Genomic DNA, 71,213 nt, shown 5'->3' on the forward strand with positions numbered 1-71,213 from the left:
TGAAATCCTCTGAAATTGTGGGATTTGTGAGTACTACAAAAGTACTCCCCGCCCCCCAGGAAAGAATCAATAGTTTTCATCAGTATTTTAAAGTATCAGTTGAGTGGACAGTTAAGAACCTTTTACCCACCATTCACATACAAATACCTCAAATGTGACGCAGAGGGAGGCAGTGAAATAGACTTGGGCATCTGACAGGAAAAATTAAAAGAGAAGACGAATAATTATATCATAAGGTCTGGTGAATACTGTCACCTGGCCTGCACCAGAAAAACGGGCACCTGCTCACAGGTACTGGGCGCTCCAGGACAGAGACAGGTGGGCCCACAAACCCATCCTGACCTCGTTGCACCCTTGCCTGCGCAGAGGAGTGAGCAAGGTCTCTGGGGCTCTAATTGAAAATGATATGGAGCTTTTTCTCCACTGGGGCCTGGATCTTCTGCCATTTGTGGCCTTGTCCCGAGTTGGCCCATACGGAAAAGGAACTGAAAGTTTCAGCATCCGTTTTTCCCTCGGAAAGGACTCGCTCTTTGGGGAGGTGCTGCGGAGATCTCCCCGGATGGATCTCTATCTTCTTGGATCCCAGCCAGGGCTGAGGGGCCGAGTCTGAGACTCGGGAGCCTAGACCGCCAGCCAGGCCGCTAGCCATGACCTTAAAGTTCTCTTGGCCTCGGGTTGGGCGCCGTGGGGGAGGGAGAGGCCGTCGAACAGGTAGACAGAAGCAGACACAAAGAAAGGGGCAGCTGAAAGCAGCTAAAGAGAATGACAAAGAGGGAGCCAGACAGGAGCCGGAGCCAGAGCGCGGGGGCAGGTGGAGCCGGCAAACCCGCGTGCTGAGAAGGGCCCACGGGGGCCGCGAGGCAGCCAGGCGCGTCTCCTTTACCCATCTTTACCGGGAGGTTAATGACTCCGCCAGCGCCCCCTCGTTCCAAACTGCCCATTTAGGACTCCTCAGTCTCCTTAAGGCTCTGATTAATTAGCCGGTTCGGGAGGATAGAGGTGGACCTGGCGGGGTTTCGCTAGATCGTTAGTTAATTGTGGGGAGGAAGGGCGCATCCAGGAGGAGAAATCCGGGGCCGGGGAATGGGGGCAAGTGCCGTAGGCCGGATGGAGCAAATGAACTCTGGGTGCGCGGGGTGGCCGAGCCTAGGACCCACTCGCCCCCGGAGCAGAAGAGCGGCAAGACGCTCCCTCAGAAAGGGCGCCCTGTCGCAGCCTCTGCGGGTCCCCGCGCGCCAAGATCCCGGTTGGGGCGAGGCGCTGGGTCAGCCTGTACAGCCGCGGGTGGCCGGCCGGAGCCCCCACCCCACCCCATCTCCTCCGGAGACCGCAGACGCCGGGAGTCCGCCGGCCCTTGGCGTTGCGGCGTCCGAGGGGGCACCTGTGTGATTGCGACCTCCCTTCGCCCCTTTATTGCCGCTTCCGGACGCCTGGGCGGGTTTGAAAGCCTCCTTTCTAATCCCTCCGCCAGGTTCCCGCCTCGGGAGGCCCCGGGCTCGGAGCCGGGCCCTCCCAGGCTTGCAGATCCCACCCCTGCGGCGCCAGACTGCTACTGGGCTGGCGGCGGCGGCTGGGGCGGGCGGCGCGCCGAGTCTCCGCGGCGACTGCGGCCACTGCGTGCGGCCGCCAACCTGCCCGGCGACCTCCCGGTCCTCCTGCCCGTCGCGGGGAGGCCCTGAGACCTTCGCTCCGCGCCCCGCCGGGAGGCGATCCCCAACGGAGCACTGCGGGGTGCCTGCCGTCGGGGACGGCTGCGCTGCTGGCCCAGGGCAAGGGAACCTTGCACGGGACTTGGGGACGTTCCGCACAGCTCCCAGCAATGTTTAGATTTGGGGGACCGAGGGGCGCTGCTGTCACAAATCCCTCGCACGGAGAGGCGACTGTCTGGACCCCCCCCCCCCAAGACCTGGTCCCACGGCAGAGGGCGGTGACGCGGTCTCTCCCGGGAGCTGCAGCAGGAGTCGCGAGGCAGGGACACCTCAGTCTGCAGGAGGAGGAGCCGTGGAGGGAGAAGGTGGCTGCGAGGGGCCTCACTCCGACCGCTTCAACCTCAGAGCCGGGAGGTCCCCGAGGCCTGGGAGCGCAACCGCTGAGCAAGAGGTAAGTAGCGATTTGGCCCCTCTCCCTCTTACACTGTTTTAAAGGACAAAGTCTCTGGGTATTGACTTCTCTCTCCATAAAAGAGTTTGGGGCAATCTGACCGGTCCTGGCGAGTCAGGGGGCCTTGGTCGTAATTTAAGGGAAAAAAGAAAAAATCCGTTGGATAGTGGAGGCTCAGGAGTTTGTGGTTATTTTTCTCATTATGATTAGTTAATATCCAGGTTATTTTGGACTAAATCCTCACTTCCACTCAAGCCAAGATTCAGCCTTGGACAGCTGCCCGGCTGTACTACAAAAGCAGAGGACTGAAACGGGGCACCTCATGGAGCCCAAAGATGGGATGTGATGAGGCTGGGGAGCTTTGGCCTTAATTATCCCTGCAAGATAAAGGGTGTTATTCCTATAACTGGGGTTGAGGAAGGGAGGTAGGGCAAGGATGGAAAGTGGGCTGAGGTAGCCACTCTGGCATCTTCCTGAGGAAGAAGGAGTTGAGATTTGGGCAACTTTTCAGACCCTATTGGCTTACAGACAGTGGTAGGGAGAAGAGAGCCTCCTGGGGGCTTCTGCAGGTGGAGATCCACCTAGTAAGCAGTGAGGTATCAGCCCAAGGGGGAAAAAAAGTGAAAACGTACATTAATGACCATATTTGGTCTCAACATTTTCCAGGCACAGACTCCTCTGATCAATCCAAATAGGAATTCTTAACCTGACATTCAAGGAGTGTGAAATCCTCTGAAATTGTGGGATTTCATGGCTCTACACAAAGCCCTTAGTCATCTTCTGAGAAGGTCTGGGAGGGGAAGGAGGCAAGGGGAACATAGGAAAAGGTGAGAGTTCACAGACCCTGAAGCCTAGCTCCCTAGAGACTGAGCTCTGAACCTCAAAACCTGAAACCTCAAGCTGACCCTACGTATGTATTACCAAATTGGAGAGTGGAAAGGTGCAAGTCAACCAAGGAGAAAATTTTCTCCATTGTTTGCAAGATGGGTCTGGATGTCTAAGCAGATTGCAAATCTGGATGTTTTTAGGGTTGTTTTTTTTTTTTTTTCCTTTTCAGTTGTTCCTGATTTTTGACTGGGCTCTAGGGCCAGTAGGGCAGCCAGGCAGGAGGAAAGGGACTGGGATCTCCAGCAACCCCCCTCCCCACCACCTCCACCTGGTGAACATCCCAGGGTCTCCTGCCCACCAGGTCAGGGCCAAGCCTACCCTGGCCAAGGCTCATTTGGTGGCAGGCCTGGCCTCGACCCGGTTAGCACAGAGGACTCATTTATTTTTCTGTGAGCCCAGACCTGCCCAAGCTACGCACTGCCTCCACACTGCCAGATGTGCCTCCACATCTGGCCACCCAAATAACTAGAGCATTTTCTCTTCTTCCTGTTTTTGAAATCTGCATTAGTCTCACATCCTTAGTTCCTCTTAAGGAAGATGGTGCCATTGGATCTTGGGGTATGGGGGCTGCAGAATCAAACTACGTCTAAGCATTGGAAAGCAAGGTCTACAATGACGACTTGGCACCTCCAATCACAGTTCTTGGTGCTGACTGGATGGGTCAAAAATTCTCTCCTTTCTCTCTCCATCCTTTCTCCCCAAGCCCAGAAGAGTCATGGATTTTCTGTCTTTCTGTGTTTGGAGAGGAAGAGAAAACAAAACCCAAGAGTCAGAGAGTAAGCAATGAGGGAGGAGAAAGTGAGGGAGATAATTCCAATACATTAAAAAAAATCTACCTCTCTTTCTAAACCAACAGCATCTGAATATTAATATTTGTTTTAATCAGGCCAGGAAGAGGAGTTGGAGACAGAGTGGGCAGGAGACTAAGTTCCCAGCTTAACAGATGCTCCAATCATGAGGTCAGTGGCTTCCAAGGCAGTGAGAAGTCAAAAGTGCCAACCATCTGCTCAGGATGGTCTGAGTCTCCCAAATTGCAGTGTAGAAGAGTGAGGGGCTCCCCTTAGGGGCCTCTGAGGTCTCCCACAGTGCCTTGCCTAGGGTTAGTAAAGCCTTCCCTTGTGTTTCTTCTGAGGTAGTGTGCACATGTATGTTTGTGTTGTGGTGGTGGTTCTAAACCACGGCAGAGGTAGGGTAATGCACCTCCTGGGGAGTCTATGGTGTTGTGGTTGGGAGTGGAAGGGGGTTTCACCCCTCCTGGACTGGGGTAGTGAGGAGGCCTCGCTGGACTTGAAGCCAAGTGCTCTAGACTCTAGGGAAAGGGAGGCGCTGCAGCTCCAAAGAGGATTTGCAGGGAAGATCAGATCAGAAAAAGCCCCAGACTCTCTTCCTTCAAGGGTGAGAGAAATACACTGAGAAATGTGAACTTTCACTCAGGGAACACCTCCATTCCATTATGGGTCATCGTGCTTATACTGTGCTGTATGTTTCCACATTTAGCCTATGTGGAATATGTGAAATATACCATGCACTCGTCTAATTTGGAAGAGGGGGTGTATACAGGTGAAAATGTGAATTTCCCACTTGCAACCTTTATTATTGAGCACAACTGGGAGCACATAATTTTCTGTCTTTTTTGCATGTTTTTTTTAAACCAATCCTCAATCTTTACCGGGTGCTTAAATACTGGGAAAGGCACAGCTGCCCTGATACAGGAATTCCCACTGATTCTTGAGGTTTACTAATTCCTGAGAGACCCCACAATACTGCATACCCCTTTATGTCTACTTCTCTCTGCATGCCTTTTCAACAGCACATAGGTGCCCCTGAACCAGTCCATACAGACTGAGGTCCTTTCCCTCCTTTTTGCTCCTTACCATGAACAACAAAATCCTCTACAAAAATGCACAGGCATCATTTTCGGGAGTGTGAGTTTCAAGGAAGATGGCGGCGCCAGGCATCCCTCCAGATTTGGATACATGCTTTCCTAGGCAGGAGGCCACCCCAGCCCCAGCACAATCCAGAGGGCAAGGAAACCTGGATTCCCTTGCAGCAGGGAAAAGCCATCAGAAGGAAGAGACTCCTCCTAGCATTCTCCCTCCAGCCCTTGCAGGGGACTCCTAGAGAGAGAGCTGATTCTACACCCCGGGGGGCCTGGTGCCCCCGTCTGGACCCAGAGTTCCAGGCCGATTTCTAATTTCCACGGAGAAAGAATAGCATTTCCCTTTCCAAGCTACCCCCACCCGCGAGGCCATTCGGGACGGACAGACAGCCCGGTCTCTCTGGCTACATCCGCTTCGAATCTGGAGTTGCAAGGGGGAGACCCGGTGGAGAGGGCCCGAGGCTGCGGAGACGCTCAGCCCGCGGCTCTGGGGAGCCAGGGCTGCGGGGAAGCGACGGGAGGCGAGCCTCGGCCTCTCACACTCCTCCGCTAGGAGCAGGAGTCCAGCGCGAGCGGGGGCGGGAGGTCAAGGCTTTGCGCTCTGGTCTCGGGAGGCCTCACCCGGGAGGCTGGGTCCGTCCGGAGCCCAAGGTTAACTGGCGGCCCGGGGTGGCCCGCGCTGGCTTCACAGCGCGGCCGGGGACTGCTGGACCCCAGAGGGGTCTTCCGCGCCTCGCTTTGAGCTGCGTGGTCGCGGCCTCGGGCGGCGAGCAGAGGCCGGGCGGGGAGTGTCTCACCTACCTCTCCGAACCGCGCCGTCCTCCGCGCGTCTTCAGAGGCTGCAGCGACCCGGGCTTTGGGCGCGCCAGAGCTAGGGACCCAGGTGCCGACGCCGGGGCCCAAGGCTCGGCGGCTTCGGGCCGTGAGGCCTCTGGGCGCAGAGTCTAGGTCTGGGGCGCCCGGGTGCAAGGAGGCTCGTGCGTCCTCTATCCCCCTGGCGCCGGCGAGGGGGCGACAGGGACGAGGACAGGGCCGAGGGGGCGCATTGGCGCGGGCGCCACCTTCCTCCGCGTCCGCCCGGGCGGGGCCCCCGCCAATCTCACCTGCCCCCTTCCTGGGGCGCCGTCGGATGACCGCGCGGCGGTTCCAAGAGTGGGCCTTGCGCGGGGTGGGGAAAGGCCAAAGCCGCGGAGGAAAGGCGCCGAGATGGCCGGCAGACAGAGAGACTCGTGTGTGTGTGTGTGTGTGTGTGTGTGTGTGTGTGTGTGTGAGAGAGAGAGAGAGAGAGAGAGAGAGAGAGAACGGACAAGAGAGAAGGAGATGCGGGGATCACTTCCCAGAGAAGCCGTCAAATGCAGACATAGACAAAAGAAGTAGGGGAGAAAGAGTCTGGGGGACAGAAAGAAGCCCCGAGGGTTTCTGAAGCGACAAGTTGTCCTTGGGAGTTGGGAATGTGAGAGGGAGGGGCAAGGCCAGAGGAATCTAAGAAGAGGAGGGGGCGTGCAGACCCTTGGCTGGAGGCGACCGATCCACGTAGAGGACGCAGACCCCGGACCCTCCTCCGTCCCCCTCCCCCAGACCCTCACCCTGTTGCAGCCCATCTCCGGCTGGATGCAGCACCAGGCGCTTCCCGCGCTCCCTTCCCGGTGCCCCGCCTATCTGGGGCTCGGTCCCGCCTAGGGGACAGCACCAGGCTGAGGGCTGCCCTACCAACTGTTCCTTTCTTCTGTTCGCTGGGCCTTAAATGAGATTCTCCCCTCATTAAATGATAAGGACAAGTGAGGCCAAAGGGAACGACCTTGGTCAAGGTCAAAGGAAGAACTTGGAAGTTTCACTTTCCATCCCAACCCTTAGGATCTCTTTGCCTCTTTGCCCTTCTGGTTACTAGAATGGCATCCTGAAACCACAGGCTTTTCTCTTTCTCTCCAAGACCAGATAGAGATCCCAACTTACCTGCACTCAGTGGAAGGGCCACAAAACAGCCCAGCTGGCTGGTCTCCAGGAGTTATTTGACCTCAGATCTGAGACCTTCCTCCTCAGCCAGCAAAAGGCTGGGGACCTACTGGTAATCCAACCCTTTCCTGCAAATGGCTGTCCAGGATGGGGGTGGGGTGTGTCTGAGATCTGAGTTCTAGGCGGGGGTCCCCTGCTCTTACCCTGGAACTTTAGCCCCACCCCCTCTCTAGGTTTTAGTTTCCTCTGAATCTGCAGGAGCAGGCTGGGTGATTGATGCTTTGCCTCTTCATCCTCCTCTGGTTTGCAGGTTCTGGTGAACTTTCACTGTGGAGACCAAAACATATCCGCATGGTGATTTTATTCTGTAGCCATTCTATATTCATTAATCACAAATATGGAAATAACAGTAAAGTTAAATTTTGCTTCCATGACTATTTTTCTATTTTCCTTTTCTGTACTTTCTATTGATTATAGTATGAATGCAGCAAAGGGTGCTGATATTAACTGTATGGCTCAATGTATTTTGCATATGTACACGTGTATATAATCACCACTTAGGTCAAGATATTTCCAGCCTGCCAGAAGTCTCCCTTATAACTCCTCCCAATCAAAAAATCTCTTAGTTCATAACCTCCAGAAGTAACCGTAACTGTCTTCTCTCACCATAGATTAGTTTTGTCTGTCCTTAAAAGATATATAATGTAATCATGTTATGTATTCTTTTGTGTTTGGCTTCATGAACTCAGGATTATGTGTATGGGAATCGTACGTGTTGCCGTATGCTACAGTAGTTCATTCTATTTATCGCCATACTCCATTTAGTGTCATATTCCCTTGTATGGATATGTCCCAATATATTTATCCATTCTTCTCTTGGTGGATGTTTGGCTTGTTCACAGTTTGGGACTGCACTTAGAGACTCAGGATTGGAAATGCTTTGCCATGGGATAGGAATAGTATGCTAGATACTGACAGTTTTCTAAAGTGATCGACCATTTTACACTCCCACCAGCAATGTATGAGAGAGCTAGTTGCTCACGTACTTTCTAACACCTGGCATTATCTATCTTGTGCATTTTAATCATTATGGTGATGTTCCAACATGTGTGTGGGTGTGTTTAAAAACTTGTGATTAAAAACAAAGCTTCCCATCATAACAGTTTAAGGTGGACAGTTCAATAGTTAACTATATTCACATCATTGTACAACAGATCCCTAGAACTTTTTCGTCTGCAAAACTGACTCTATGCCCACTAAGCAACAATTCCTCTTTCTCCCATTTCCTCCAGCCTTTGGCAAGGACATCTACTTTCTGTTTCTATAAGGTTGACTACTTTAGCTATCTCCTATAAGTTGACTCATACAATATTTGTCTTGTTATGACTACCTTATTTCACTTAGCATAATATCCTCAAGGTTCATCCATTTTGCAGCATGTGATAAGATTTCCCTATTATTTAAGGCTGAATAATATGCCATTGCTGTGTATACCACATTTTTTTAATTCATTGATCTGTCGATGGACATTGGGTTCCCTTTACCTCTTGACTACTATAAATAACACTGCAGTGAATATGGTGTGCAAGCAGATTTTCAAGATCCTGCTTTCAAATCTTTTTTTTAAAGATCTTTTTAAAGTAATCTGTATACCTAATGTGGGGCTCAAACTCACAACCCCAAGATCAAGAATCACATGCTCTACCAACTGAGCCAGCCAGACACCCCAACTGCTTTCAAGTCTTTTGGGTCTATACCCAGATATGGGATTGCTGGATCATATGGTAATTCTATTTTTAACTTTTGGTGGAACCTGTATACTGTTTTCCACAATGGCTGTGCCATTTTACATTCCTATGGACAGCGCATAAGAATTCCAATCTCTCCACATCTCACCACAACACCTGTAATTTTTCTGTTTATTTTTAATAGCATTCATTCTGGTAGGTGTGAGGTGGTATCTCTTTGTAGTTTTAATGTGCATTTCTTTGGAGATGAGTGAAGTTGAGCACTTTTTCATATATTTATTGGCCATCCCTATATCTTCCTCTGTGAATGTTCTCTAAGCCATTCCTATATTCTCCTCTGTGAAAGTCTTCCCCACTTGCATACTCTTTCTCTCGCTAAAATAAATATAAATAAAATCTTTTTTTAAAAAAATAACACCTTTCCCCCTCTTTGTACTGAGTGTGTAAGTTATTTCCATTGCAAACATTTCTCCCAGTTTTCTATCAATTTTGTTTATGGTATGTTTTCCATATGTTTTTAAAATAAGATCAAAGATCTTTATCTTTTTTTAAATAGAAATTTGGGGTATCTGGCTTTCTTTTTCTTTCTTTTTTTCTTTTCTTTTCTTTCTTTCTTTTTTTTTTTTTTTTTTTTTTTTTTTTTTTTTTGGTATCTGGCTTTCTTTAGAAAGTTCTCTTTGACCCAGAAAGTGTTCATATCGCCACTACAAGTAACTATAAGAAATCTGTCATTTTACAATTTGTAGATTAAAAGTCACACACAGGTTTCACTGGGCTGAAATCAAGGAATTGGAAGGACTGTGTTCCTTTCTGGAGGCTCTAAGGGAGGATCTGTTTCCTTGCTCTTTCGGGTTGTTGGCAGAATGTAAGCCTTCTTACACTGCAGGACCCCTGATCTCTAGCGGCTAATAGAGGGCTGTTCTCAGCATCTAGTGGTCACCCACAATTCTCACCTGTCTCTCCTCCACCTTCAAAGCCAGCAATGGCCTGTCAAGTCCTCCTAGTGCTTCAAATTTCTTTTCATTCTTCTGAGGTCTCATTTCTCTAGTTTGGCCAGGAAAGTTTCTCCAGTTTTAAAGATCCACATGATTAGATTGGTCCCACCCAGATAATCCAGGATAATCTCCCCTTCTCCAGGTCTTTATCTACAAAGCCCTTTTGCTGTATAAGGTAACATACTTACAGAATCCAGGAATTAGGATAAGGATATCTTTGGTGGGGTGGGTGTGGGGGGTTAATCTGTCTACCACGACACCTAATGTTGTTTTTCCTTATTTTTTTAAAAAATGTAAGCCTTGGGGATCCCTGGGTGGCGCAGCGGTTTGGCGCCTGCCTTTGGCCCAGGGCGCGATCCTGGAGACCCGGGATCGAATCCCACGTCGGGCTCCCGGTGCATGGAGCCTGCTTCTCCCTCTGCCTGTGTCTCTGCCTCTCTCTCTCACTGTGTGCCTATCATAAATAAATAAATAAAAAATTAAAAAAAAATGTAAGCCTTTAAAAAAAATGTAAGCCTTTAAAAAAAAATGTAAGCCTTTAATATACCTGAGATATATATAGTGTGAGAGTGCATGTTTGTTCACAGGCTTGGTCATCTTTCCCTATGATTATTGGCTCTTCTATAAATGGCTTAATTAAAACCTTAGCTCTTTTTATTTATTTTTTTAAGATTTTATTTTTATGTACTCTCTACACCCAACATGGGAATCAAACTCACAACCCTGAGATTAAGAGTCATATGCCCCACCGAATGAGCCAGCCAGGTGCCTCAAAACTTTAGCTCATTTTTATCATTGGCCTTTTCATTGTCACTTAATGAGAGCTCTTAATTTTTTGGTAAATACTAATCTTTAACCCTTTGTCAGTCATGGTGAAAATGGCCTTTTGTCTTGTTGAACAAAAATCAACAGTTCTTGACCTCATGAAACTACATTCTGTTAAATAAATTTATTAACCTAGAAGCCAGCATTTAATTTCTAATTCATATAAAGTACTTGAAGAATACAAGGAACTGGGTGCTATGATAGAGAATAATGAAGGAACATAATTTGAAAGTGGTCCAAGGAAGTTGTCTATAAGGATGTGATGCTGAAACTAAGATCTGAAAAATAAGATAAAGAGTTATCTTGGAGAAGCATGGAAGGCAGGAGTGTTTCTGGCAGAGGACAACTATTGAAAAGATCCTGAAGTAGTATATCCAGGCTAATTAGAGAATAATTTTCTGTCATTCTGTAAAACTGTCTTTAGAATAGGTTGTTTTAGTCTGGGCTGAAGATACTTAGATTCATAGAACTTTTTTTTAAAAGATTTTATTTATTAGGGATCCCCAGGTTGCTCAGCGATTTAGTGCCTGCCTTTGGCCCTTTTTAAATCTTTAAAAAAAAAAAGATTTTATTTATTCATGAGAGACACACACACAGAGAGAGAGAGAGAGAGGCAAAGACACAGGCAGAGGGAGAAGTAGGCTCCATGCAGGGAGCCCAACGTGGGACTTGATCCCAGGACTCCAGGATCACGCCCTGGGCTGAAGGCAGGGCTAAACCGCTGAGACACCCAGGCTGCCCACTTTTTTTTTTTTTTGGAGGTTTTTTTTTTTTAAGATTTTATTTATTTATTCATGATAGACATAGAGAAAGAGAGAGAGAGGCAGAGACACAGGTAGAAGGAGAAGCAGGCTCCATGCCGGGAGCCCGACACAGGACTTGATCCCAGGATTCCAGGATCCCGCCCTGGGCCAAAGGCAGGCTCTGAACCGCTGAGACACCCAGGGATCCCCTTTTGGAGGTTTTCTTTTGGAAGGGGTCAGCTTTATTGAGGTATAATTTATATGTAATAAAATTCACTATTTTAAGGTGTATCATCCAATGCTTTTTAACAAATGTGTACATCTGTGTAACTACTACCACAATCATAATATAGAACATTTCTACACCACAAAAAGTGTCCTGGTGCACTTTTGCTGTCAATCTCCTCCCCACCCATCCCCAGACCCAGGTCATCTAAGACCCTGTTGTCACCATTGTCTTGATTTTTTTAGAATTTCATGTAGAGGGAATCATGTGAGAATGTTTTTGCCCGTTTTTCTCTTACTTTGCATAATGCTTTTGAAATTTAACTAGGGGATCCCTGGGTGGCTCAGTGGTTTAATGCCTGCCTTCAGCCCAGGGCGTGATCCTGGAGTCCCGGGATCGAGTCCCACATTGGGCTCCCTGCATGGAGCCTGCTTCTTCCTCTGCCTGTGTCTCTGCCTCTCTCTCTCTCTCTCTCTCTCTCTCTCTGTGTGTGTCTCTCATGAATAAATAAATAAAATCTTAAAAAAAGATTAAAAAAATGAAATTTAACTATATTTTGTGTTTCGGTAATTGGTTTCCTTTTATCATGGAGTGTATTTATTCCCCCCCCCCTTTTCTTTGTAATAGAAGCACGGCAATTTATTGATTGATTCACCAACTGTTGGACATTGGGGTTGTTTCCAGTTTGGGGCTATTATGAACAAAGCTGCCATAAACATTCACTACCAGTCTTCATGTAGACAGATGTTTTCATTTCTCTTGGGAAAATACCTAGGAATGGAATTGCTGGATCATCTGGTTGGTGTATATTTCACTTGTATCCTGTGACCTTGCTCATATCTTTTATTAGCTCTAGAAGCATTTTTTTTTTCGTATACTCCTTAGGATTTTCAACATAGGGCAGCCCGGGTGGCTCAGCGGTTTAGCGCCGCCTTCAGCCCAGGGCGTGATCCTGGAGTCCAGGGATTGAGTCCCACATCGGGCTCCCTGTGTGGAGCCTGCTTCTCCCTCTGCCTGTGTCTCTGCCTCTCTCTCTCTCTCTCCTGTGTATTCTCATGAATAAATAAATAAAATATTTTAAAAAAAGATTAAAAAAAGGATTTTCAACATAGATGATCATTTAATCTGTGGATAAAGACAGTTTTATGTCTTTCCAGTCTATATGTCTCTTATTCATTTCTCACACCTGTTTCACTGAATAGGACCTCTAGTACAAAGTTAATGGTGAGAGCAAATAATCTTGTTTTGTCCTGACCTTATGGGGAAAGCATTCAGTCTTTCACTATTAGGTATAATGTAAGGTTAGATGTAAAGTTTTCTTAGTTGCTCTTTACCAAGTTAAGGGAGTTCCCTTCTATTCCTAGTTTGCTGGAAGTTTTTATCATGAGTGGATGGAAAATTTCATCAAATAGTTTATGCCTCTATTTCTTTAGGTGCTTTTTTTTTAATGTAGTGAATTGAATTGCATTGATTGGTTTTTCATGTGTCAAACCAATCTTTGCATTCCCAGGATGAACCCCATTTGATCTTGATGCATTAGCCTTGTTATTTATTGCAGCATTTGGTTTGGTTAAATTTTTTTTATTTTTTTTAATTTTTATTTATTTATGATAGTCACAGAGAGAGAGAGAGAGGCAGAGACACAGGCAGAGGGAGAAGCAGGCTCCATGCACCGGGAGCCCGATGTGGGATTCGATCCCGGGTCTCCAGGATTGCGCCCTGGGTCAAAGGCAGGCGCCAAACCACTGCGCCACCCAGGGATCCCTGGTTAAATTTTTTTATGGTGAAAAAATTTATATTTAGATTTATAGCCGGCTGGACTCCGTTTAGATGATCCCAATTTTGTTGGCAACATCCAAAGCATCATAGTCACCAGCCAGTCAAACATATGCTTTCTTCTCTCCATCAGGTCTGATCAAGGTGTTGACCTTGGCCACATCAATGTCATAGAGTTTCTTCACAGCCTGTTTGATCTGGTGCTTATTGGCCTTGACATCCACAATGAACACAAGTGTGTTGTTGTCTTCTATTTTCTTCATGTCTGACTCAGTAGTTAGGGGGAACTTGATGATGGCATAGTGATCAAGCTTGTTTCTCCTGGGGGTGCTCTTTCAAGGATATTTGGGCTGCCTTCGGAGATGCAGGTTCTTGGGTCGTCGGAATGTAGGTGACATAAGGATCTTTTTTTTTTGTGACTGTGCATGCCTTTCAGCACCGCATTCTTAGCTTTCAAAGACTGCTTTGGCTCGGGCTTTGGGAGGGGCAGGAGCTTCCTTCTTCGCCTTCGGGCCCCATCTTCGTGAAAGGGCTGATTTGCTTAAATTTTAAGGACTTTCAGATCTATGTTCCTGAGGATTATTGATTTATACCTTGTTGGTTTTGTTTCATTTTGTCATACCTTTTTCCTCATTTTGGTATTATGGCAATCCTAACCTTCCAAAATAAACTGGGAAGGGCTGCCTCTTCTTTTGTTTCCTGGGAAAGTTTGTGTAGAATTGGTATTCTTCACTAAATGTGTTGTAGAATCTACCATGAAGGCCACCTACGCTTGTAGTTTTCGTTGTGGGGAGATTTTTTTTACCACATGTTTGATTTCTTTGTAATCATAAAACTATTCAGGTTATATATTTCTTTTTTTTAAAAAAAAGAGACTTTTATTTATATGAGAGAGAGAGAGAGCACAAGCATGGGAGGGGGTTGAGAGAAGGAGAGGGAAGAGAAGATTCCCTGCTGGGCAGGGAGCCCAGTGTGGGACTAGATCCCAGAACCCTGGGATCATGACTTGAGCCAAAGGCAGCCGCTTAACTCACTGAACCACCCAGGTGACCCAGTTTTATTGATCTTTTAAAAAAGTGTTTGTTTTCATTGATTTTTCTCTATTGTGTATACATTTTCTATTTCTTTGATTTCTACTCTATTATTTCCATCTTCTGCTTACTTTGGGTTTATTTTGCTCTTTTTTTTTCTTCTAATTTCATAAGGTACAAGCTTAGATAATTGTTGTTAGACCTTTCTTTTTTTGTTGTTTTTTTAAAAAGTTTTATTTATTTATTCATGAGAGATGCAAAGAGAGAGGCAGAGACACAGGCAGAGGGAGAAGCAGGCTCCTCGCAAGGAGCCCAAGGCGGGACTTGATCCCAGATCCTGGGATCACGCCCTGAGCAGAAGGCAGACACCCAACCACTGAGCCACCCAGGCATCCCATAGACCTCTTATATAAGTAATAAATGCTATAATTTCCTCTGAAGCACTGCCTTAGCTGCATCCACACATTGTGATACGCTGTATTATTCAGTTTCATTCAGCTCAAAATGCTTTCTAGTTTCCTTTGTGAGTTCTCATATGATCTGTGGGGTATTTAGAAGTATTTTGTTTAATTTCCAGAATTAAAAAAAAGACTTTATTTATGAGAGAGAGAGAGAGAGAGAGAGAGAGAGAGAGAGAACATCCCCATGCTCAGAAGCAGGGGGAAAAAAAAGGAAATAAAAAAAGAAAAAAAAAGAGGAAAAAAATTAAAAATTAAAAAAGAAGCAGGGGGAAGAACAGAGGGAGAGGGAGAGAATCTTAGGCAGGCTCTACTCTTGGCACAGAGCCAGTAGTGAGGCTCCATCCCAGGACCTTGAGATCATGACCTGAGCCAAAGCCAAGAGTCAGATGCTTAACCAACCGAGCCACCCAGGCACCTCTAATTTCCAGAAATTGTAATTACTTGTCAGACCTGTTGTTACTGATTTTGGTTTAATTTTGTCTTGGTCAGAGAACATACTTTATATAATTTCAATCCTTTAAAATTTATTGAGAATTATTGTATTGCTCAGATAATGAGCTGATAACCAGATACAAAGATAATCAAGTCCATCAACAAACATGGACTCTATTACACTTCAACTGTGATGTTTGATAACTAAAATGTGTTGTTTCACTTAATTAAACTTAAACTTGTTTAAGTAAGCCATCATGGTGCCCTATGAGGACAACCACCTTGTAGCTGAAAGTTCTATTAAACAGCTTGTTTAAGAGTGCAGGGTTATGTATTTTCAGCAGTGAAATCAATGCCTTTCATTGAGTCTTTCTCAATAATATCTACAACCCTGAAGAGGATAAACGGTGTTGGGTGAGGCCTTGTATTGTGGCGTTAGTACATGCAGAGACTATCTGTCCTTGATTTGTATTTTTGGGTAAAATACAAAGGCAAAGAACATGTCCAGAATTCTTTCCTCCAAAGGGAGTGACTATGGATAAAGAGTTGCCATTGTTATTGCCACTGGTTGGACCAGGTGGCTAGATCATTGGCAATGGCCTAAGAGTCTGGGGACACCTGGGTGGCTCAGCAGTTGAGCGTCTGCCTTCAGCTCAGATCCTGATCCCGGAATCTGGGATCAAGTCCTGCATCGGGCTCCCTGCATGAAGCTTGCTTCTCCCTCTGCCTATGTCTCTGCCTCTCTCTCTTTCTGTGCCTCTCATGAATAAATAAATAAAATCTTTAACAAAAAATGGCCTAAAAGTCTGAAAAAATATACAGATGGGGCTAACTCTTGTCCAAGGCAGTCTTTATCGCTAAGGTGACAGCCAACATTTGGCAAATTGTGTGGGCCCTGGGTCCTGTCTCTAATCAGAGGTGTCTGTTAAGGGATAGAAGGCACAGATAGAAGGCAGGAAGGCAAGCCTCATCAGGTGTGACAATGGTGCAGTCATCCTCAAAATATATGAACTCTCTCTGCTGCTTATTCAGTTGATCCTAAAGACTTCCCAAATAGCCAAGGGGATTAGGACAGGGATGACCTTCTCCCACTGTGACATGCGATCAGGAACAGAGGGCAGGAGAGGCTCCCCCTCTTTCAGGTGGAGTATACTGTAAGATCAGATCTGGCTCAGTCCTGCAGATATTTTTATTTTAGCAAGGAGGCATTGACGCACTGCCACATTTGTAAGCAATTTGTTATGCAGCAAGAGATAATTGGAACAATCACCAACATTTATTTTTTAATTTTTTTTATTATTTTTTAAAAAAGATTTTATTTATTTATTCAGCTAAACCACTGAGCCATCCAGGCTGCCTTTTTTTTTTTTTTAAGATTTATTTGTGAGAGAGAGAGAGTGTGTGTTATAATTCTTTTCTGTTTTTATTTTTTTAAGATTGTATTTATTTATTTGAGACACTGCACAGGTCAGGGGGAAGAGCAGAGGGAGAAGCGGATTCCCCGCTGAGCAGGGAGCCCAATGTGGGGCTTGAGCCCAGGACCCCAGGATCATGACCTGAGGCAAAGGCAGATGCTTAATCGCCTGATTTGTCCACGTGCCCTTTTTTTTTCTGTTTTTCAATTCACTCTGCTCTGTGACCCAGGAAAAGGTCAGATATTCTCTCGTTCGGTCTTAGAGTGGTGAAGAGTAAGGTCTTTGGAGACAGGCAAACCGAAGTATACCTATGGCTCTACACTCACTGTAGACCTAATTGGGGACCTAATTAATTGCTCAAGTCCCAGTTTTCTTAACTTTAGAACTCAGTTAATAATTCTTTGAGGCAATGCCATGTGATAATGCATGGAAATAGTTTAACCTAGTGCCTATCATATCATAAGCTTTCAATAACTGTTAATTATAATTTTTCTTACCGGATTTGCATCTCTGCTATTTACTGTTTGTGAGCCAACCTGAACATCAGTCTTTTCATCTGTTACATGAGGAAAATAATAGCAACATCTCAGAGCTGTTTTGAGACCTTGCCCGGTATCTACTGCTGCAACACATATACCCTTAGTGTAACAGACCAGGGCACAAACACCAAAGATCCACCACCCTATTAACTGTCATGGGACCTCTGACACTCTGGAACTCAAACATCTCTACAAAACGTAGTGGCTCCTACAATACAACTCAACATACACTCTCCTCCTATCCAGTTCATCAGCATCCCAAACACTCTCAGCCCTGGTTGCTGAGGAGTATTTTTATTGGGTATAATACCATGGTTAAAGACTGCAGTCCTGGAGGCAGATTCCTGTGTTCAAACCCTAGGTCCTCCTCTTAGCTGCATGAAACGGGGCAGATTACTTAATTTCCCTGAAATTCATTTTTTTTTTATTTACGATAGTCATACAGAGAGAGAGAGAGGGAGGCAGAGACACAGGCAGAGGGAGAAGCAGGCTCCATGCACCGGGAGCCTGACGTGGGATTCGATCCTGGGTCTCCAGGATCGCGCCCTGGGCCAAAGGCAGACGCCAAACCGCTGCGCCACCCAGGGATCCCCCCTGAAATTCAAATGTAAATGGGGACTCATTAATGCCTATCATCTGTCAATGTTCCATCACAGAGAAAGCTAACTCCAACCCCTGAAGTTTAGAGAAAAATATAATTGAATAAGCAAGTGTTATTTAAAAAATAAGCTTACTGTTTTAACCATAAGTCCTGTCGCCAAAAGAAGAAGTGATCTAAAGTCTTTATTTCCAATAAAAAGGAGAAGAATGGCTTTGGCATGAAGAGTTTAATTTAGACTTAAGAAAATAGGGGATCCCTGGGTGGCGCAGCTGTTTGGCGCCTGCCTTTGGCCCGGGGCGCGATCCTGGAGACCCGGGATCGAATCCCACGTCGGGCTCCCGGTGCATGGAGCCTGCTTCTCCCTCTGCCTGTGTCTCTGCCTTTCTCTCTCTCTCTGTGACTATCATAAATAAATAAAAATTAAAAAAAAAAGATTTAAGAAAATAGTTTTGGCAGCATGGGACACTCAAAGAAAACTGGCCTGACCATAGTCCTGGGCAGGCAGTAAGAGAGCTAGTGGTTTTTGTATGGTTTTGGTCAGATTATATATATATATACACACACACACACACAAAGATAGAGACAATGAAGATTGAGAGACTAGACTAAGTGCTAAATTATTATGCACTCTAGTGTTTTCCTGGTCTATTGTATTTTTGTTTTTAAAGTTCTGGTCAGGGATCCCTGGGTGGCGCAGCGGTTTGGCGCCTGCCTTTGGCCCAGGGCGCGATCCTGGAGACCCGGGATCGAATCCCACGTCGAGCTCCCAGTGCATGGAGCCTGCTTCTCCCTCTGCCTATGTCTCTGCCTCTCTCTCTCTCCCTGTGTGACTATCATAAATAAATAAATAAAAAATTTAAAGTTCTGGTCACAATCCACTAGGCTGTTTACACATCTCATCCATGAACACAGCCACAGTTTGAAAATGCTAGAAAGAATTATTTCTTTCTGTCCCTTTCATTATGAACCCAAGAAAGGCTCATTCTCATTCCACATTTAGTATTTCAATATAAATCTTGACTTCTGTAAATTATAATTCTTCCAAGCAGCCAGGAGAAATTTGACTAGAATTATCTTGGAATTGCCTATCGTTATGGCTTTTCCTTGACAGTAAACCAAAAATGTCTAAAAGCATGATTATGAAGTCTAACCACTTGGACTGTATTCTGGCTCTGCTGCTAACTTGCTGTGTCACTTGCCTTGGTTTCTTCATCTGTATACTGGAAATAATGAATAACAACAACAACAACAATAAATGATGATAGACTCCTTGTTGTGGATACCCAGGTAAGCAATTAACACAGGGCCTGGGACATAGTAAGTGCTCAAAAGTTGTTGGCAACTATGTTACTTATTGTTTTATAAACTGTCAGTGGTTTTATCTTGTAGCGGAGACCTGAGAGCAGCTTAGCCATAAACAGCACTAAACTTTTGCCAGGAAACAGAGATCTTTGAAGTTTCACATTAGACCTGCCTTACTTTAGATTGACACTAGAGGGTGCTCCACGCCCAGAAAGCCACATGTTTCCAGGCCCAGGGACTGGCCAGCAAGTCCTGGCCTGAAAACTTTCCATTCCTGTCTGATGATTTACTTTGGAGAAGAAGCTGCTGCATTGGGTCCCAAACTAAAGACTTTGCAGGATTTAGGAGGGGACAGTAAATGGCCGTATGGAGCAGAAATCTGGTTTCCTCAAATTCACCAATTGGCTTTCTCCTGGGCTGTGACCTTCTGGAGCTCTGGGGCAGCATCTTATTCATCCATGAGCCCTAGGACCCAACGCACATAGTATCTGGCTTATGGTAATCACTTTGTAAATACTTGTGGAATGGGACCATCCAATAGAAGAATCTGAGACCTAAATGATTATAATTACAAATAGGCAACTGCTGGTGTATATGACCACTGAGTGTTGTGGGACCTCACAGAGGGTTGGGGGCTGGGAGCTGGGGAAGGTTGGCCAGAACAGCTATCTTATTTTTTTTTTAATTTTTATTTATTTATGATAGTCACACACAGAGAGAGAGAGGCAGAGGCACAGGCAGAGGGAGAAGCAGGCTCCATGCACCAGGAGCCCGACGTGGGACTCGATCCCGGGTCTCCAGGATCGCGCCCTGGGCCAAAGGCAGGCGCCAAACTGCTGCGCCACCCGGGAATCCCCAGAACAGCTATCTTAAATTCAGCAGTCCTGGTCCTCTTAGAGTACAAAGAAAATATTTGTTCTTCCACATCTGGCTTTCAGATATTTAAAAACAACTTCATGCTTCTTTTCCTTCATGTTCTTCATGTGGAATGATTTCCAGGTTTTTCACCAAGTTGATCACTCTCTGTAGAATTGTAGGAAGGCAAATAATAAGTTAGTGCTACTGTGTTCAAGCATCTCCTATTATCTCTATTATGTGATTTAATTATGGCTTTATCTCATTTAATCCTCACAACAACCCTATGAGGTCAAGGTCATTATCTACATTCTACAGATTAGATATGACAAGGTTTTTTTTTTGTTTTTTTTTAATTTTTTCAATTTTTATTTTTATTTTTTTTTATTTATGATAGGCACACAGTGAGAGAGAGAGAGAGGCAGAGACACAGGCAGAGGGAGAAGCAGGCTCCATGCACCGGGAGCCCGACGTGGGATTCTATCCCGGGTCTCCAGGATCGCGCCCTGGGCCAAAGGCAGGCGCTAAACCGCTGCGCCACCCAGGGATCCCAGATATGACAAGGTTTATGAACTGGCCCAACTCACACTATTGGGAATGTCAGGGCCAGTATTAGAAGCCTGATAATTCTTTTTTAAGATTTTATTTATTTATTTGTGAGAGACAAAGAGAGGAGCAAAGACATAAGCAGAGGGAGAAGCAGGCTCCCTCTGGGGAGCCTGATGTGGGACTCGACCCCAGGACACTGGGATCACTACTTTTTACTTAAAAAAGTAAAATCTTTTTTTAAGTTTACTTTTTTTTTTAAGATTTTATTCATTTATACATGAGACACACAGAGAGAGAGAGAGTCAGAGACACAGGCAGAGGGAGAGGCAGTCTCCATGCCGGGAGCCCAACATGGGACTCAATCCAGGTCTCCAGGATCAGGCCCTGGGCTGAAGGCGGCGCTAAACTGCTGAGCCACCCGGGCTGCCCCAAAAGTTTACTTTTCTTATACCATACACAAAAATAAACTCAAAAGACCTAAACGCAAGACAAGAATTCATCAAAATCCTAGAGGAGAACACAGGCAGCAACCTTTGACCTAGCCACAGCAACTTCTTGCTAGACATGTCTCCAAAGGCAAGGGAAACAAAGGCAAAAATTAACTACTGGGACTTCATCAAGATAAAAAGCTTTTGCACAGCAAAGGAAACACTTAACAAAACCAAAAGATCACCTACAGCGTGGGAGAAGTTATTTGCAAATGTCTTATCAGATAAAGGGCTGGTAATAAAAATCTTTTTTTAAGTTTTTTTTTTAAATTTATTCATGAGAGACACAGAGAGAGAGGCAGAGACATAGGCAGAGGGAGAAGCAGGCTCCGTGCAGAAAGCCCGATGCAGAACTCCATCCCCAAACTCCGGGATCATGCCAAGTCAAGGGCAGACACTCAACCGCTGAGCCATCCAGGCGTCCCAGTAATCAAAATCTGTAAAGAATTTATCAAACTCAACACCCAAAGGACAAATAATCCAGTCAAGAAGTAGGCAAAAGACATGAACAGACATTTCTCCAAAGAAGACAAACAAATGGCCAGCAGACACATGAAAAAATGTTGACGTCACTCGGCATCGGGGAAATACAAATCAAAACCACAATGAGATACCACCTCACACCAGTTAGAATGGCTAAAATTAACAAGTCAGGAGATAACAAATGTTAGCCTGGATGCAGAGAAAGAATCCTCTTACACTGTTGGTGGGAATGCAAGCTGGTGCAGTCACCCTGGAAAACAGTATGGAGGTTCCTCAGAAAGTTAGAAACAGAGCTACCCCATGACCCAACAATGTCACTACTGGGTATTTACCCAAAGATATAAATGTAATGATTCAAAGAGGCACCTGTGCCCCAATGTTTATAGCAGCAATGTCCACAATAGCCAAACTATGGAAAGAGCCCAAATGTCCATCGACAGTTGAATGAATAAAGAAGATGTGGTGTACGTGTGTATACACACACACACACACACACACACACACAATGGAATATTACTCAGCTATCAAAAATGAAATCTTGCCATTTGCAAAAACATGGACGGAACCAGAGGGTATTATGCTAAGCTAAATAAACCAATCAGAAAAAAGACAATTATGTGATTTCACTCATATGTGGAATTTAAGAACAAAACAGAGGATCATAGGGGAAGGGAGAAAAAATAAAACAAAATGAAATCAGAGAGGGAGACAAACCATAAGAGACTCTTAATCATAGAAAACAAACTGAGGATTGCTGGAGGGTAGTGGGTGGGGGGACGGGGTAACTTGGTGATGAGCATTAAGGAGGGCATGTGATGTGATACACACTGGGTATTATATACAACTGATGAGTTGCTGAACTCTACCACTGAAACTAATAATACACTCTATGTTAATTAATGGAATTTAAATTAAATTAAATTTAAAAATTTTAAAGGGCAGCATAGGGAAAATAGTCAATATTGTAATAGCATTGTATGCTGACAGATGGTGACTACATTTACATGGTGAGCACTGAGTAATGTTTGAATTGTAGAATCATTATGTTGTAGAACTGAAACCAATATAACATTGTGTGTCAACTTATCTCAATAATAAACAAGGGAGACATAATAAAATAATTTTCACTTAAAAGAATAACCTGGGTGGTGGCTCAGTTAGTTGAGTAGATACTGAGCCTTTGGCTCAGGTCATGATCCTAGGGTCCTGGGATTGAGCTCCCCATGTGGTGGGCTCCCTACTCAGCAGGGAATCTGTTTCCTCCTCTCCCTCTGCCCCTTGCCACCCACTTGTGCTGTCTCTCTCTCTCCCAAATAAATAAAATCTTTAAAAAAATTTTTTAAAGAATAATAATAGCAAAAACAACAGTGTTTAACAATATAGACGGGCAGCCCTGATGGCCCAGCAGTTTGGCGCCGCCTTCAGCCCAGGGTATGATCCTGGGGACCCGGGATTGAGTCCCACGTCAGGCTCCCTGCATAGAGCCTGCATCTCCCTCTGCCTGTGTCCCTGCCTCTCTCTCTCTCTCTCTCTCTCTCTCTCTCTCTCTCTGTGTCTGTCATGAATAAATAAATAAAATCTTAAAAAAAAACAATATAGAGGGCACCAGATACTTTTCTAAGTGTTTTATTTGTTAATTCATTTATTTATTAACTCACCTTAGTTATTTAATTGTCACACACACAGCTGTCACCTTTTTTATTAGTATAAAAATCTTAATATAGAAAAGCAAAGAGGGGGTGCCTGGCTGGATCAATCAGAAGAGCATGCAACCCTTGACCTTGAGGTTGTGAGTTCAAGCCCCACAGTAGTTGTAGAGATTACTTAAAAATAAAATCTTTTTAAAAAAGAAAAGTGAGGGCAGCCCCGGTGGCATAGCGGTTTAATGCAGCCTAGGGTGTGATCCTGGAGACCCGGGATAGAGTCCCATGTTGGGCTTCCTGTATGGAGCCTGCTTCTCCCTCTGCCTGTGTCTCTGTCTCTATGAATAAATAAAATCTTTTAAAAAAAGAAAAGTGAAAAATATAACAAATTTCCATATACTTACCACTAGAATGAAAAAAATTAATATTAAAACCAATATTTTCAAAAAAACAAAACAAAACAAAAAACCAATATTTTCTAGCCAAATCCATCTTGAAAAAGAACAAAGTTTGAGGATTCACACTTCCCAATTTTAAAAGCTACAGTAATCCAGGCAGTGTAGGATAGGATAGTATCCAGGCAAAAGGATAGACATGTAAGTCAATGGAATAGAATTGAGAATCCAGAAATAGACCAATATATCTATGGTCAAGGTGTTAACATTCAGTGAGGGAAATGTTGGGACAACTGGATATCCACATGCCAAAGAATGTATTTGGACCCCCTACCACCAACCATCTACAAAAAATTAACTCAAAATGGGTTAAAGACATAAGTGTAAAAGCTAAAACTTATAACTCTTGGAAGAAAACATAAGTGTAAATCCTTTTTGGGTGTAGACAATATTTTCTTCGATGTGCATAGCACAAGAGGAAAAAATAGTTAAATTGGACTTTGTTATAATTAAAATATTTTATGGGTCAAGGCATTATCAAGAAAGTTGAAAGACAAACCACAGAATGGAAGGAAACATTTGCAAATTATACTCTGATAATGGTCTTATACCCAGAACATATAAAGAGCTCTTACAACTCAACAATAAAAAGATAAACAACTTAACTTAAAATTGGACAAATGACTGGTAGAGACATTTCTCCATGGAAAATGGACAAATGGTCAACAAGCATGTGAAAAGATATTCAACAACATTAGTTATTAGGGAAATGCAAATGAAAACTACAATGAGACATCACTTCACTGCCTATAATCAAAAAGACAGTAACAAGTGTTAGCAAGGATGTAGAGAAATTGGAAACCTTCACATATTGCTGGTAGGAATATAAAATGGTGCAGTCACTGTGCAAACCAGTTTCACAGGTCCTTAAAAAGTTAAACATAGAGTTACTATAAGACCCAACAGGGCAGCCCTGGTGGCTCAGCAGTTTATCGCTGCCTTCAGCCCAGGGTGTGATCCTGGAGACCTGAGATCAAGTCCCACATCGGGCTCCCTGCATGGAGCCTGCTTCTCCCTCTGTCTGTGTCTCTGTCTCTCTCTGTGTGTGTGTCTCTCATGAATAAATAAATAATAAAATCTTTTAAAAAAGACCCAACAATTCCACTTCTAGGTATATGCCCAAGATAATTGAAAATATATATTTATATAAAAATGGGTACATGAATGTTCATAGCAACATGAATCATAATAGCCAGAAAGTGAGAATAACCCAAATGTCCACCAAATGATGTGTGCATTAATGGGATTGGTATATCCTTCCAACGGAATTATATTCTGCCTTGAAAAGGAACAGAGTACAAATACACCTACCACATGGGTGAACCTTGGAAGAAGTGAAAGAATGCTAAGTGAAAGAAGCTATCACAAAACATCATCTATTGTGTGATTCTGTTTATATCAAATGACCGGATATGTAAATATACTGTGATCTGTGTTTTCCAGGAGCTCGAAAGAGAGGGCAATGAAGAGTGAGTGGTACAGATACAAGATTCCTTTTTGGAGATAATGAGATGTTTTAGAATTAGTGATGATGGTTGCACGACCTTGTGAATATATTAACAACACTGAATTGTACACTTTAAAATGGTGAATTTTGGGACACCTGGGTGGTTCAGTGGTTGAGCATCTGCCTTTGGCTCAGTTCGTGATCCCGGGGTCCTTGGATCGAGTCCTGCATTGGGCTCCCCACAGGGAGTCTGCTTCTCCCTCTGACTGTGCCTCTGCCTCTCTCTGTGTGTCTCTCACAAGTAAATAAATAAAATCTTTTTAGAAAATCTTTTAAATGGCGAATTTTATGGCATCTGAATTATAGCTCAATAAGGAAAAAAAAGAGGGAGAAATGGTATTCTTATCTCTAGTTCAGTGTTTCACAAACATTTTGGTCTCAAAAATCCCTTATATTCTTAATGATTATTGGGCCCCAAAGAGCTTTTGTTCACGTGTTTTTTTTTTATATGTTTATGTTAAATATCCATTGTCATTCACCATGTTAGAAATTAAAATTGAAAAAAAAAGAAATTAAAATTGAGAAAATTTTCAGATACTTACTGTTAATTAATTTGAAATAGCATTAATGAAACATATACATGTTACCATAAGTAGCAGTTTATGAAGAATAACTACATTTCCCAAATTAAAAAAAATCGTGAGGAGAGTGGCATTTTTGCAAGTATCTTTAATGTCTGGCTTAATAGGAGACAAGCAGATTCTTATATCTGTTTATATATTCAATCTGTTGTGGTATGTTGTTTTGGCTGAAATATATGGAAAAAATCTGAAATCTGACTTCATACAGATAATATAGTTAGAAAAGGGAAGACTCACAGCCTTTCCAAATAATTGAGGGTATTTTTCTTAACACACCATAACAGGACAAGTGGTAGTTTCCTAAAGGTTAGTTGCAAGGTAGAGTCTGCAATCACATCAGTGAGCTTTTCATTCTCTTATATTAAAATCCGTTGGGGGGGATCCCTGGGTGGCGCAGCGGTTTGGCGCCTGCCTTTGGCCCAGGGCGCGATCCTGGAGACCCGGGATCGAGTCCCACGTCGGGCTTCCGGTGCAGGGAGCCTGCTTCTCTCTCTGCCTCTCTCTCTCTCTCCCTGTGTGACTATCATAAATAAATTTTAAAAAAAAAATCCGTTGGGGGCAGCCCCGGTTGGGCAGCGGTTTAGCGCCGCCTGCAGCCTGGGGTGTGATCCTGAAGATGCGGGATCAAGTCCCACATCGGGCTCCCTGCATGGAACCTGCTTGTGTCTCTGCCTCTCTGCCTCTCTGCCTGCCTCTCTCTCTCTGCCTCTGAGTAAGTTAAAAAAAAAAGGGGGGTGGGGTCTCTTGGGAAAAAAAATAATAAAAAAGAAAATAAAATCCGTTGGTCTGTACTGTACTTCGAATAGATCTTTTATCCATGCCTGATTTTGGAACATTCTGCGTTGGTCATTTGGAAAATATTTGTTTCACTGAGTTATGTTGCTCTTCCAAATGTTGACTCATTTCATGACTCAATGCCACAATATCATACTTGTTAATACCAACCCCAAGCTCATCAGAACGGTCTTTAGATTTTGGGAAGCTGTCAAGCTCTCAGTGGTAGATACAAATTTTCCAAAAGTCCAATATTTGTTTTAAACCTTGAATTTCAAAACTGGCAATGAACACTGCCAGTTGTTTTCCTTGGAAGGGAAAACTCCTTTTGTTTTCCAACAAAATGTCTGCTAATCCCGAAATGTGAATTACCATAGACTTTTTTGGGGGGAGAGTCAATCACTCTTTCAAGGAAAAAGGGTGTTTCCCCCCAAAAAAGAGGGTGAGCTTAGCTCACAATTCAAACAAGTGCTTTTCCTCAGGACAACTACCATCCTTTGGAATGCAGAAGTATTTTATCACTGCTTTTTATTTCGTGCCCTCAAGGATTAAGTTTTAATAAAACTAAGAATTTTTATTGCGTCGTCAAGGCCATTTTTCCTGTTTATTTATTTATGTTTTAATTCCAGTATAATTATTTTTCTAAAGATTTTATTTCTTTATTCATGAGAGACAGAGAGAGAAAGAGAGAGAGAGAGGCAGAGACACAGGCAGAGAGAGAAGCAGGCTCCATGCAGGGTGTGGGTGGGACTCGATCCCGGGACCCCAGGATCACGCCCCAGGCCAAAGGCAGGCACTAAACCGTTGAGCCACCCCAGGATCCCCAATTCCAGTATAATTAATGTAAGGTATTCTATTAGTTTGGGGTGTACAATATAGTGACTCAACAATTCAAGACATAATTTAGTGCTCATCATGGTGAGTGTGCTCTCCATCTCCTTCACCTATTTCATCCATCAAGGACATTATTTTTTTAAAAAAATATTTATTTATTTATTCATGAGAGACACAGAGAGAGAGGCAGAGACACAGGGAGAGGGAGAAGCAGAATCCACACAAGGAGCCCGATATGAGACTCCATCCCAAGACCTGGGGATCACAACCCAAGTGGAAGACAGATGCTCAACCACTGAGCCACATAGACATCTGCATCAGGACATTCTTCAGTGGACCTGACCTTTGTCTTGTTCTACTGTCAGAATTTCCTGATGTTTTTGTCTTGTCTTTACTGCTAAGAGTGCAATGCTTACTAGAACAATTTGGTGCCATGGTCACTTTACACATCATTGTTCTTGCACCATCATTGTAAATGATGTCAGCATCAATGCAGTGAAAAAGACAAATTATGACTTAGTGTTTGACTTCATAGGACCCCTGGAAGAGTGTAGAGACCCCCAGGAGTCTCTGGACCAGACCTTGAGAACCACTGCTCAAGTTTGTTCATTTGTTCAAATATTTTCATGGAGCACATGGGAGGTGCTAGGTCTTATTCCAGGCCCTAGAGACACAAAGGGAAACAAGACAAGGCCTTGCATCCTCATGGGGAGACAGACAAGAAACACATACATACATAAGTAAACAAGAAATGTTCACATGGTGGCATTATTAAAATGAAAGAACAGGTGCACCTGGGTGGCTCAGGTGGTTAAGTGTCTGCCCTTGGCTCAGGTCATGATCCCAGGTCCTGAGATTGAGCCCCACATCAGGCTCTCTGCTCAGTGGGGAGTCTGCTTCTTCTCCCTCTGCTTCTGCTTGTGCTCCTGTGTGCTCTCTCTCTCTCTTTCAAATAAACAAATGAAATCTAAAAAAAAAAAATGTGAAAGAACATTACAGGGGAAGGGAAAACACTAGATAGGTCAGGGAAGACCTCTCTGGGATGACATTTGAGTGGAGACCTAACTGAAACTGAGAAGAAGACAGTTTGATGGCATTCTTGTTAAAAGGCAGTGCTCAAGAGGGCAAAGGATGCAGAGCATCTCCCTTCAGAGTCTGCAAGTCCCATTTTATTAAGAAGGCATCAAGGTATTGGCTTGGCATCACTCTGATGCCATCTTTCCATCAAACTAATCTCTTTATTCTGTCTGAATTTCAGCTTTCATTTTATTTTTTGGAGAGGTAGGGAGGGGCAGAGAGAAGGAGAGAGAAAATCTTAAGCAGGTTCCACAACCAACACAGAGCCCAACCCTGAGATCATGACCTGAGCCCAAACCAAGAGTCGGGGTCATTTAACTGCATGAGCCACCCAGGCACCCCTGGAAAGTTCTTAATACATTGTAAATGTGAGTGTTGCCTACTCAGTCAGGCTTGGCTGCCATCCTCTGCAGACCCCTGGGCTGCAGGGCTTCCTACCCTGAGTGCTCAGTCTCTTATTCCCTCTCCTTGTTACAGCACTGTTAGCTGAGTCAGATCTCTTCCATTTCAGGCAGGGGTTCTTGATTTGGAGAGACCTACTGTCAATCCTTACTTTTTTTTTTTCAATCCTTACTTTTGAAAACATCTTATTACTTTCTTTTTTTTACAAAAATATTTTATTTATTTATTCATGAGAGACACAGAGAGAGGCAGAGACATAGGCAGAGGGAGAAGCAGGCTCCCTGCAGGGAGCCTGAGGCAGGACTTGATCCCAGGACCCCAGGATCATGACCTGAATCAAAGGCAGATGCTCAATTTCTGAGCCACCCACATGCCCATCTTGTAACTTTCTTAAAGATAATCCTGACTGGGCAGCCCGGGGGGTGCAGCGGTTTAGCGCCGCCTGCAGCCCAGGGCGTGATCCTGGAGATCCGGGATCGAGTCCCACCCACACCCTGCATGGAGCCTGCTTCTCCCTTTGCCTGTGTCTCTGCCTCTCTCTCTCCTGCTCTGTATCTCTCATGATTAAATAAAATAAAATCTTTTAAAAAAAAAAGATAATCCTGACTAATTGAAATCTTTTTAAATCCTGCCTCCTCAATCAATATATTTTAATTTCTAACAAGCCTTTCCTTGTTTTATCCAAGTCATGAAGTTAAATGCCAAGCCCTGCACAGGATGCTATTTCCAACTTCACATTATTATGTGGGCTGTAAGTCATCTCTCCAGCTTGTTCTCTGGCTTAGTTAAATGTTTGGCTGCAATACAGACAAGGTTTCTTGTAGATTGCTCCCCCAAGGGTTTCTCTTTTTTATAAGAAATGCATATGATTATATGAAGACAGGCTGTTTACTTCCTTCTCAGAGTGTTTAACTCACTTCATTTTGCAGAGAGCAACTGGAAGTGCAGAGCCACGCAGGAATTAAAAGCTGAGAATACTGGCTTTTAACTCTTTCTTCTTTTTTTTTTTTTTTAGCAGTTCTGGCCACGGAAAATGGAAAGCAAAGAGGGAGGGCATGGGATGAAGTGGGGAGAAGCCTGATTCCAACATCTGGGCTAGCAGCCTGAAAAGGCCTTAGTAGGCATGCTCTAGAGGATTAACCCTCTAGACCCAGATGCAGGCAGGCGCACAGGGCATGCCAGGAGTGGGAACAGAAGCGGCAACATTTAGTGGCAGTTGCCACAGAGGGTCTCCTCAGCCAGAAAGCAACTGGCATTTGGTCCAGAGTTGGTTAAAATGCCCCACATGAGGCTGGGGCTCAGCCCGAGGGGCATCTCCTCCACCCAGCCCCCGGTGGCTGGCACTGTAGGAGGGAAGAGGCGGGTAACAAGGAGGGGAACCCTACTGCAAGGGGAGGCCAGGGAAATGCTCCGAAGGGGGTCCTGCGGCAGGGAAAGTCTCAGCTCTGGCCCCTTCTCATCAATAGCTGAGTGGGTGGGGAGGGCGGTGATGCATCGTTGCCTTAGGTGGCCCAGGAGGGCGCTAAGGTCATGAGATGCGGCCCCTTCTCTAGCCTTCTGTCTTGTTCCCGGAGAAGGTGTGCAGTCCCCCCGCCCCCCCCCCCCGCCCACCTCCGGCTCCGGCCCCTCTGCCCCTCAAGCGGCCGGCAGGGGTCAGTGTTTGGCTGCAGGTGAGTAGATCGCATCCAGATGCTGAATCTGGTTCCTCTGCCCGGGTCCCGTTACTCACCAGCCTGGGCTTGTTCACTGGCCTTTATCTGGGTTCTTGCCTACCTGGCCCACACGTCTCTCCTGATTCCTCCAGACTGTCCCTCCCCAGTAGCAGTGCCCGCACCCCTCCTTTAGCATAGCCCACTCCGCGCATGAATAAATACTTCTTGACCTCTTGCCTGACAGTGGTGCCAAAATGTGGGCGTGGCTTGGAATCAGATTTGGGTTCAAGTTCTTGCTCTGCCAATTTACTGGCTGTGTAGCTTTGAGTAAATCCCTTTACCTCTCTGTGTCAAGTTTCTCATCTTCAAAAATGAGCTAATGACAAGAATAGCTATTACGCAGTGTGCCAAGGGTTTATATATGCCATATGCTCTGCATATTATCTCAGAGCTCAAGATGAGGAAACTGGCCACCAGAGAGGAGAGATCTGTAGCTGCAGAAAATAGCAGATTCAGCTTTTGAGCTGGGTCTGACTTTCCCCCACTGTGTTACCCTGCCTGGCAGAGCTATAGTGAGACTTCAAATGTGAAGATTTTATGATTTTTCTCTTCTAACAGTTTGGCCTGGATCCTAGTGGGTGTTCTCTCCTACTAAAAGGCATTTTTTTTAATTTTAAAAGGGAACTTCCCATTTTAAAAGGAAAAGGCATTTTGCTGCTAAAAATGTTCCCAGTTAGCAAAAGTAGCCTACTAGAATACAGCTTCCTGAAGGGTATGGACCTCAGCTGTTTGGCTCACTGTCTGAGTCTGTTGCTCAACATACTTCCAGATATACTGTAAATACACAATAAATATGAAGGAATACATAAATTCATACTCCTCCTACCTTCATTCCAAGACAGATCCTAACATGGAGCCATTTTTTCATATCAACCATTCAATTATGAGGCAAGTGACACTAATTACTAACTCTAATAGCCATTGTCTAATTTAATTAAGGGGGATTATTGGATCTCCTGAAACTCCTGCCATCCTCCCATTAGCTAAGTCATGGGGGTTCAATAACAGTCTTTTTATTAGTATGTTCACAAGATAAATTAAATAAACCAGCTTAATGACTCATCTTTGTGACTTATGACATTGAGAATAGGTGTGAGGAAATGATAAATGTGTAACACTGAAGACTTGAGGAAAATGCTGTGGGTGTATGGCTCCAAATGTCTCACAAGCTTTCCCCTGCAGCCTTGGGACCTCGGCAACCCTCAGACGCCCCTCCATCTCCATCTTCTCTCTGCTTAAATGATGTATTTGCCCTTGTCCAAAGCATTTTTTAGAAACTGGTTTCTCTTTGTGCTGATCAGGTCCAGAACCCTAAACAGACCAAATCCACTGTGACTATTGACCAATAGGATGGCAACCACAGAAGGCAGAGGAGAGGCAGCCTTTAGTTCAAGACCAGCCATAGGACCCCAGAGGGAAATTGAAAAATAAAACAGGTTGTCTATACTGACTCTCTCCCTTAAAGCCCAGTTTGGAAGAGCAACAGCACAAAGTGATAGAAATCCATGGGATAAAAAGAAAAAAGAAAAAGAAAGAAAGAAAGAAAGAAAGAAAGAAAGAAAGAAAGAAAGAAAGAAAGAAAGAAATCCATGGGACTTTTTGGACAGTGGTGTAAAGAACAGAACAAAGACAGATATGAGCCAACTTCTTAGCCGCTCAGCTCCACCTTCCTCAACACTAAACGGGGTCGTGTGATACTGTGATATATATAACAGGAAATATATTTGGTCTTCATCCCCATTTCTGGCACACAGCTCCTAAAACCCTTGGAATTTCCTGTGATGAAAGGGTGGGAGGTAAATAGATGCCTGTTGTTATGTTAATGAGGTGACTTTCAGACCTAAGTCTGACCTAAGTGAAGGTCAACCAAGTGATTAGAGGGTGGGAAATGTTGGTCTTACCCTGACCCCCCAACCTTAGGGAGGGGAGGGGCTGGAGATTGATTTCAATCACCAATGGCCAGTGATTTCATCAGTCATGCCTATGTAATAAGGCCTCCATAAAACTCCAAAAGGAATAAGTTTAGAGAACTTTCAGGTTTGTGAACTTGTGGAGATTCAGGAAAGTGGTGCACTCTGGTGAGTATGACAGCTCCACACCCATTCCCTTTACCCTGTACCTTGTCCTATGCATCTCTTCCATCTGGCCATTCCTGAGTTCTATCCTTTTCTAGTAAATCAGTGATCTAGTAAGTAAAGTGTTTCTCTGAGTTCTGCGAGCCAGTCTAGCAAATTAATCGAAGCAAATTAATCGAACCCAAGGAGGGGGTTGTAAGAACCTCTGATTTTTTTAAAAGATTTTATTTATTTATTCATGAGAGACAGAGAGAGAGAGGCAGAGACACAGGCAGAGGGAGAAGCAGGTTTCACGCAGGGAGCCCAATGTAGGACTCAATCCCAGGACTCCAGGATCACGCCCTGGGCTGAAGGCAGGCATTAAACCAATGAGCCACCCAGGGATCCCCAGAACTTCTGATTTATAGCAGTTGATCAGAAGCACAGGCGACAACCTGGGCTTTCAGTGGGTATCTAAATTGGGGGTGAGGGGCAGTTTTTTAGGACTAAACCCTTAACCGGTGGGATCTGATGCTATCTCTGGGTGGACAGTGTCAGAACCGAGTTGGTTGCTATGACCTCCAGCTGGTGTTCTGAGAATCGCATGGTGGTGTTGGGAGAGTTCTCCCCACAAACACTTCAGCTGGGTCCAGGGACCCAAAGTAGGAAGTACTTTCCCCTGGTTTTCTTCCTACTTCTCTGTACAGCCCTTTTATTTATTTTTTAAAGATTTTATTTATTTATTCATGAGAGACACACAGAGAGAGGCAGAGACACAGGCAGAGGGAGAAGCAGGTTTCATGCAGGGAGCCCGATGTGGGAACTCTATCCTGGAACTCCAGGGTCACATCCTGAGCCAAAGGCAGACATAACCCCTGAGCCACCCAGGCATCCCTGTACAACCCTTTTATTTCAGCTGGAAAGTCTTTTTAACTTTTGGTAAATTCCATCCTCAGACTTCTGTTTTTCTTCTCCTACACTCTCTTGTTGAGAAGTGTTGTTAGAAAGTCTTATCCAGGAAGAAAGAAAGAAAGAAAGAAAGAAAGAAAGAAAGAAAGAAAGAAAGAAAGAAAGAAAGAAAGAAAGAAGAAAGAAAGAGCTGGTCTCCCCCCCACCCCCACCCCCCATAAAAAAAAGAAGAGAAGAGAAGAGAAGAGAAGAGAAGAGAAGAGAAGAGAAGAGAAGAGAAGAGAAGAGAAGAGAAAAGAAGAGCTCATTTATAGGAGATGCCTGTCTGACTCAGACAGTAGAGTAATCTTGGGGTTGTGAGCTTGAGCTCCACTTTGGGTGTAGCAATTACTTTAAAAAAAAAAAGAAGAGAAATAAAGTCTCATCCATTCATGTATCCAATTCCTACCTAATTGGGGTGATTCTCAGATTTATTACCAGTTCTGTCTCAAGTGTTCCCCCCTTCCAAAAAAAAACCCTCAAAAACAAAAAGAACTTTGGGGTCAGGTGTCCACCCTTGACCAGTCAACTGTAGCTAGGGGCATGATGTCTTTATGAACATAGCAGCTTCCATTGGAATCACAGAAATGGGGTCAGGGAAGGAGTATTTAGCAGAGCAAGTCTGGGCTGGAGGTGGAAACCTGGGTGGACCACTACTGAGAGCTATCAGTTGAGGACCTTTCTACTTGAATATGCACTCACAGGCCTTTTGTAGTCTTCCCCCCAAACCTGAATCTCCTCCTATTCTCCTCACTTCAGTGAATGGGGCCACCATGCACCAACTCATCCCAGCTAGAGAGGTGTTCTACAACCTGAGAATCATCCTGCAGTCCTCCTTCTCTCTTAACCAAGCCCAGTACATCTAATCACTCACCAAATCCCTCCAATTCTACTATTTAAATACTTCCCCTCTCCCCTCCTACTACCACTTTCAGAGTTCAGACCATCCTCATAAATCATCTGGAATATTGCAATAGCTTCTTAGCTGGTCTCTCTTCTACTAGTCTTGCTTCCTCTAATCCATTCTCCTCACTGGTGGCTTTTGTTTTCCTGAATGAAACACATTTATTCCAGATGGGTTAAGAGAGATACAGAGAGAGAGAGAGAAAGAGAGAGGCAAAGACCCAGGCAGAGGGAGAAGCAGGCTCCATGCAGGGAGCCTGACGTGGGACTCAGTCCCGGGTCTCCAGGATCACGCCCTGGGCTGTAGGCTACGCTAAAACGCTGAGCCACCAGGGCTGCCCCTTTTTTTCTTTCTTGTCTCCTCTTTTTCTTTCTTGTCTCTTTTCTTTCTCTCTTCCCACTTTTGCTTTATTCTCTCTGTCCTCCATCTCTTTCCCTCCCTTTTTATATGATCTCCAAAACATAGTCTCTTCGCAGAGCTGCTTCTCTGAAAGACAAGACATTGGTCCAGGGGAGCAGTTCTTTGTGTGAATTCTAATTTGTATTGCTAGTGATCAGTTAAATTCTTTCTGCAGAAGACTTCTGTATTCTTTCTAGTTTTTCCTTGAAAAAAAAATGTGTGTATATTTATATATGTATATGTATATATATAATATATATGTGCCTTAAATAAAGAGCTTCCACTAATCTGATTAAAAAGAAAAGTTCCCCTTTCTATCCTTTCTCTCTCCCCCCTCCCTCCCACCCCTAGCCTTCCATATATCAAGTGGAGTTTTATCACCTTCTGCAGGGGCAGCCCTGCCACCTGTCACAGAGTTGATGGGCTGGTGACAGTATATGGATGTTGTCACCTCACAAGGTTCAGGGGCAGCATCAGGAATAGTCCCCGGTGGCTAAAACACTTCAGCAACCTCTTTTACTTTTAAGAGAAATACATTTACACAGTTTAAAAAAACATATAAAAATGTAGGTGAAAAAAATGTAGGTGAAAAAATCTCTCCCCAACTATGCTCCATCTCTCCCATTCTCACTGTAACTCTGTCCCCTCAAAGAAAACCACTCTGATTTTCTTTTATATGCCCCTCCAAATTGTCCTTATGTGGATGAAAACTTCAGTGATGATATATTCTTATTTTCGTCCCTTTTTATTTTATTTTTTTAAAGATTTTATTTATTTATTCATGAGAGACACACACACAGAGAGAGAGAGAGAGAGAGAGAGAGGCAGACACACAGGCAGAGGGAGAAGCAGGCTCCATGCAGGGAGCCTGACATGATACTCCATCCCAGGTCTCCAGGATCATGCCCCCGGCTGAAGGCGGCGCTAAACCACTGAGCCACCTGGGCTGCCCCCTCGTCCCTTTGTAGACAAAAGATAGTCTCATAATCCTATTCAATTCTCTCTCTTTTTTTAACTTAACAATCAACAAGTGGGTTTTTTTTTTTACAAGTGGGGTTTTTTTTTATTGTTTGTCCCTGTTTTATTTATCTATTTTTAAAGATTGATTTTATTTATTTATTTATTTATTTATTTATTTATTTATTTATGAGAGAGAGAGAGAGAGAGAGAGAGAACACAAGTAGGGGGAGCAGGAGAGGGAGAAGCAATTTCCCTGCTGAGCAAATAGTCCCATGTGGGGCTTGATCCCAGGACCCTGAGATCATGACCTGAGCCAAAGGCAGCCGCTTAACTGATTGAGCCACCCAAGCTCTCCAACAAGTGTCTATTGAGTAGTTACCATGTGCCAGACCCTGTGCATTGCACAGTGTGTGACATACAGGTGAATTAGACCCAATCCTCCTGTTCAAGGAACATACAATCTAGTGACCGAGCCTAGCCTCATCCACAGATAACCACACTGTGTTTCAAAAACTGTATTTTTAATAACCCCACCATATATTTTTTTAAGTAGGCCCAACATGAGACTTGAACTCACGAACCCAAGTTCAAGACCTGGGCTGAAATCGAGAGTTGGATGCTTAACCAACTGAGCCACCCAAGTGCCCCTAAAGAACCACACCATATTTTAAAGCATTCAGTAAAGTCAGGGCAAGGAGAGCACAGGCAAGGAAGACTAAATACAATGTGGTGGCTCAGAAAGGAGGGGACTCCGAGCTGAACTTTGGAAAATGGATAGGATCCTGAGCACACAGAGCTGGGCAGGTGGGCCTTCCATGTGGTCAAAGCTCCAGAGGTGGGAAAGTTCTGATGAAGAGAAAAGAGTGAAAAGTAGAGGCTTAAGGGTTGGGAAAGCAGTGGAGTCAACAACCTGGATTCAAGTCCTGGCTCTCCCTCCTGTTAGCTGGTAGGTTCTTCAACTGTAAAATGGGGGTGGGGGGTGGGGGATTGTTATCTCCCAGCATGGTGAGAAAGACAAAATGAGACAATATTTGTGAACACCCTGTAAATAATTAAGGACTAGACAGTGTGAATTGCTAAAGCTGCAAATGCAAATAGGAATTTGATCTTAGTGCTCAGTTCGGCAGCACATATACTAACTTTAGGTTGTCCTAAACAATGCAGATTTTAGGCTTTATTCTGAAGGCCTTCAAGAAGGAAATACTAAAGACTTTGGGATAAAGAAATGACTTATAGGGGACACATGGGTGGCTCAGCGGTTTGGCACCTGCCTTCGGCCTGGGGCGTGATCCTGGAGACCCGGGATCGAGTTCCGCGTCAGGCTCACTGCATGGAGGCTGCTTCTCTCTCTCTGCCTCTCTCTCTGTATCTCTCATGAATAAATAAATAAAACTTTTAAAAAAATGAAATGACTTATAGGACTCAGACAAAAAGGAGAAAGGGGTGGTAGGGCAGGCATTTCATTAAGTGCCAAAAGATTGTATTAGAATCTTATCTCTCAGTTAACAATGAAAGGCAACCCTGTATCAAATAAACTTTTTATTTTATTTTATTTTATTTATTTTTCAAAGATTTTATTTATTTACTCATGAGAGACACATAGAGAGAGGGAGAGACATAGGCAAAGGGAGAAGCAGGCTCCTCGCAGGGAGCCCATGCGGGACTCAATCCCAGGACCCCAGGATCACGACCTGAGCCAAAGGCAGATAGATGCTCAACCCCTGAGCCACCCAGGTGTCCCCATCAAGTCCCAGTTACCTGCAAGAGAATTTTCTGCCCTGTGATTCTCTTGGCTAACATGATAATCAACACTCTTGACATCATGACTTTACCCTTTCAACCTAACTCCCCTGTGGTCTTTAGCACTTGCAGTGGTTGACTCCTTCCCACTGCAGGAAGCTAGAAGCCTGAGAAAAATGTGACCATTGTTGATCTTGACATTCAAGGGAGAGGAAAGCTTCTCTTAAGTTAGGCTCTGGTTTTGTTTTCTGTGTCATGTTGTTCCAGAGAGACAGCAGGTACAACCGAGAGGTTGTGGAAATCACCTTCTTCACTCAGCCCTCATAGCATAGCTTGGGAACTTGACTTCAGGGCCACAAGTCCTGACTCTGGACATTGAATAAATACTGGTTGGATGAATGAGTAAACAAGGAGTGAATAAATCAGTGTATTTCAGAGAAGCCCTTGCACAGTTACATATCTCACAAGACTGAAACTACATTTGAAAGGAAAACTGTCAATCAGGTTTATAATAAAAATGTCTTTATTTTTATTTATCTTATTTATTCATGAGAGAAACAGAGAGAAAAAGAGAGAGAGGAAGAGGGAGAAGCAGGCTCCATGCAGGAAGCCTGATGTGGGACTCAATCCCAGGTCTCCAGGATCACACCCTGGGCTGAAGGTGGCGCTAAACTGCTGAGCCACCCAGGCTGCCCTATAGATGTTTTTAAAATGAAAAGGCTCCTGCATGGAGCCTGCTTCTCCCTCTCTGCCTATGTCTGCCTCTCTCTGTGTGTCTCTCATGAATAAATAAATAAATAAATAAATAAATAAATAAATAAATAAATCTTAAAAACAACAACAACAACAAAAGCCTGGGACTTGATGGTGTGTCATTCCCTGGTTCAGTTCTCCCTTTGGAGGTTCAAGACGGAGGAGTGGGGGAGCGGAGAGAAATGCCTCATCCCCACTTGCCTCTCTCCCCAGATTCTCCTCAGCTTTGCAGCTTCCTCCTCTTAAGAGAGTAGAGGATATGGATTGAGGTGTGGTTGAAGCTTCAGGGTTGGTGTGGTTGAAGCTTCATTTTGCCCAAGAGCTGTGCCCAAAATGAATCTGGGGCATGGAAACAGTCAGAGTACAAAAAGGATATGGGGCACGTAAGATGCTTCCAAGGAAACCTTCTTGGGGAAAAATAAAATGCTTTTATTGGGAAAGGGTTTGCATTAGTCATCGAAATCATTTCTGAAATGAAACAAGAATCAGTGTCCAGTTACTCTGGGTTGAAGGAGGTGCTCCCAGGAGGAAACCCCTGATTGCTGTGCATGTGAATGGAACAATCCTTTGTTTCAGAGCCAGGGCTCACTGTCCCAGAGAGCAGTCTTAGGAAGGGAGGCTGTTGATTCTCAGGTCCAAGCCCAGTTCTGCCTGTAAGGCTAAGTCCTCCCCATTTGGGGCCATGCTGGGAGGGAGGCAACCCTGTTTTTAACAGCCACATGTCTCTGCCTCTCTCTGTGTCTCTCATGAATAAACAAATAAAATCTTTTTTCTTTTTTAAAAAAGATCTTATTTATTGATTTTAGACAGGGAGTAGGGAGGGGAGGGGCAGAGGAGGAACGAACGAGAATCTCAAGCTGACAGAATCTCAAGCTGACGCCATACCCAGCAGAGAGCCTGAGGTGGGGCTTGATCCCACAACCGTGAGATCATGATTTTTTTTTAAAGATTTTATGTATTTATTCATGAAAGACACACACACAGAGAGAGAGGCAGAGACATAGGCAGAGAGGGAAGCAGGCTCCATGCAGGGAGCCCGATGTGGGACTCAATCCAGGACTCCAGGATCATACCCTGGGCCAAAGGGAGGCACTCAACCGCTGAGCCACCCAGGCATCCCCGGAGATCATGATCTGAGCAGAAACCAAGAGTCGGATGCTTAACCGACTGAGCCACCCAGGCCCGCATCCAACTATTTTAATAAAGGGGAGAGGAGATTGAGGAAAATACTCTTGAGTCTTCAGCTAGAGTGTCGGGCACGTAGCATGTAACCCCAAACTTGCTAGAGCAGTTTTTTATTATAAGTAATATAAACAAAAAAAGGTAATATAAACCATAAAAGTACATGAAATCAGTCTCATGTATTGTGAAATATCTGATATTCCATGGCAACTATATTTGTTAAAATAGAAACCAAGACTCAGAAAATTATGACTATTTTGCGATGATGCAGCTGAAAATGACCCTTCAACCTCACTTCTTAGGGAGATCCTCACCACTATAATGTCTAAGAAATTGGGTTCCCCAATCCCCATATCCCCACTCCAAGCACTTCAGATGAAATATCTACTGACAGGCTAGACTGTTAGGTAGTAGTGCTTGGTTCAGTCATGTGGCTAATTCTTGTCCTGACCATTTTGATCATTTCCTTAGATCTCCCTACATGACGCAGAAAGTTCATTGATAATTTGGATAATTCAGCTAGAGTGGGAGTAGAGAAACTTTGTGGAGGCATAAAAACTGGCTTAACCCTGAGAGATCTTCATGAAATTTCTCCAGGTCCCTTCATTCAAACTTTTGTGATCCACCCTCAAAGTGGCCCAGGCGAGAAAGACAAAAGCTAATGAGTCAGAGGCTCCTTTTGCTTCCAAAAACAACGAACAAGGTGCTACCCCCAGGTATTACCCTCTCTGTAAAATGGGCTGATTCTTTCCTTCTCCCTGTGCCTTACACAAGATAGAAGATGAGATGGTACACAGATACTTGAAAGATTAAAAAGCACCACACAAATATAAGAGGGCTTTCTCCCATGCACAGCTGGGACTTGAATCCAACCCATCTGCTCGAAGTTCACTGCTTAGGCCACTCCACTGCAACTGTTGTGCATGGACATAAGCTCTGTCTCAGGCCAGGCCAAGGCCAGGTCAGATATAGCTCAATGTGGCCAGTGAGGGTCTGTGAGCTGGGTCAACCTGCTATGATGGTCAACCTGAGAAATAAAAACAGCTCCTAATGCTCCCCAGGCTCAGAGGGTAGCTGCAGAAATAGCGCTGGGTTTCCTTCCTCTTGAATATTAAAATGCTCATAATGCTCTCTCCATGTCCCAGATTATTATGTGGAGCTGGAAATTAGCATTCTGTTCCAACACACTGTGGCACCTTTGCTTTGGGAGTTGAAATGACGGTTTTTAATAAGCTGGCTCCAGGCATCTGTCACCAGTAATGGAAGTTCTGCCCAGGAAGATAGATCACTGCTTGTTAAAAGACCACAGGGCAATAAATTTCCCAAGTCATAACTCAGCTTCCAAATCAGGACTCCAGAGAATCGCTTCCATATTTTAGCACTAACCCCAGAGCCGCGGACCCTGCTGATCCTACCATTGACCTCGATCACGGTTCTTCTTTGCCTTCACTCTTTGCACTTGCATTTGGGGTTCAGTGAGATCCACACACATATAACTTGCAGATGCAGCTGTGCTTCAAGACTGGATCAGTGGAGGGAGGCTACAAGAACCAGAGCCTGAGTTTTAATGCTCTACTAGCAGCAAACTCAAATTTTTGCTATCTCAAGGACCCAGGTCATTAAGACTTCAAAATAAGTTCATTATAGAAATTCAAGCTAATGTAATCATATCCATCAATGTTGGACTTTTCTTCCTCTTAAATCTGAGCACATCGCACCAGCTGTAGGAAATTAGGACTGGTTTATAAATAATTTGATTTTTATTTTATTATTTATTTATTCATGATAGACATAGAGAGAGAGAGAGGCAGAGGGAGAAGCAAGCTCCATGCTGGGAGCCCGACGCGGGACTCGATCCCGGGACTCCAGGATCACGCCCTGGGCCAAAGGCAGGCGCCAAACTGCTGAGCCACCCAGGGATTCCCAATAATTTGATTTTTAAAGATACCACATAGCTGGGGTGCCTGAGTGGCTCAGTCCATTGGGCATCTGCCTTCAGCTCAGGTCATGACCCTGTGATCAAGCCCTGCATTGGGTTCTCCAATCTGCGGGGAGCCTGCTTCTCCCTCTCCCTCTGCCTGCTGCTTTGCCTACTTGTGCTCTCTTTGTCAAATAAATAAAATCTTTTTTTTAAAAAGACACCACATAGCTAGTGAAGTTAAACATATACCTACTCTAAATCCAGAAATTCTATAGGATGTGAGTCGATTTTTCCACCAGAAGAACTGTTCAAGAACATTCATAATAGGGACACCTGGGTGGCTCAGTGGTTGAGCGCCTGCCTTTGGCCCGGGGATCCTGGAGACCTGGGATCAAGTCCCACATCAGGCTCCCTGCATGGAGCCTGCTTCCCTCTCTGCCTATGTCTCTGCCCCTCTCTGTGTGTCTCTCATGAATAAATAAATAAATAAAATCTTTAAAAAAGAATATTCTTAATAGCTTTATTTGTAATAGTCCAAAACAGAAACAATTCCAATGTCCATCAAGAGGTGAATGGAAGGGCAGCCCTGATGGCGCAGCGGTTTAGCGCCGCCTGCAGCCCGGGGCGTGATCCTGGGGACCTTGGATCGAGTTCCACATCAGGCTCTCTGTATGATGCCTGCTTCTCCCTCTGCCTGTGTCTCTGCCTCTCTCTGTCTCTATGAATAAATAAATAAAATCTAAAAAAAAAAAAAGAGGTGAATGGAAAAAAAAAGAGGTGAATGGATAAACTAGTTGTGGTATGTCCATACAATGGAATAACATTAAGCAATTTAAAAGAATAAACTACTGGGCAGCCCAGGTGGCTCAGCGGTTTGGGGCCGCCTTCAGCCCAGGGCGTGATCCTGGAGACCTGGGGTCAAGTCCCACGTCGGGCTCCCTGTGTGGAGCCTGCTTCTCCCTCTGCCTGTGTCTCTGCCTCTCTCTGTGTGTCTTTCATGAATAAATAAATAAAATCTTTAAAAAATAATAAACTACTGATACACACAATATAGACAAATCACACAGACATTTTGATGAATGGCATAAACCAGACCCAAGAGTATACACAGTATGACTCTATTTATATGAAAGTCAAGAATAGGCAAAACTAATTCATAGCAATGGAAATCAGAATAGCAGTTATCTCTGGAATATTATACCTGCTATTGGAACTACATGGATGCAAGAATTGTTCTATATCTTGTTCTGAACAATGGTTATATGAATAAATATTCCTTGAGCCATATACTTAAAATTAATGCACTTTACTGAATTATATCATACTTTAAAAGGGGGGGATGAAGCTTTTTTATAAAACGCCCCCAGTATCTTTTCCTGAAATAGAAAGATGTCTTTTATATATTCATCAGATATTAAAAATCCAATTTCATCCCAATCCTAATGAAAGGGAGTGAAATGACAATAAAAAATTAAAAATCACTGGAGTGTCTGGCTGGCTGTTGGTGGTAGAGCATATGACTCTTGATCTTGGAGTCTTGCGTTCAAACCCCATGTTGGGCAGGGAGCCTAATTTTAAAAATTAATTAAAAATAAATGAATAGGGGATCCCTGGGTGGCTCAGTGGTTTGGCGCCTGTCTTCGGCCCAGGGCGTGATCCTGGAGTCCCGGGATCGAGTCCCACGACAGGCTCCCAACATGGAGCCTGCTTCTCCCTCCGCCTATGTCTCTGCCTCTCTCTCTCTCTATCATTAAATAAATAAATAAATAAATAAATAAATAAATAAATAAATAAATCTTTAAAAAAATAAATGAATAAATAAAAAGTAAGTGAATAAATAAAAAATAAATTTAAAAATCACAGCTGAATATTGAGCAGTTGGTTATAACTGTCTTCTGTTCAAAGCACTACAGGAAAATACTGGCACCAAATAGTTTGAAGGTTTTTCTCCTCTCCTCCGGCATTCTAGGGATTAAGCATATGTTCCAGCCTGCACACAGTGCCACACAAGATAGTGCCAATAAAACAAACTCAGACCCCAGAGAGCATTCTAGTCCCTCACAGGTCCATATTGTCATCTGAGAGGGCAGTTGTCCCCACAGCCTCCAGATCCTGCCTGCCATCTTTCTAAGTGAAAAGATAGATTACAAAATAGAGGGGCGCCTGGGTGGCTCAGCGGTTGGGCGCCTGCCTTCAGCCCAGGGCCTGATCCTGGAGACCCGGGATCGAGTCCCACATTGAGTCCCACATTGGGCTCCCCACCGGGAGCCTGCTTCTCCCTCTGCCTGTGTCTCTGCATCTCTCTGTGTGTCTCTCATGAATAAATGAAATCTTTAAAAAAACAAAAACAAAATAGATCCAAAATGATTCTTTTTCCTGAATTAAAAAAATTATGTAATATAGAAACTTCTATTTCACATGACAATATTAGCAGGGTAAGCTGTTTATGCGTTCATTTTAACCTTTTTTATAAACCTCTTCTATCCTATTTTTACTCCTCTTCTACTCACCAGGGAAATTCAAAGCCATAGAGCACAACTATAATAGAAAACCCATCTTTACTTAGCAAGGGTTAGCACTGGGGTTGTGGAGAAGGGCCTGACTCTTTTCCTCCCCCTCACCACTAGCTGTCAAATATTTACTTTTGGGCTCTGTGAACTAGCCAATGGATGTACTGGTCCAGTTTGGGCTGGCCCCCATCCCTTCTCCACTTCCTCCACCTATTTCCTGCATTGTTCTTTCTCTATGTAAACAGATATAAACTTTCCAGACTGGGAGAGCTGTTTAAAAATTTAAAAGTCCACAGATCTTAAATGTTTAGCTTAATTAATCTTTCCAGTGCATCCACACCTGTGCGACCACCACCCTGACCAAAACACGGAATATTTCAAGCACTCTGAAAGGCTTCCCTTTTGTTCCCTTCCAATCAATACTAGGAAGAGGAATTTTTTAGCTACAAAATGTGAAGCATTCTGTCCTTGAATTTTGAAGATTCAACTCTTATCTCCCTATCAGCATTCTTAGGGGCATAACAGTGTTCTCTTTCTTATGAATTATTCTTATTTTCAAAAAAAGATTCTATTTATTTATTCGTGAGAGACACACACAGAGAGAGGGGCAGAGATACAGGCAGAGGGAGAAGCAGGCTCCATGCAGGGAGCCCGATGTGGGACTCATCCGGATCATGCCCTGGGCTGAAGGCAATGCTAAACCGCTGAACCACCCAGGCTGCCTCTGAATTATTTTTAAAAGTAAACATGGAAGCTGTCTCCTTGATCCATAATTGCAGAAAATTTTTTCCACCTGCTCACACACCTCGAGGTCTGGATGCTATGCAATCCTTCAAGTTGTGCTTTTGGAGAATATTTAATGATACTGAGAATAATATTAAACTAAAAGGCAAGATACACAAAATGCTCATGCAGAAGCTCGGTTTTGAAATTATACCCATGGGCAAGGAAAAACAACTGACAGTTAGCTTTGATAAGCTTTGAGTGATAGAATATGGGATGGTTTTTATTTTTGTCTTTATATTTTTTACCTTTGAAATTCCTGGCAATGAGAATGTGTTACTTTTTTTATGGTTTTATTTATTTATTCATGAGAGACAGAGAGAGAGAGGCAGAGACAGAAGCAGGCTCCATGCAGGGAGCTCAACTCGATCCTGGGACTCCAGGATCATGCCCTGAGCCAAAGGCAGACTCTCAACCGCTGAGCCACTAGACGTCCCTACTTTTCTAATTAGGAAAAAAAAAAAGTTTTCTTTTTAAATATAAGTCAACTGAAATGATCATTAGGGCAATGGTTTTCTAAATTATGACAACTCATTTTGTTGCATATTATCCATTTTTAAAAATGACATTTTGAAGACTAATAACTTGAAAATTGCCTAGGATGTAGTCAATGTACAGTGTTTTTTAGAGTCACGAGGTGCCTAGCTTGTTCAGTAGATAAAGCCTGCGGACTCTTGACATCAGGGTCGGAGTTCAAGCCGACCTGTCGGGTGTGGAGCTTGCTTTAAAAAAATTAATTAAAAGAAGAAAGAAAAGAAAATCAGGACAGAATGCATATAACTAAGGTGGGAGAGGGAGACACAAAAATAATAATAACAGCGGTTGCAAATTGTAAAACAAGAGCACTGAAATTTCAAATGGGGGACAAAAGGTGATTGTTTATTAAAAAGTTTTTTTTAAATATGCATGTGTTAAAAAACATATTTTATTTTCTGTGATCTGGATATGTTTTTTGTACTTTGAGGGTTTTTTTTTTTTTAAGTCAGGAATGTTGGGAGTAATCATTTCAATGTGTTTTAGTCTGAAGCCTTTGGGAAACTGTAGATGTGGCCTCTTTTACTCTGAATCCGATTACATAGAAACCATTGTATCCAACACTGGAAATCCTTAATTTTCACAAATGCCAGAGCAAAATGCAAAACGACCAAGTGCCAAAGTTTTAATGCCATTTCTGGGAAGGTCATTCCTTGAGATCTTTGCATTTATTTTTCCAAACAAACGGCTCCAATTCGAAAGATGGGTCAGGTGATTTCTCCCATACAGAGCTGAGGAAAGGGGAGGGCAGGGATGTGAGAACCCAACAACAAACTAAAATTGAAAACCCCTTCTCCGCAGCTTCTACCTCCCTGCCACCCCCACACCCCCACATATACACACGCAAACTCCAATTGCTTAGGATTCTCCTGACCCGGGTGCCAACCGTGGCCCCACTTTCCCTAGAAGCAGCAGCCGGGTGGGTGAACTTGACCCAGGGGCCACGCCTCTTTCACCCGCAAAGTTAGACAAAGGAAGAAGAGCTGGCTGGGTTCTTTCCAGGGCCCAGAACATAAAACAACAAACCCCTCTGATGTGAGTCCTGCAGCACGTAAAAGCCAGATGGGGTGCTGGGTAGAACTTGGAGAGCCTCATCCTGACAACTCCCTCAGGCCTCTTTCTGGGTTTGCCCCTGAGGATCTGCCTACGCGCCCTTTATCTGGCCCCCAAAAGGAAACCAGGAGCTTTTTGTGGATTCCCGGGTTTCCAGTGCGTTCTTGGCGGTGGCTGAGCCGCCAGGGCTCCTTGCCCGGGAGGAAGCCAGCCGGGCGGGACCTGGAGTAGCGTCCCCAGCCCTGCGCGCCAGTTCCTACCACACTGCATCTTATTAAGCCTGCAAGATCCCGCAGACTGGAATCTTTGATCCTCCTTTGCTCCAGGATCTTAGAATCTTAGAGAAAGAAAGAAGAAAGAAAAGAAAGAAAGAAAGAAAGAAAGAAAGAAAGAAAGAAAGAAAGAAAGAAAGAAAGAAAGAAAGACAAAAAAGAAAGAAAAGAAAGAAAGAAAGAGAGAGAGAGAGAGAAAGAAAGAAAGAAAGACAAAAAAGAAAGAAAAGAAAGAAAGAAAGAGAGAGAGAGAGAGAGAGAAAGAAAGAAAGAAAGAAAGAAAGAAAGAAAGAAAGAAAGAAAAAAGAGGGATCCCTGGGTGGCGCAGCGGTTTGACGCCTGCCTTTGGCCCAGGGCGTGATCCTGGGCACCTGGGATCGAGTCCCACGTCAGGCTCCCGGTGCATGGAGCCTGCTTCTCCCTCTGCCTCTGTCTCTCTCTCTCTGTGTGACTATCATAAATAAATAAAATTAAAAAAAGAAAGGAAGGAAGGAAGGAAGGAGAGAGAGAAAAGGAGAAAGAAAGGAAGAGAAAGAAAGAAAGGAAGGAAGGAAAGAAGAAGAAAGAAAGAAAGAAAGAAAGAAAGAAAGAAAGAAAGAAAGAAAGAAAGAAAGAAAAGAGAAAAAGGAAAAAACCAGAAGCACTAACTGCGTCGGGATAGGCCGCCCTGCGCAGCTTCCCCCGCCGGCCTGTCCCAGGGAGGGCCGCGCGGATTCCCGGGTCTGGCATCTCCGCAGGCCAGTATTTCCTCGGCCACAGACGTGGGGGTGGGGACCCCGTTCACCAAGTTCAAGTTTCCAGAGCTAGAAGAGACTGAGGGCTCCTCGGTCCTCCACGGCCACCCGCTGGAATGACCCTGCAGAGAGAGGCGCTTTGAAAACGGAGGCGTGGGTCGGGGAAGGACCTACTCCAATGCTCTTTTTTTTTTATTTTTTTTATTATTATTTATTTATGATAGTCACAGAGAGAGAGAGAGAGAGAGAGGCAGAGACACAGGCAGAGGAAGAAGCAGGCTCCATGCACCGGGAGCCTGATGTGGGATTTGATCCCTGGTCTCCAGGATCGCGCCCTGGGCCAAAGGCAGGCGCCAAACCGCTGCGCCACCCAGGGATCCCCCCTCCAATGCTCTTTAATAATTCATCTGCTTTAGCTATTATTCGTTTGCTATTTTTTTTTAAGTAATCTCTACACCCCACGTCGGGCTCGAACTCACAACCCTGAGATCAAGAGTCCCCGGCTCCACAGACTCAGCCAGTCAAGCGTCCCTCTTTTGTCATTTATACGTTTGTTTTTCCTAGTTATTTAAAAAGGGGGGAGGAGGGGAATTTTGCTGCCTAAAAGCAAGATAAGAAAACATGACTCAGAAAAGGGTGAAAATGAAAAAGGTACATTATGTCGATCCTGACTAAAATCCTGCTCTAAAAAAAAAAAAAAAAAAAAAAAAAAAAAAACAAAACAAACAAACAAACAAAAAAACCACAATCCTGCTCTAACTTGAGGAGGGCCTCACTAACCGGGATTTTAAATGCAGACCGGGCGAGTTTTCCGCGGAAGACAAAGGACAGACGCTTGCGGTTAAAGCCTTGCAGGCTTGGCTGGGAGACTCCTCTGCGTTCCGGTTCCTTCCACAACCCTCCCCTGCCCCCTTTCTCTTCACCCGCCCCGCGTCCCGATCCAGCTCCCGGAGGGGTGAAGGAATGTTTATGGCCTGACTCAAGTTCAATGACAAAACCCTGCCTGGAGGGGGAGGGGCAGCGAACATCAACGGTCCTTCAGACAAAGGCCGAGCGCAGGTCTTGGGCGAGGCTGGAACCGGGGAGCTGAAGGTCCTCAGGAAGGGTAACGATCCCGCTCTCCGAGAGCTCTTGGTCCCCTGCCTGCCTGGGGCCTGCGGGGCGACACCATCCCTCGGTGCATGCTGCCCTGCGCGGGAGTGGGGCGGTCGCAGTGGGAATGGCGAGGAGCGCGCGATCGCGGCGCGGGCTTGGCCCAGCGTTCAGAGCCCGGTGCTCACGCCCCTGCGTTCTCGCCTGCCTGCTCCGCCCGCCGAGCCCCGGCCCCACCGATCTCTCTGCACAACCTGCGTTTCCCAGCCGCCGCCGCCTCCTCCTCGATCTTCCCTGTAGGATTTGATATTGTAAGCATCTTTCTTGATGCTGTTCCAACACGACCTTTTCTGGGAAGCTCCCCCAGATACCATGGGGAGAGGGGCGAATCTTTCTCCCTCCTTGTGAGAAAGATTTGTCCTCGTTGTAGTCATTGACCGGGCCACACGGTGTGGGAGGTCACATCTGAAGAAGCCGCAGACCCAAGATCTGGCAGCAAGAGCGAGGCAGGGCTCAGTGGGATGGGAGAGGGTCTTTCCATGGTCTCTTCTATAGCCTCCTACTCCCAGTGGAAGATTTTGCGAGCAGTAGATACTTGGTAAATGAATGGTGGATTGAACTAAATTTCCATTTGCCTTTAATCCCTCTTTTTTTCTTCACTCATGCAAATCGCCTGATGCACCCTGGAGGGGCTAGGGAGTTTAAGTGCCCCCGTGGGACACCAGGGGATGGCTCCGGATGGAAACAAGGATTTGCCAGAGTCTAGGGGAACCTTGTGAAAAGAGGCATGCGGGGGTCTTGAAGAGACTGGGCTTCCTATTCTCTCCCAGGGTATCGGCAAAGGAGCTTAGCTTTTTTTTTTTTAATAAATTTATTTTTTATTGGTGTTCAGTTTACCAACATACAGAATAACACCCAGTGCTCATCCCGTCAAGTGCCCCCCTCAGTGCATGTCACCCATTCACCCCCCCCCCGCCCTCCTCCCCTTCCACCACCCTAGCTTTAAGAACTCTTGCTTTGGGGATTACCTCTGCTTCGGCAGGCCGATTGACAGTGATCAAGGAACTTATCTTCTCTTGGTCTCAATTTCCTTATTTTATGAAATGTGCACCCAATTGTAGGTTTTGTCAGTGTGATAGGAGTTCTGAAGGGGGCATGAACAGGAGGAGTCAGCTTGGGGGGGCAGGGAAGAGGGGACCTGTTAGTCCTGAGTGTGCCTGTACATTACCCTGCCCACCCTAAGACCAACAGATTAGCAGTGTCCGTGCCTAAGGAGTTGGTGGGGACTCTGAGCCCCTGTGCACATATACCAGTGCATGTGTCCTCTCCAGTTGCTCCTCAGCTCCTGGGCACTTACTAAGCTTCTGAAAAGGATGCAGGAATGGGGAGGGGATAGTGGGGTGGGGGGAGAAGGCAGCGGTTCAGAGAGTAAGGTATACTGATTTTTTTAAGTTTTATTTCTTTAGGTAATCTCTACACCCAATGTGGGGGCTTGAACTCACCACTGCACTCAGAGATCATCAGTTCCAAAGCTCTTCAGACTGTGCCAGCCAGGCGCTCCCTGATTTATTTTTTTAAGGGCCAGAGCCTTTCTCTTAAGGGTGAGCTAATCAATCATCAGAGTTATCCTTACAGTTAATTTTCACGGAGTTTTCCAAAATAGGTGTGTTGGAAAGAATTATTATTTTAAATAAGAACAATAGCAATAGCATTAACAATAATATTAATTGTGTCTGTGCCAGGATTCCATCCAGTTGGAGACAAACAGAGGTCATCTGGGGGGGCCCCAGCGCCTGGCACTGGCTCCCACCGGCCAGCTTGTCCCCTGCCGAGGTCCGGGCAGGTCCCGCATGCTGCGAAGCGCTTTCTGCTCAGGCAGCTGCGTGTCTCTCCAGGAACCGACGTGGAGGTGCCCTCGCCAGGTGGTGGGTCTCTGTCTGGCCTCAAGTCCCTTCTATCCGCCTTTCCCTGCCCGCTTAGACCGCGGAGGCCTCCAAATTCCTGGGAGGACCACCCCGGGGCTTCCTGAGGCGGGTCCCAGATTGAGAAAGCGGTTAGTGCCTTTGGCCCAGATCAGTTTACCTTGTTACGGAGAAACGCACTCTTGGAGGTATTGAAACGGGCCGGTCCCTGGTCTGAGAAGTGGGCACATAACACTCTTGTTCTCTCTGGAAAGGAGAGACCTTCAGCTTGCGTCCGGGCCCTGAGCGCTGCAGGCCCCCGCCGGAAGGTTTCAGCCTCGGAGCGGCCCGGGGCTGCGGCTCCGCTCGAGCACCTGGGGCCAGAGGCGGAAGGACAGGTCGCGCAGCACTAGGTGCCCCCCTCCCAGCAGAGTCTGGGGCGGAGCTCAGGGAGAGGGCGCTCTGTGGAATGCTCCCCACCTTGGGCGAAGGCCGGAGCGTCTCCTCCCCAGCGCAGACCCAGGCCTCCTCGCCTCCCCGCCACCTTCGGCATCCCCAGCCGTCCTCCAGTTCTTTCCAGCCTTTCCCCACTGCATGACCTTCTCGCTCCTTCCCAAGACCGGAGGTGGCCCCCCACCCTTCCCTCATCCTTCCCCCACCTTTCCCCCCAACTTGTAGCACAGCGTTTAGGAGAGTGGGGGCGGAGGCGGTGGAGACCTCCTACCTGAAACTTCAAGTTCAATGGCAAAGCCCCTGACCCTTCCCTCCCATTCGATCTCCTCCCCTCCAGGCACCGGCAGACTCTCTCCTTTTCTCATTCTGGGGGCGATTGAACTCTTGCTGTAGCCAAACCCTCTCTCACTTCGGGGGCAATTTAGGGGAGGGAAGCCCATGGTGGAACTCTTTCCTCCGTCTGCTCGACCACCCTCACTCCCTTTCCAGACAGAGGTAACTTGTAGCCGACAGAGTCCGAAAGGCTGGCATCAGGTCGCCCCAGGATGTTTTTAAGTCTCTCTCCAGGCCCAGATCTGCGCCGACGGGGGCGGGGGGGCGGGAGGGGAGCGGAGGGGTGTCCCACTCGGGTGAGAGGCGGAGAGCCACTCTACTGCTTCCTCCCCCCTCTCCTGGAGAGGAACCGTTCAAGTGGGGGAGAATAGGATATAAATTTCTTCCAGAACAGCAGAACCGTCTCCTTCTGCCCCGGTGCAGCAGGCACCTCCGCGCTCTATTGCAGGTTTACGCATCTAATCCACGATCTTGGCTCCGGGGTTTCAAGGAGACAGGACGGGGGCGGGGGCACAGAGAGTTTCCCCCGAAGGAAACCAAATTAAAGTGTTGCACTTGGGCCTTCGCATAAAACATCAATGAAGGGAAGGAGGGGAGGGCAGTTTGCTTGAGTCGGAGGAGGGGAGAGTCGGAGGAGGGGAGCCGGGCCGCTGGGAGAACTGGGGGGCGGAGGGGGCTCGATCAGTCTTTTTCCAGCCTCAGGGGCAACTTCCCGCTCTGGAGCGACTCCCGGGAGGGGTGGCTGGGGCGGGGGACACCGCAGCCCGCGGAGTCCAGAGCTGCCGTAAGCGTTCGCCAGCGTGAGTAGAGGACCCCAGGGCGGGAGCCCCCGCCTGGCTCTTCGCTAGGCTGCTGCGGGGATTTAGATTCGAAAAGAGTTTCCGGAGGTCGCGTCTACGCACTTCTCCACCACTACCCCCCAAATCGGCCTCTGGAAGCCTAATAAAAATAACAACTGCTTTGGAGTTAGAAGTGATTTTGGCCGTGGAGCCGGCGTAGACGCGACCCTCCGATCCGATTAGGACGCTTGCTGAGACTCACAGGCCGAAATGTTTGGCTCGGAGTGAGAGCGTGTGGAGCGCAGCTCTGAGAACAATTACGCCTCGGTAGTGGATAAAGACGCCTGGTGTATTTTCAGGAGTATATTTGGGCACTTCTACATGCATTTGTTCATGAGATTGTCTGAATTTAGCCATTTATGAACGTTGTGCTCACATGTTTCAGTCTGGATAATTTTTAGCAAAACACGCTCCCCGGGATCTAAAAATGGCCCTACTCAGAAGCAAATCGCTGCAGTCAAGTAAATGTAAACGTAAATGTATGGGTTTTGTTAAAATTTACCCCAAATTAGTGAGAGATTTTTAAATGCTCGGTCTGGGTGGGAGGGGGTATAATTTGCCTCGGGAGTAAAATTGGTGTTTGGAAAGGGGTTTCATGAAAGGATGTAAAGCCAAACGAAATTTAAATTTGTTTTGTTTTGCATAGATTCCAAGCCTCACTCCCAGGAGAAAAAAGGAGGGTGTCACCGCGAACTGCTCTGCCGAGGAAGATAAAGAAAATACTCCGTCCGCTGGAGGACCTGGACCCGGGGCGGAGGGGCGCCGCGGCCTGGCTTCTGGAGCCCTGGCGAGCCTGTTCTCTATTCCAGATGGCTCGCGCTGCCCTGCTTGCCCGCCTCTTGGTCTCTCGCTGGCCGGACCGAGACGTCTGCAGATACCTTGGCCCAACCCCTCCGGGTCCCGTCGCTCTCACAAGCTGCTCCAAACTCCCCAACCCCGCGAGGCCGGAGACCCCAGGCATCCGGAAGCCTGGGGCTCCTTGAGGGACAGTCCAGGCCCAGCCGCCCGGCGGGTTTCCCTGAAATAGCAAACTTCTGCCGGAAGGGGGCGACCTTGCCTTTTTAATAATCCACAAACTCACATTGGTAGCGAAATAAATCTCTAAAATCCCAAAGTTTTGGTTCGTTCTGAAATTATTGCGAACGAATAATACAACGAAACTTTAAGTCCCTGGTAGCGGAGAAGTTAGAGCCCCGGGAGGACAGGGTCTCGAGGTCTCTGACTCCTTTCAGGGCTCCACCTAGGCTGGCTGGGTTAGTCCAAGTGTCAGCCCCTTTTGCGGTCTTTCCTCTCCTCTGGAAGGGGCCCCGCACCATAAAGCCCCCTTCATTTCTCCCGCACCCTGCCCACATCCCTATGTGCACTGAAGTCTGGCCACTTCTGAAGCGGCGAGGGAGGGGTCCGCACACACTATCCTTGAGGACCCCTGAAGTTAAAAGCTACTTGCTTGAGACTTTGCTTAGAAGAGAATGAAAAGCAGGAAGTAACTTCCTCTGAGCCAGGTGCTTTATCAAGGAGCTTAAACGGACCCGGGAGTTTGGAAGGGTTTGTTTTGTTTTGTTTTTTAATCACAAAATTGACACCTCCCCTCTTCTCCCTTAAGCAGACACAGTCAAGGAGTCCCAACAGGGGAGGGTGACGGCCACCTCTGGAGCCTTTCCCTCTTGGCCCTGGGTTCCTCTTTGGTAAATAGATTAAGGAGAATCTGAGTTGCTTCTCAACTCATTCCCAGGAAAGGAGCCAGGACTAGAATCCCACCTGACAGCAGGAGTTGTAAACGTGCCTTGGCCACGCCGGGCTTCCTGGAGAACTAGGAGGCTGAGCCAGCTCTGAGACACCATTGAGACAGTCACTGCCGGCATCACCAGCTGCTCCTGGTGGTGTCTGGGATCGTGGGTTGTACAGGTCCTCTCCACTTCGAGCCTGGGCTCTGGATCACAGGGAGTGTGTCGGCCCAGGCAAAGGAAGATCCAGGGCAAACCCGCTGACTTGGCCGTGCAGCCAAGGTGGTGAATCCCACAGGGCAGTGGGCCCAGGTACGTGACATGAGGGAGCCCTCACAGAGGCCAAGGCTCCGTGTCAGGGTCCTGGGTTCTGCAGCTCTGTGAACAGCATGTCTGCCCCAGGTGTCTGCAATTCCACATGTTCAGTCTCTTGTCTATGTGGATGGAGAAAAGAGAATTGGTGCCAACATGATCCTCCTCCAGGATTCAGGGTAGTTGGACCAAACCAGCACAAAGTGAAAAGGAAAGAGATCTGCAGCCACTCTTGCCTAAGACACCTGACCTGGGTCTTTGGGCTTCTGCCACCCACTGTTTTTTCACCCACAAAAGGGCCTGAACCATCTCCCAGGCTTCAGACCCACAACTTCTCCTGATGTCAAGTAGAAGCAAAGCAGAGGGAGAATGGGTGGTGAAGCGCCATTTTCTGGTTTTCTTTCCAGCCTGGCTATTCCAGTGTGTTTGTAATGTGCCTGCCAATAGGGTAGCATTCTACTCCCTAGTTCTGTAACTATCTGTGTCTGGGAGGGGCACGTCTACAAGGCCACAAATACCTATTTCATGCGACTCCCAAATGCCCCAATGAACTATAACCTGGACAGAACCACCAGGATTGTTAAGGGAAGACTTGGAAAGTTTAGGGGAAGAAATGAGAGATGGTGAATTATCCGTGAGCTTTCTCAAACTCAGTTTTTCTGGAGGCAGGAGGACTCAGGAGGGCAGTTCACTGGCTTCATTTTCACACAAGGACGAAATCTAAGAGTTAAGGATGGGACTTCTGAGACCTCAGCATACAACCCAGGGTGTGGACAGGGAGGGACGGAGAGCTACCCCCCAGTGTTGTCCATCCTGCCCAGGAGTCATCTTAGAAAAATGCCAAATGAGCAATGGTAGTCACAGGAGTGAATCTGCCTTTTCTCCTATCTGCTGCAGTCACTGGGGTGGGGGATAGGATTTGGAAATGGATGTGGATGCAAAGGAAGCTTCCCTGCCTTGGGTCTCCCTCCAAGTTTATTTATTATCAGCTCAATCCCTGCAAGCAGTTTCTCAAGTGCTCTTCAGAGCTCTAGATAAAAATTTGAAACTAATTATCATGGCAACTCATACTGGTTATGGTGACTATTACCACTACCAGGATGAATGATTGTGACTGGCGACAGGTCCTGTGGGTGGTATGTCCCTCTGGTGGATTGGACTGTAACTCTGGGCCTCACTGGCTCCCTAAAACATATGGGGGCACCCAGGCCATCCCTGAGGAACAGCCCAGGAGCTGTGGCCTGGGAAGAGTGCAACCTCTGGGAGCCCCTTGGCAGAGTCCTGCGCTCCAGCCTGGCGCTGGCAGGCTCCTGGTCTCCCTAGGATACTTCTATTTCTCCCCCACTCTCCCAGCCAGGGATCTCCCTCACAGAGTAGTGCTGGTCTTGACCTTGGCAAGGACTTTCTTCTCCTTAACCCTGCGGTTCTGAAACCAGATGGTGATCTGGCGCTCTGAGAGGCTGGTGGCCGCAGAGATCTTGCGCCTCTTGTCCTTGGTGATGAACTTATTAGCTGAATACTCGCGCTCCAGCTCCCGCAACTGCCCTTTGCTGTAAGGAATGCGCTTCTTACGGCCACGTCTGAAGGCACAACCATCAGGAGGGTGCTGTGTGCCTGACTCTGCCATGGAAGAAGAGAGAGAGAGCCACACTCAGACCTCCACCCACAAGCCCATGCACAAACGCAGGCCCTACAAGCTAAGCAATCCTATGGGAGCACCCAGACACAACCACTCCCCCAAAGCACTGGGGGGACACCTTGACTTCTGGCTGTTTTCTGATGACCACTTAGGTTTTGAAAGACCAGGTTCCTGCAAGCCATCCTCACTCATCCCTGTCCTCAGCATTGCAGGTCTGCAAACACACCCATCACACCCTGCCAGACCTTTGCCCACAGTCACATATATCCACCCTCACATGCATTTTCAGACTCTTGGCCACTCTCATAGATTCTACAGGCGAATTAAGTGCAGAAAGGAACACATTTCTGCTCCCACTCCCAATACACACACACACACACACACACACACACACACACCCAACATGCACACAACACACACACACATACACATGCCCCTAAGTTATGACTGCAGGGAATCTAAATTTTCCTTTAGAAACTGAAAAATTGGGATCCCTGGATGGCTCAGCAGTTTAGAGCCTGCCTTCGGCCCAGGGCGTGATCCTGGGGATCCAGTCCCACATCAGGCTCCCTGCATGGAGCCTGCTTCTTCCTCTGCCTGTGTCTCTGCCTCTCGCTCTCTCTCTGCCTCTCTGTCTCTCTCTGTCTCTCATGAATAAATAAAATATTTTTAAAAAAGAAACTGAAAAATTCATCTGAAAGAAAATGAGGGTTTGTATTCTTCACAGAACATTCAATGTCCGTGTTCCTACCCACCCCATCCCCATTACTCACTGAATAGAGAGTCATTTAGCCTTTTGGTAGAATTAACCCTCGGATCTGCGAGGTAGAACAGCCTGATTCCCGTCAACAGCAAAAAGAATCAAACACTTGGACATATTGAAAAGCAGGTCCCAAGGCCTCCTAAGGAGATGAAGGTACCTGGTAGCCCACAGCCTTCCAATAGCACCGAGCTCAGGCCCCTCATGCTGACCCTCTGGGGCCTCCACCCTGTCTCTTCGTCTGCCTGAACCCTCCTTCAGCGTCCTAACAGCCAACCGATGAGCACAAGCTCCTCCTCACAGGCCCCAAATCTCCCTGCACTTCCTCCCCCTGCGAGCACCAGCAGGGCCTACCACCCACAGTCAGCACCAAGGGGACCCAACAAACATAGTGGGGCAAGTTACCTGCAAATGCTGCCTTCCAGAAGGCACTGGGTGGGTTCTGCTCCCCCTGGCAACACATCTGGCCGTTCCAGCCACCGGTGAGGGCCCAGGGCTGGTAACTGTCCACAGGCAGCAGGGAGTCGTGGCGAGGCTCCCCGGGGGCTCCCAGAGTCTGCACCACCGACACATCCAGGTAACTGGCCATTGGCTGGTAGGGTCCCGGGTACCCAGGATAGAAGGCAAACTCGGTGGGTCGGCTGGGGTACTCCTCCCCGGCCGTGGCCGTCTCCGCGGGGTAGGCAGCTAGGGTGGCCGCCTGGGCACAGGGTTTTAGCGAGCTCCGGGCCACCCGGCAGGAGTAGTACCCGCCTCCAAAGTAGCCATAAGGCACCGGAGCCGGGGCCGCCCCCTGGGGCACCCCGGGGCAAGGGTGGCACTGCTTCGGCGGTTCCGTGGAGCCCGGCAGATCCAGCGGCGCGTAGCTGGCAGCGGGCATCAGCGGAGGCGCCGCGGCCGGGTGGCTGGCCAGCGGCGAGGGGGCCACGAGATTTCGACCCCCTCCCACGACCGACAAGCCTTCCAGGTCCTTGGCCCCGTCCAAGGTGGCATAGTCGCCGGGCTCCATGGGGCCGAGGGTCCGCTCATGGGGCGCTGGGGAGGGGGGGTCCGGGGGGCACCCAGCTGTCTCTCCCCACCCAGGCCCCGGGAATCCAAGGCGTTTTAAATCGCTCCCAGCTCTCACGGCGCTGCATTCGCTCAGCCCGGCCGTCCTGACGCAGGAGACGCAGGTGCCAGGGCACGCGCGCTGATTGGCTGCGGCCTGCCGGAGAGAGGCTAATAAAATCTTCAGGGCAGAAATTGCGAAAATACTTTACCCCTGCTCCTCTCTGTCTCTTCTCCTCCCTCCCTCCCTCCTTCCCTCCCTCCCTCTCCCTCCCTTCGTCTCTCCCTCTTTCCCTCTCCCTCACTTTTATTGCCTGTGAAAACAACGCAGAGGAAAGCTGCTGTCCAGTTTGGAGCTACCCAGCTGGGGGGGGGGGGCGGAGAGGAGGGAGGCGGAGGGAGAGAAGACAGGGGCCCATCCCACCTCCGCCGCCTCCTCTCCCTCCCTGGCTGTCTGTCTCCGGTGCTTTGGCAGGTTTAACGAGAGAATAAAAAGCTCCCCCTATAAAACGTGCGTCTCAAGGGGAAGGGGGGCCGGGGAGTCGGAGGGGGCCCGGGAGGCCGCTCTGTGCCTGAAAGGGGAACCTGGGAATGTGCCTGAACCAGAAGAGGCTGGGAAATGGGGGCCAAAGGGTATTTCTGGGAGCCCCCGGGTCTGGGTCCTGGCTACAAGCAACCCGGTTCATTCCAGGTGCCCCTCCTATTCCGGATGCGCGTAATACGCTGCCCAGGGAAGTGCCTGGCAAGCCCCTTCCCCGGGGATCCCAGCTCCCGCCCCGCCCTCCCGGATCAGGGTGGGGCAGAAGGAGAGGGAGGGGGACAAGAGCTCGGAAGAAGACGAAGACGGGACATCTGGAGCCTGGGACCTGCAAGGGTCAGATCTGAAGGGGAAATGAAGTTTCTAGATGTAGCCTGTGAAAGGGGAGTCTGGATTTGCATTTAATGGTGGGGAGAGAGATATGTAGGAGAGAGGACACGCATGACCTGTATATTCAGAGAGAGAGGCAGGGACAGCAGCACAAAGGGAGAAAGAGACAACTTGAAGGAGGGAATGGGATCTTATAAAATCCTGAACTACCAGCCGGAAAAGAGGACCTCTTCCCTCCCTCCTTTTCTGAGATCTAAGGAATTTCTGCGAAGCCAGGCCTAATTGGCCATGCATTAGTTGCAGGGGTTCTGGACCCCAAGAAAGAAGAAGCCTGCACTGTGTGGAGATGTCTAGCCTCTCTGCCCTGGGGTTCTCCTCTTATGTTCCAAGAGGCCCAGGTGACTCACTCTGACCGTCACACATTCCTACCCAAGCTGAGTATCCAGAAAGCCCAGGACCCCTATCTGCTTCCTCCAGGCTTTCCACTTCCTTAGAAGGAAAAAGGGATTGGAGAGAGAGCCCCACCATTGCAAGAATTGCTGGAGGCCCCTCTGTTGAGCCTTTTTTAAAAAGAGATATTTTATTTATTTATTCATGAGGGACAGAGGCAGAGACAGAAGCAGAGGGAGGAACAGGCTCCCTGTGGGGAGCCTGATGGCAGGACTTGATCCCAGGACCCCAAGATCATGCCCTGGGCATGAAGGCAAATGCTCAACCGCTGAGCCAACCAGGCATCCCTGTTGAGCCCTTTCATACAGAGCAATTCAGAAGACTCAAACCAATTTGTTTCACAAATCTTCAGAGGTTTTGTTTCCTTCGCTACCCCTCCCAAATAAAATCCTTCTGAGTCTACTTTTTCTAGAACCCCTCAGATTTTCTGGAGAAGGCAGGAAACTTTCCTTTCCACACCAGCGTGGTGGCAACTGTGTGGAACAAACCACTCTGACTCAAGGTGGGCTTTGCCATGCCCAACCTTACCAACCTGAACCTGAACCATCTTTCAGAAAATGGCTCATGCAAACTGAAATTTTCCCAAGCTGTGGGATTGTAGTGGAGATTATATCTCACCCTCAATGAAAATTGCTAATAATAGAAGACACCAAGCACAAAATTCTCACTAGATTTTATTGTATTTGAAAACCCTATGAGAGGAAAAGGAGAAGATATCTCTTTGATGCCTTCTAGTTTCTTGTCATAGCCTCTTGTTTGTCTAATAATGAAGTGCAGAATTACCAGGATTTGTACCTAAAAACTAAAACGTTTTCACTTTGTTATTGTGTGTATGTGTGTTTTTAAAGTAGACTCTACACCCAATGTGGGGCTTGAACTCACAACCCCAAGATCAAGAGTTACATGCTCCACCAACTGAGCCAGCCTGGTGCCCCTTTTCACTGGTTTTTACTTGGTAGATGACAGTACAGACATATAAATTCAGAAATAAATAATTCTATTTGTAGCTTATAACCCAGCAATTTCATTCCTGTACATATACCCAATAGAAATGAATGCTCATGTCCATCAAAAGGCACGTACTAGAATGTCCAAAGCAGCTTAATTCACTGGAGCTAAAAAACAGAAACAACCCAAATGTCCACAGGTAGTAGAATGGGTAAGTAAATCATGCTATAATTAAAGAATGGAGTAATATGTAGCAATAAAAAAATACTACGACTACACACACACAACATGGATGAGTCACACAGATATGTGAGTGAAAGTAGCCAGATGCAAGAGTGTAACTATTGTATGATTCTATTTCTGTGCAGTTCAAGAACAGGCAAAATTAATCTGTGGTGATAGAGGTCAGAGGAGATTACCCTGGGAAGGAAGGTTCCTGACTCAGAGGTGACCTAAGGAAGCCTTCTGGGGTGCTGGAAATGTTCTTGATCTCAATCTGCTCGCTAGTTACATGGGTGTGTTCACTTTGTGAAAATCCAATCCGTATACTTGATGTTTCTGCACTTTACTGTACATCAGTTTTATCTCTATTTTTAGAAGGAAAATAATTAAATATAAGAATTTAAAGACTCCTAGCAACACTACCTGTCTTTGTGATTTGGGGATGTAGTGTTCTAGTTCATGTGTGTGAAACTCTGCAGCTGTGCTGTTCACTCCTATGGAAACAGATACATTCCAACACAAATAAATACTATAGGATTTTTGTTTCTGTGTTTGTCATACTCTGCAATTTATTTAGTATCTACTAGATCCCAGGGAATAGTTCTGGATATCATATTTATTAGCATACAAGCATGTGTTCCCATTTCCTGTACACATATATGTATGTGCATCTGTCTGTGACTTATCATAGATCTTAGCTGTCAATCCGATAAGGTAGGACTAATTCTCCTTATCTGTAAATATTATCTGCCTCCTTATGGGGACGATGATTTCTACCTCACAGGAATGCTGTGAAGACTAAGTGAAATTTTGCACTTGAGAGCATTTTATAAACTGAATAAAAATGAGCTCTATGTGTGCTTCTGTAAGTGTATCCGTGTCTAATGAACAATAGCCACCTGTTCTTATTTGAAGAGAAAAGGACCGTTGCCCTAAATAGAGTACTGGTCACTTCTCACTTGCCTCTCATAGCCCTGGGTATGCCTGAGACTCCCACGAAGAGAAACTGAGGCTCAGAGCCTCCAAAGCCTCCCGGGAGCTCCACGTGAGCTCCGCTAAGGTCTCAGAACAACCCAGACCTCCTGACCTCCCAGCCTGCGAGGGCCGGAGCCAACCCTTCCCCCAGCCCCGCAGACGCCTTTGTGTCCTGCTGGGAGCCTCCGCTCAGACCCTCCGGGGGACCCCCGCCCCCCGCCAGCCGCCCCCTCCCGCACCCCCGGCTAGCATTATGGACCCAGCCAAACGCGCTGAAAGCCTCAGCGGCTCCTTTACATACCGCCCAGACACCTCCAGGAAGGTCAAGGCCAAGTTGAAAGTTAAGAGTCTGTTTACCTCCGGGAGCCCATTCAGCGCGGCCCCACAGACAGCCTCTGACCTTTACGGCCCGGCCTTTGAGCGCGGCCGCCGCGCCCCCAGGGGTTCCGGCCACCAGGACTTGGAACCTCGGTGTCAGCTCCCCCCCCACCCCCCAGCACCCACCCCCCCAGCCGGGGCTCGGGCGCCAGCGAGGGAAAAGGGGCGAGAGGCGCCCACTCGCCCCACCGGGGGCATTTGTTAAATTATGCTTTTTTTTTTTTTTTGCAAAGCGAGATGGGCGCCCAGTGGCTTCCATCAGCGCCCCGTGGCTTCCATCTCGCACCTGGAACGACGTCTAAGATCGCACGACCGCAGGCCTCGGGTCGGCCGCGGAGGATAATGAGAATTTATCTGTGGCGCCGACAATTCCTGTCCTGAAAAGGTCGGGGCTCCGCTGCGCTAAACTGCTTGGCGTCGCTTCCTTTATAAAAAAGGCCTAACGCGGTGTGCTCTATTCTTCCCTCTTTTCTAATATCTTTCCTTCCCCTCGGTGTTTTCTTTCGTCTGTCTTTAGTCTCTTGGTATCTTTCTTTTCATCTTTGTTCTCCTTTCTGCCTTTCTTCCCTTCGATTTTAATGAGTTTTCTTTTCGGGAGTTCTTTCTATCTGTCTGTGGTGCTTCCTTCCTCTCCCCACCCCATCCTGGGGTCCTTTTACTTATCTTTTGATCCTCTTCTCGCAACCTGTCCCTTACACTATTTTTTCTTTGTTTGCTTTTCCCTCCTTTCATTTTTTCTTTCGTTTTCTTTTTTCCTTCCTCCTTTTCTTTCTTTCCTTCTATTTCTTTCTATTTTTTTCTATTTCTTTCTCCCTTATCCCTGATTTACTGTTCTCTGTCCCCTTCCCCCCAGTACACTCACTTTTTTTTTTTTTCCCTTTCCGGTCCTCTCAATTTTCCATTGTTCTTCTCCCAAGTCTGGAAGGGGCCTGTGGGGCGGCAGCTCTCCGGCAGGCAGCGGGGAGCCTGCTCCTGGCAAGTCTGCAGGGAGGCCTGGAGCCAGTGGCCCGCCGCAGAGCCCTGCCAGCTGCTGGGGCTGAGAGGGAGTCCAGGCCCTTCTCTCGGAAATGAACTCAACCGGGGACTCTCCCGACCTTTGAGAAAAGTCTTTGGGAAAATTTGAGGGCCAGGCACAGGAGCTACAAGGACCAGAGATTGGACACCGGACTCTTCAGAAGGAGGCTACTGTCAACTCTATCGTTCCTCCCTACCCAGGGACGCCTGGGGACATCCCAGGGATGGGGCCCTCTCGGGACAAATCCAAGTGCTTCAGAAGCAGGGACTGAGGAGAGCTACAAAATGAGCCAAATGATCGTGGCCTCCAGCATGGAACACTGCAGTGAAAAGATGGTCTGTTAGGGGAAGCAGCTAGCTGCCACTGCACGGCCACTGCCACCTGCCCTGGTGACGCCTGGAAACCAGAGGTGCACTCAGCCAAGCCCAAGAACCGTGAGTGGGGTCCAGATGGAGGGACGGAGGGAGGGAAGGGGGAGGAAACTGAGGGTCACTGAACAACTCTAGTCCTTTGGTCCTGCAGCTGTGGGCCTGCAAGCAGGCTGCTCCCTGCCCGCCTCGTGTGCTGTGTGCCAGCTGGAAGGGCTGCTAAAGTCCCCAGCCCCCTCTTCTGGGCTTTGCTTGGGAGAATAGACCTGGGCTTTGCTGGGGAGAATAGACCTCAGTTATCCGCCCCCACCCCCACCCCGCAACCAAACCAGAGAAGTCCAGCAATGGATCTGGCCTGAACCACCAGGAATTTGGGGCCTAGAGCACTGCAGAGCACAAGTTTTACGCAAAGTTCTGTTGGGCAGTCATTTCCACTCTCTGAGCCTTGTCTTCCCATCTGCCTGTGTAAGGAGAGAAGGTCTAGCCCAGCTCTCTAAATCTGCCTCAGTGCTGCTCACTTTGGGCAGAAGAGCAGCAGCAAGCAGGAGCACAGAAGGGAGCATTCTCAGAGGTTAAGGGTATTAGTGGGGAGGAAAACCCGAGAGAGAGCCATAACTAGGCCCTGGGGCTGGCCACTGATTACTCTGCAAGGATCTAGGGCAGGGCATGGTTATTATGTCCTTGAGGGAGCCCTGCCCTGAAACATGGCTCCGTAAGTCAACCATCAGGGGCTGACTCCGTTGGGACAGTCAGCCCCAGGGTGTAAACTTCACAGTAGCCCATTAAATAGGACCAAATTGGTGCGAGGGGATCACCTCCTCCACCCTCATTCTGTAATGCCCTGAGGAGCCCTCTAGCTTCCTGATCTTACAAAGGCTGGAAGTGGAGTAGCAGAGGTGGGATCCTCAAATGAAGACTCACAACCAATATCTTTGGGGTTTGCAGCAGCTTCTCAGGAGCATAGAGACTGAGCTTCCTTTGTTCTAGCCCCTGCGATCCTGGATGGGACTCAGGAATGTGGAATATATATCAGAAAACCTACCTACAACTTCCAGAAAATAATTTGAGTTACAACCTCCCCACCCCACCCCCTCCACCTTGTTTTTTCCGTGTTTAGTGAGGGACACACGACTATAGGTGATAATTACCAGGATAAACGCTGCCTACTGTCAGGGGTCCTAGAGTATAGACCTTCCTAGCAACGATGAAGACTGAGTTTCCATTTCTGCAATCAAGTGGAATGTCAGCACCAAGGCCCTGGCCCCTCAAGTCCAAACCCACTTACCTGGCCTAAAGTGGAGCTATAGGTTTGAGGCTTAGGGGAGAGTACAGTTTGAGAGATTTAATTTTTTGTTCTGATTTCCCCATTTCCCTTGTGAAGAGGCCTGAGACCTTCCCAATGATCCAGATTTGACCATCTTGTGATCCACCTCCTTTTTCTCTATCTCTCCCCCACCTCTATACCAAAAAAATCTTCCCTTCGCTTTTCATTAAGCTATCTGTTCCAAAAAACAAAGTTGGAAAAGAGAAAGGTAGGCATTTCATACACACACACACACACACACACACACACACACATAACACACACACACACACACACACACACACACTTTTCTGAATCTCAGCCACAGCCTAAGATAACATCTGGTAGTTTCTGGTTACTACCTAAGTGCTCTGATCTGGAGGCAAGTCCATCTCAGGCCAGCCACCAAGTTTCTGGGCCAGCCATTTTCCCCAGACCCCAACATGTTACGAGCCTGGAGGAATCTGGCTGATTGTCTGCTGCCTGTCTACACTGACCCTAAATATCCAGAGCCGATATTGGGCCATACACAGGGAACTCTTCCATTAACGGAGATTTGGGGTTGGAGCAGAGCTGTGGGCTCTGGATCACTTGAGTTTAAACTAGTACTTCTTCCCCTCTAGCCTCCTCCAGGGGTTTTCTAAGAGCTTTGAGAGTAGATGAAATATCCTTCACTTTAAATCGGAAAATCACCTGCCAAAAAAAAATTTTTTTTTATTTAGTCTCCACAGAGTCTATAAGCTTTGTCCACAATTAGAGGAGACTGTAGCTGCTATTGGCCCTGGATGCCAGAAGCTTTCCCCCAGAGACATGAAGAATGTTGCTCTCCCTCAAGTTGTTTATATGGCTGGGGTAGGGCGTAGGAGAAGATTCTGATCTTGGAGGCTACTGTGTAGAAACTCACACCAGGGACTAAGGATCTCGGAGCTGAAGAGGATAGAAAAGCTTTCTCCTATGAAGTCATGAATTAGAGCTATTTCAGGGCACCTGGGTGGCTCAGTGATTGAGCGTCTGCCTTTGGCTCAGTTTGTGATCCCGGGGTCCTGGGATCGAGTCCTGCATCGGGCTTCCCACAGGGAGCCTGCTTCTTCCTCTGCCTGTGACTCTGACTCTCCCTGTGTCTCTCATGAATAAGCAAATAAAATCTTAAGAAAAATAATTAGAGCCAGCTCTTATTGGGGGATATGTACGGCTCCCCTTTCTCTCTTCTTTCCTTGAAGAATAGGAAGTCCCAAATTCTGTAGTTACTGGAACTAGTCAGTTGATGTTTGGCATAGGGAGGGGATCCTTAGAGATCATTTTAGCCAGTGATGTGTTCAAGTGTTTGGGTGGTAGATGCCTAGGGAAAGAAGCTATCTTGCCCAAATCAGAATGAATTGACCTCAGGATGAATGGCCAGTTCCGTGGTTCCAGACAATTTTGAGCTGCCATAGTGAGAGCAGGACAAATGAATAACACAGAAGGTAGGCAACTATGGCAGCTAGATGCAATGTTGGAACTTGCAGTAATGCCCTGATGGTCCCTCTCCATGTCTGCCCCAGGAGACTCCCAAATGCCAGACTGAGTGGGACGAGGGACGTGAGCGTGCAGAAGCTCGACAAGTTTCACTCCACATCTACCAGGTTCTACAGGGCCGAAGCTTGGCCGCAAAGGCACCTCTTCCCAGGCTAAGGGACTGCTGGTCTGGCTATTCTGGACCCATTGAGCAAGACCAGAGTTCTCAGTTTCTTATTCCTAAGATTAGCCAGGAAATTTTCCCTAAGAACCAGGCTCAGTTCCAGAGGCCCAGTTGGAGGCCTGGAGAAGAGCCATGGTAAGCAGACCCCCATATCTCCATCCCCCCACAATTCCTTTTTTTTAATGTTCTTTTTTTTTTTTAAGAGAGAATCTTTTTTTCTATATTTTATTTATTTATTCATGAGAGACACACACACACACAGAGAGAGAGAGAGAGAGAGAGAGAGAGAGGCAGAAACACAGGCAAAGGTTGAAGCAGGCTCCATGCAGGGAGCCTGACGTGGGACTTGATCCTGAGACTCCAGGATCACACCTTGGGCCAAAGGCAGGCGCTAAACCGCTGAGCCACCCAGGGATCCCCACCCCCCCCACACACACAATTCCTTAATAACCGCTGGGATCTGGCAAAGCCCAGCCCAGATCTCCAGCTAGGGTGTTTGGAGGATAATGCAGACAGGAATTCGGGGTACTTGCCCTCCAGCTTTGGATTGGAATCTCCCACACCAGCCTACCTTCAGGTTCTGCCTCATTTGTCCCCTGCTTGCCCCTTCTGTGTGGCCTTTCTAGTCTCAGGAATCACCCGTCCCAGGGGTACTCGCCAAGGCTTGGACCAGGGCAGGCACAGATGGATGGTGGACCAGCTCCTCATCCTTGGTGCTTCGTGGCCTGAGATCTGTGCTAAGTGGCTCCCTCCAGAAAGGACATTTCATAAGAACCAAAGGGCGCTAGGAACAACTCTCCATCAAGCCTAAAGACTTTCCCCCTTTAGTCCTAGAGCCTTACCTCCCTTACTTCCAGGCGTGTAAACACCTGGTGGAGCCAATTTTTCAGTAATGTGGTGGAACGCACTCCCACGGCGCCCAGTCTGGTTTACTCACCCGCACCCACTCTTGGAAAAGCAGCCCCGCAGATGGGTGGCTCTACCCTCAGACAGCTCCGCTGGAGAAAGAGTGGGAGCCTCCTTCTACCCACCCGAAGACCTCTGTGCCAGGAGGTGCACCCTCCTCCCAGAGAGCCCCTACCCTAAGGCAGAGGTTTTACTTCCAGGTGAAAATTCCCACTGGACCCAAACCTGCTTTGTTCGGCGGCGTAGAAGAGCCTTGCGCCGCAGCCTGTTGCACCAGGCGGTAGGGACCGCGGTCCCGCCGCCCCTCGGGCCAGCCCCTCGCACCTGCATCCCCCCCAACATCCCTGTCTGTCTCGCAGCCCCTCAGGCTTCTCCAGGCTGCCGCTTCGGGATTCTTGTGATTCTAATCTAACATGTCCTTTGCTGAGGACCATAAATGCCCCGTGTGTAACTTTCGTTTAATCCCAACAATAGAACTGAGCAGAAGGCCATGGTTACTGTGGTTTTGTAGATAAGAAAATTAAGGTTGAGGAGATTAATTTGTCCAACTTCTAGAGGCTAATGGATGATGAAGCCTGGACTCCAACCCGTGTCTTCATGGCACCAAATCCTGGCTCCGACCTCTTCACTTTCTCTTCCCTGTTCAAATGTCGAGCTGGTTCCAATTTCTGAAATGTAAACCAATCCCATTAGAACGTACACCGACGCTGAAAATGGACCTAGGATATTTGAGAAGTTATCGAATGGGAAAAGGGAAAAATGAAGGGGTTCGGGGAAAATAAAATACTGACTCCAAAATAAAGGAATTTGGGGCGGGGGGATCCCTGGGTGGCTCAGCGGTTTAATGCCTGCCTTTGGCCCAGGGCGTGATCCTGGAGTCCCGGGATCCAGTCCCACGTCGGGGTCCCTGCATGGAGCCTGCTTTCCCCTCTGCCTGTGTCTCTGTCTCTGTCTGTCTGTCTCTCTCTCTCTGTCTCTCAGGAATAAATAAAATCTTTTTTTTTTTTTAAGGAATTCTTGGGCAGCCCAGTGGCACAGCAGTTTAGCGCCAGCCTTCAGCCCAGGGTGTGATCCTGGAGTCCCGGATCGAGTCCCACGTTGGGCTCCCTGCATGGAGCCTGCTTCTCCCTCTGCCTGTGTCTCTGCCTCTCTCTCTCTCTGAATAAATAAATAAAACACTTAAAAGTTTTTTTAAAAAGGAATTCTTTAACACACAGTTATTTTAGACCAGTGACCTCCCCCCACACCCGATCTTTAAAACTGTAAATGTGGGGACTAAATTCAACTCCCTTTGTTTGCCTCTATATCACCACTCTCACCACCCTGTTTCACTTCGGAGCTGAGTCTGTCTGAGAAAAAAGGGGTTTGCCGGGAGATTTTCACCTAGAGCTAAATGACTGAAACCCAAACTTCTTCGGGTCTCCCTCCTGGGCTGTTCACACCCACAGCACCGCAAAGAACAGAAGAACACAGTGTGGTTGATCTGCCGTTAAATCACTTTCTAATTCTGTCCTTTCGTGGGGAAAAATGGTGTTTGGAGAGCTTTAGGATTCTGCACCTGCTTCCATGGGCTCACCCTGCGAAATCAAAAGTTGGTACATGTGTGCGGTTTTCTGGGAGATGTGGATCCACAGCTTTATTGATATATTTTCAGTAAATTTGAAATAGAAAATTTCACATTTCTCATATACACTATGGCAAATTTCACATATACAGGAAACGATAAAAAAAGTAAAATTTGCCTATGCAGAAGAGGATAAATAATCTTTTCCTTATACTTATCATTCAGCCTCATCAGTTGTCACTCATAGCCAGTTTATATCAGGGTTTTTTTTTTCCTGGAGCAATTTAAAACAAATCTTAGACATTATTTTACCCAAAATTACTTAAGTCGGAATGTTGAACAGATAAGGACTTCTTCGTATCTTTCTTTTTGTTTTCTTTTAACAAATCCTCCATGTGATTATCATATGTAACACAATTAAGAACAATCCCTTAATACTATCCATGTTTCAATTTCCTCAGCAGTCTCAAAATTCTTTTTACGATTAGTTTTTCAAAACATGACCTAAACAGAATCCACACCTTACACATTTGGCTGCCACATCTCTTAACTTGTGTTTCCTCCTCTTTTTTTCTCATACCAGTTTCCCTTGCTCCTTTTTCCCATGCCATTTATTCATTAATTGGGTCAACTCAATTCTCAAAGGTATTGGTCATCCTCAAAAAAGATTACTGCTCTGTGTTGGACAAGCAACTTATTCTTACAGGCTCCACTGTCCATGGCTGCTGGCTGTGGCCAGGAATGCTACTCGGTTGTCTCTGCTTCCTCCCAGAGCCGGTGGAGCTGGGCCAGGCAGGCCCCACTCCCCACCACCACCACTTCCTGACTCTCTTTGGTTCCCTTATTGCTCTTGGAAGGGGAGACCTCCCTCCCTCCCTTTCCTACTCTCAGATAGCCAAGAATAGGATCCTCTGATGAGTCCTTGGATTATTCAGGGCTCAGAGAGTGTCAAAGACTGAATATAGTCCCAGACCTAGAGGCAAAATTGCTGCTATCAGGCCAGAACTATCCAGTTCTTTCCTTGGGAATGCCCTGAGAGACCTCCATGCTTCCCAAGTGAACCAGAGCAGCCTCTGTTTCTAAGGTGGAATATCCAGACTAGTTTTGCTATCTCTTACTCCTTTCTGCTCCTAGGGCATCACTGCAGGGGGAACTTGAACTTCTGTCCCCGCTGTTCTGTGTTGCCAGCTGAGTGCCCTTGGGCTAGCTGCCTCCTCACTCAGACTTTCAGTCTCCTCATCTGTAGAGTGGAAGTGATTTTCTTTGCCTACCCTTCTACCCGGGGCTGCTAGGAGACAGAGGAGGGAAGGGAAGATTGTCAAATTTACTATACATATGTAAATAACGGGTTGTTTCTGTCGTAGCTGCTGGTGTCAGAGGAGAAGGTGAGGATTTCCACTGGGAGAAGAGGAACCAACCTACAACCTTGTTCTGGCCTCATGCCTATGGAGAAGCACTGCTCCCCACACCCACACAACACGACCTCCCAAACTGGGAGGTGAGCTGAGCTTGGTGGTGCCCAGCCAGAGGAGAAGCTGTGACTTCTTGGCTTGGAGAAGAGGATCAGGATGCCCACTCCTCTTTCCCAGGGACTGTGAAGGAGCCTAGAGCCAGGATTTTGTCTCATCCCTGATTCCCTCCCTACAGCCCACATCCCTTCTGGCTTTCCAAGGCGCCCAGCTCTGCTGTATCAACCACCCCACAGCCCCAACTTGTTTCCAGGAGGAACTCCAGAAAACACTGGTGGGGGTGGCCCTGGATACAGAAGCTGAAGAGGGGGTGCAACAGGCTGCTCTGCCCTACTCGTCTTAGCTGAAGTCCCTCCCACCACCCGGAGAGTTTGCTCTTGGGGACCTGGTGAGAGGGAGTCTCCATGAGTGAGTGCTGAATGCAGCGCCGACCTCATTCATTGAAGAGTGCTCGCATTTTTCATTTCCAAACTACACCTAGCTCATAAAAAGCTGGCAAATGTAATAAATTCTCCCCTGCAAGACATGGTTTTAATTAATTATTGGGTTATTCAAGGTGACTCATGTGTGAAACACAATTTGCCCTCGTAAACCGAATCTCACATAATCCATCCCGAGTAACGGGCTGCTTGTGATCCTCTCTGAGACATACACAAAACTTGTATTTATCCTTTGAAAGCCTTGGGGTGAAATATAAGTGTGACTTTTGCTTAGAGTGAGCTTGCTTATCCTGGCAGCAGTGCCTGAGAGAGAGAGAGAGACTGACAGACAGAGACAGAGAGAGAGAAGGGAGGGAGCTGGGGGAGAGCGAGCTAACTCACTCAGCCAGCCAGGGGTATTAACTGAGTCTGGTTTTCTCAACTGCTGGTTTGATAGGATTTCTTTCTTTAAAAATCTGGCTTTTTGGGTGCCTGGGTGGCTCAGCGGCTGAGCGTCTGCCTTTGGCTCAGGGCGTGATCCCGAGTCCCAGGATCCAGTCGAGTCCCACATCAGGCTCCCCGCAGGAAGCCTGCTTCATCCTCGCTTATGTCTCTCTATATATATCTATGTCTCTCATGAATAAATAAATAAAATCTTTTTTAAAAAAGAAAATCTGGTGTTTTATACACAAACACATCTTTATATACCTTATTCACTTGTTCTGCAATATCTGCAAGGGCCACGTGAAGCTATCTCATTGCAGAAAAGAAATTTAGGCTCAATTTTGCTTCCGCTGACCTGGCAACTGCAGCTCCTCCTCCTACTGGGGCCTCTGGGTCTTTATCATCCAAGATTCCAGTTTGCCTTACATCACGAGGTCTTTGCAGCATGGAGTTTCCGTTTGGGATTTAAATTCCTTTCCATCTAACGTAAAAGCCCTTTACTCCAGACCCCCATCTACAAAGCAGGCTCCTTCCCTACGGAGTGCTGGATCCCCATAGAGCCATTAGCATTGCAGGGCTGGTTCCTGGCACCAGGGTATCTACATTTCGAAAACTTTTTTGATTTGCTGGGATTGGAAAGCTGAAGCCGTTTATTTAAGGAGAATCTGGAAATACCATGTGGAGCAGGGCAATCTGGAGACTCTGGGCAGTGACACCTGTATGCCAAGCTCCTTTGCCCTGACCAGGGCAGTGCAGAGTGGGGCAGGAAAGGTAGGAGAGTGGCAGGGATTCAAGGGGGACTTGGAGCCGGCCAACCTGAGTTCAAGCAAGAAGGGGTAGAATACTCTGGCACTGCATCTGGGTTCCTGCCTCAGAGAAGAGTATGGGTATTTGAGGTGGGGAAAGAAGGGAAGACTTAAGGAAGAACAGCAGGATGGCTTGTTTACTCAGTCTTTGGCACCTGAGGTGGGTGTGGAAAGTTCTGCTAGGGGCCCAAGACTGAGCCAGTTCTGAGCTAAGAAGGGCCTCACCACCGCCAGCTTTTTTTTCTTCCTGGTTTTCTTTTCCCTTTTGTCTCCTTTAAT

General features: G+C 46.7%; 1 protein-coding gene and 1 pseudogene across 2 annotated transcripts; both read right to left on the bottom strand.

Moving 5' to 3' along the window:
• Window positions 1-13,183: 13,183 nt before the first annotated feature.
• LOC129512357 (60S ribosomal protein L23a-like) lies at window positions 13,184-50,567 on the bottom strand (annotated as a pseudogene).
• Window positions 50,568-53,778: 3,211 nt separating this feature from the next.
• On the bottom strand, window positions 53,779-57,083 carry HOXB13 (homeobox B13). Of its 2 annotated transcripts, XM_055331685.1 has the most exons (3): window positions 56,480-57,083; window positions 55,066-55,295; window positions 53,779-53,797 (listed from the first exon to the last, which is right to left on the bottom strand). In XM_055331685.1, exons 1-3 carry the CDS (start codon window positions 57,081-57,083, stop codon window positions 53,786-53,788), a joined length of 846 nt encoding a protein of 281 aa, XP_055187660.1. In that variant the 3' UTR covers window positions 53,779-53,785. The 2 variants fall into 2 exon arrangements, with proteins under 2 accessions (XP_055187660.1, XP_055187654.1); XM_055331679.1 differs by lacking the exon at window positions 53,779-53,797 and having other exon boundaries at window positions 54,963-55,295.
• Between the last annotated feature and the right edge of the window lie 14,130 nt (window positions 57,084-71,213).

This window comes from Nyctereutes procyonoides, unplaced genomic scaffold (assembly GCF_905146905.1).
Source record: "Nyctereutes procyonoides isolate TBG_1078 unplaced genomic scaffold, NYPRO_anot_genome, whole genome shotgun sequence".
Classification (NCBI taxonomy): Eukaryota; Metazoa; Chordata; class Mammalia; order Carnivora; family Canidae; genus Nyctereutes; species Nyctereutes procyonoides.

What these genes read in the sequence shown, in the direction of transcription:
- HOXB13 (XM_055331679.1), bottom strand. Translation starts at nt 57,083, where the DNA reads ATGGAGCCCGGCGACTATGCCACCTTGGACGGGGCCAAGGACCTGGAA. An exon ending in CTGGAAGGCAGCATTTGCAG is followed by an intron (nt 55,296 to 56,479) that starts GTAACTTGCCCC and finishes CTTCCATGGCAG; the next exon opens with AGTCAGGCACACAGCACCCT.